At 57.0% G+C, this 62353-nt stretch overlaps 2 protein-coding genes across 2 annotated transcripts; both read left to right on the top strand.

Moving 5' to 3' along the window:
* Positions 1–4284: 4284 nt before the first annotated feature.
* Positions 4285–13283, top strand: LOC128776128 (oxysterol-binding protein 1-like). The gene is made up of 2 exons (XM_053899322.1): positions 4285–4615; positions 13172–13283. Exons 1-2 carry the CDS (start codon positions 4424–4426, stop codon positions 13229–13231), a joined length of 252 nt encoding a protein of 83 aa, XP_053755297.1. The 5' UTR covers positions 4285–4423; the 3' UTR covers positions 13232–13283.
* Positions 13186–52205, top strand: NAP1L4 (nucleosome assembly protein 1 like 4). The gene is made up of 15 exons (XM_019415300.2): positions 13186–13311; positions 23761–23791; positions 24640–24698; positions 28548–28647; positions 30725–30866; positions 31343–31429; positions 32775–32906; positions 33628–33699; positions 38104–38243; positions 39461–39606; positions 41372–41394; positions 41651–41770; positions 44247–44276; positions 44671–44727; positions 51094–52205. Exons 2-15 carry the CDS (start codon positions 23778–23780, stop codon positions 51130–51132), a joined length of 1161 nt encoding a protein of 386 aa, XP_019270845.2. The 5' UTR covers positions 13186–13311; positions 23761–23777; the 3' UTR covers positions 51133–52205.
* The last annotated feature ends 10148 nt before the right edge of the window (positions 52206–62353 follow it).

Below are 62353 nucleotides of genomic sequence, written 5' to 3'. Positions count from 1 at the left end.
GCCCCGGCCGCTGCCCGGATCCCGAAGCTGGCCGCGGAGATAAGGGGGTGGGGCGGGGAGGGCAGCCGTTTGTCGCCAGGTCCCAGCCGGGGGGAGGGGGGCAGAGCATCCCCGGCAGAACCCTGTCGAGGACGGTGTGGGCGGAGCCGGCTCAGCTCGGCTGCACACCTGCCAAGGCTGGGCACCTGCTCGGACCCGAGGGTGGTCGGTGCCGGGTGGTCAGGTCGGGAGACGCCGTCTCACGCGGCACTGACGGCAGCACCGGGCACCGTGGCCCCCGTGGGGGAGTTCGGGGACGTCCGCGTGTAGGCCCCCTCAGCCCTTGCGCCTGGGGCCCCGCTGTGGGAAACCCGGAGAGACGCCCGCGCGCGTGCCGATGTGTGTGTGCCCCTCGCCGCAGCGTCCTTCAGGGGGCTGACCGTCCCCCGGGCACCCGGTGCTCCTCAGGGGCACCGCAGCCACGGGGAGCACGGTGCTTCCGTGAGTATGAGAGCCGCCCTGATATGGAGGCACCGGGCCTTCCCACCTTGTACACATCTTACATGCAAGCAAAATTGAACCAGAAAGAAAAGGCCCCAAGACAAAGTGAAACAAACTCGTTCCCGTTGTCTCCTGCCACCAAACTGCCCCAGAACCTGGTGGCTGAAAACAGCAGTCACCTCGTCACCATCTCTGCTGCTTCTGGGTTGGCCGGCCCACGGCAAGAGCAGGAACTGCCAAACCAACCCTCTTCCCGGAGGCGAACAGCCCAAGGGCCTGGGATGGGGGCAGGGGGGCCGCTCACGATGAAAACGTCGCAAGGGCAGAGATGGGGCCTTCCGGAAACGGGTGTGAGATGGAACCCACATTCCCTCGGGGCTCTTGGGAAGCCTCTTGGATCCCCAAAGCCTGTGGTCCAGGGTGGGGTGGTGCCTTCAGGCACAAGCCCCCACATGCTGGGAGCCCTTTCAAGCTGAAGTGCTGAGACCGGGAGTTCACTGTCCCTGGGTGGCCGGTGGGACTGGGTGTCTTGGCCCAGGGACTGGAAGGGTGAGGGCAGATCCCTGAGGGGAGGTGGGCAGTCGCAGGCCGCCTCCCAGGCCCTCCAGCACCGGGCTGGGCCTCAGCCCCTCAGCCCTGACACCGACTGGAGGCTCCAGAAACTCAAGGGCCAGGAGCAGTTGCCCCGCTGGGAAGCAGAGGGAGACCGCCCTGCAGGGGCCGTTCCTGATAGATGGCCAGCTGGCCCGGGAAGGGCGGGTTTTCCAGGAGAGACGTACAGGGTTGAATAGTATCCCCCCGACCCCCGCTCCCGAATTCACGTCCACCCGGAACTCCGAAACGGAACTTATTTGGAAAAATCAGATTTTGCAGGTGTAATGAGTTAGATTAAGATGAGGTGACGCCGGAGTCGGGTGGGCCCTGAGCGTAACGTGGATGGTGTCTTTATAAGAGGAGAGGCCCAGACACAGAGAGAAGGCCACGTGACGACAGGAGTGACCCGGCCACGAGTCCAGGGCCACCCGGAGCCCCCAGCAGCTGGAAGTGGCAGGGAGGGTCCTCCCCTAGAGCCTCTGGAGGGAGCACGGCCCTGCCCACACCTGGATTTCAGACTTCTGTCCAGAACCGGGAGAGAAAACACGTCTGTGTTCAAGCCACGCAGTTCAGGGCACTTGGTGGTGGCAGGACCCAGGAAACCACCAGACCATCCATTCTTGTACCTTGTTCTCTGTAACAGAGAAACACGTTTACTATGACAATGTTTCATCTAAGTAAATCCATTCATGGGTATAATGGGGGACAAAAGGTAGCCACAGGGCAGGCAGGTGAAGAATGTTGCCTAATTTCACAACAGACACACAGGACGTTTTGCGTGTTCCAAAGAGCCACTCCTCACGAGGTCAAGCGTATGGGACTCTTACTCCCATTTCTGCTGGGGAACCGGAGACCCAGTGCCCGAGATCTGAGACCAGGTCAGAGCCAGGCAGAGTGCTCGGGATGGCAGGGTTGCTTGGTGTCACTCTGAGCCTGGAGCCCTGCCTGCCGCTCTCCCTAGCAGGTGACAACAGAGTACATCCTGCCCCACGCATTACCCCCTGCCTCCAGATCTCTGCCGTGCAAATGTGTGCACCTGCCCAGGGCTCACCTCCCGTGGGGATCTCACATGCCATCTTTAGGGACAAGAGCCACCCTGAGCTATGCGTAGGTCCTGGAATGCACTGTGCAGACAGGGCCTTCCTTGCTGGCCCACTCTTACTGGCTCTCAGGTATGGGCTGGGGCACTGCTTCTTTCTGGAAGCCTGTTTGACACTTCCTCCTAATGGAGGGACCAGGGGGGAGGAGGCATGCGTGTAATCAGGTGCACACGCATCAGGGACGCTGGAAATGGGTAACTTGGTGGACAAGGCCAGCCTCTCAGAAGAGGTGACCGTCCGGCTGGACTTCATGGACAGGCAGGAGCCGACAAGGAATATGTGGATGGAGAGGACTTTGATATCATTCACAACCCCCCAAAAGGGGCCCAAGGGGTGGGCCAGTGGGTGTGGAAAACTGCAGGTGTGGACAGATAGACTCTACCGGCCCTCACCTGGACTGCTTTCTCCAAGCAGTGTCTGGGCCACCAGTGGGCCCAGGAGCCAGCTCTTCTGGCCCCTCAAAGGGTGGCTCAGTATACAGGCTCCACGGTGGCCGCTCCTGGTCAGTCTGAGCACCAGGGCCTGCGCGGGACCAGAGGTCATCTGGAGCCTGGTACAGGCTAAGTCGCTCGGAGGACAGACTTCTTAGGAGAGCCCCAGGTGACAGGCCCAGGGACCAACTCTAAGACCCCCACCCTTGTCCTCAGGCACTTAGTCCCCTCCCCTGGCCAGGGTGAGTGGCGTCATCAGAACAGTGGACACCCGCCTTGAGCCATTTGCCTGCGTTGTTCCAACCCTCTGCTAGCTCTATGAAGCGGGTTCTACAAGTGCCCGTGATTGACAGATGGGGAAACTGAGGCACAGGCTCTCTGTCAGGACCATCCAGCTAGAATTGGGAAGGTCACGGATCTGGCCCCAGGGGTCTCACCCAGGAACACCCACCCACCCTTTTACTCTTGCTCTGTCCATTGCACAGCCCTCTGGCCAGTATGACAGGACGCACCTTTGAGTGTGCTGCTGGCTGAATGGTGGCCCCCAAGAGATTCAGCCCCTAACCCCTGTACCTGTGCACTTGACATTTGGAAATAGGGTCTCTGTAGATGTTAAAATGAGGCCCTAATGTAGTCACTGCAGAGAACACAGAGGGACAAGGAAAGGCCATGTGAAGGTGCAAAGACTGGGCGGGGCGGGGCGGGACATGGCTGCAGCCCCAAGAGCTGGAAGAGGCAAGAAGGACCCTCCCTTGGAGCCTTCGGAGGGAGCCCAGCCCCATGACACCTTGATTTCTGCCTTCTAGCCACAAGAGAATAATTCCTGTTGTGTTTTCTGAGCACCTCAATTCGTATACTTTGCTGCCACAGGAAATCAAAACAGCATTCTCAACATGATACAGACAGAAAGCCTTCCGACACCCCTGGCGCTCCTTCCCACCCGCTCAGTGACCCCAGGAAAAGAGTGCACCACTACCTGCCCCACCTCCATCAGACCCCCAAGGACCAGGCACTGCTTACCCAACAACCATTTCTGAAAAAGCGGACAAAATAACGCGACCCCCAACTGCAGGTGTAGCCCCTTAACGAAGAGCCTCTGGAACCCCGGACCTGCGCATATGGCTATCCAGGCGCACTGTCCTCTTATTTCTTGTTAGGTCAATGCTGTTCTACAAATTGCCATGTGAGGAGCCCGTGGTGGGGACCCAGCCAGGCGGCAGGGCCGGCTCCCCTGGGCCTTCCTGGGACGGGGGTCGGGGGGCAGCGCGCATCGCTCCCTCTCCCGCTGGTGGGCTCTGCCTCGGCCAGTGCCCGACAGACAGCCACGTTGCGCGCGGACGCGGAGGCGTGAGAAACAGGGAACCCCAAGTGCCAATCCCCGAGGCAGGGTGAGCCCTGGGATTTGAGGAGGGGACAGGCATGGACGCCGGGGGTCTGCGGGGTCCGCGCGCGCGTTGTTGGAAGTGGCACCGAACTGGGGGGGAGGGGAGTGGCCGCCGAACTGGTGGCGGGCTCGGGAAGGGGGCTGGCCGGGGACCGGCGGCGGGCAACCGGCCGCAGCAGGTGCCCTCCATGCGTCCTCCGCGCGCCCCCGCCCCTTAAAGAGGCGGAAGGAATGCGGACGCGCGCCGCCGCAGACGTCACACGCCCTCATTTGCGTACGGCCGGCGGGTCTGAGAGCGACGCAGCGCGGCGAACCCCGCCCCACGCCCTCTGATTGGTCGTCGCCGGCGGCGCCGAAGCGTCGTTGACTTGCGCCGAGGCCGCCCAACCACAGCCCGCTTTGCTCGAGGAGGGCGTGGCCAGAAGCCTCGGCCAATGGGAGGCGGGGTTGTTGGCGGCCACGGCGGCGCAGCCCCTGGAGCGAGCGAGGCCACCGCCGCCGCCACTGCCGCAGCCGCAGGAGGCGTGAGAAGCAGACGCGAGGCGCTCGGCCGGGGTAACGGCGCGCCGGGGCGGCCGGAGGGTGGCCGGGGCCAGGACCGCTGGGGGCCGGGACGGCAGGGCGAGGTCCGGGGCCGCCGTGTGGACTGGCGGCGGCGGCAGGGGCGGGGCGGCGGCCGGGGCGGCGGGAAGGCCGGGGCGGGCGGCGGCGGCGGCGGGGAGGGCGGGGAGGCCGGGCGGGCGGCGGCGGGGAGCGGGCGGACGCGGGTGACCCGCCCCGGCGCGGCCCTGAAGGTCAGGAGGCGCTTTGTTCCCGCGCGGCCCGTGCGGTGACCCCGAGGGGAGCGGCGGGCGCGCTTCCGCGGGGCCCCTTTGTTTTCGGGGCGCGGGCCGCCCGGCGGGGGTGGTGTCTGCGGCGGGGGCCGGGAGTGCCTGCGGCTGCGGGAAGTCGCCCTTCGGGACGGGGACGGGGACAGGGACGGGACGCAAAGTTCCGAGCCTCTCGTCCTGCGTCTGTGCGTTTTTACCCGACTGCGCGGGGCTCCCTTTCGGAACGCGCTGTGTCCGTGCCAGCGGAGGACCGTGTGGCGGCGATAAGACGCCGGCGCCCGCAGGTCCCCCCGGTCCGCAGGTCCACCGTCCGCGCCAGAGGGCAGCGCGAGGTCGCGGGCCACCTGCGGGGCGGGGGTCCCCGGCGGCCCCTGCGTAGTCTCGCTGCGGGTGTGCGCGGTGCAGAACGCGCAGCGGTCGGACGTGAAAGTTAGAAAGTCGTCTCTGAGTCGCCGGCTTCCCGCAGTAGTGCCGCTGCCTCTAGGTGACCGGTGACGGCTGTTGCTACACAGCGGGGACGCATCTGACCTCGTTGCACGTGTTGACTCATTGCCTAATAATCCGCTAGGTCGGGAGGTAGGTGCTGCTGTGCTCCCGGGGAGCTGCTGGGGGAACTCCAGGCCCCAGGAGGTCAGATCCAGCGGCCCGTCCGAGGTGACAGCTTGACTCGACGCGCCGCTCCCGCTCCTGGAGGGGGTTGGACAAGTTGGAAGGAGGCATTGGGTGTTGGTGATCGCGTGCGCCCAGCTGCAGTCTCGTTGCCGAGGGCTGAGCTGGTTGACGGTTTCCAGCGAGAATTCTGGGGTCCTGACGATTGCCCAGTGCTTCCCCGGCTAGAGTCTGCGCGGTATTTCAGGTGCCGTTACTGATGGCTGGTGCAGTGACTACTCTGCCGGTGCCGCGTGAAGCGGACGGAGGCCGGGGGGCCGCTCCAGGGGCGTCTGTTCCGGGGGTGCAGTGGGACGTTGTCTGGCGGCTTCACTTGCAAAGGTGGCGTTGCCGCGGGGGGGGGGGGGGGGGGGGGAGGAGAAACCTCAGAACGTGAATTTTCTCAATTTACTAGTGGCTTTTTTACTTGTTTGGGGATAAGGAATTTTTTTTTTCTTTCCTCTTTTGAGGTTAATTATCCTGTTTCTTCCATTCAAAGGATCCATGGAAGGTACCTAAGACCTTCTTGGTCGGTAGAGATACTGTTGCAAAAGTTACTTTGTTGCAAGATTGTGGTGAGGAAAGGATCTCGTTTCATGGATAACGTAGGTATGGGGATTGTAACCTTCCCAGATTCACTTAGGGACATTCAGGCCTAGGATTTAGGGTTTTAACTCCTCTTTTGCTGGTATGATGAAAATAATCGTTCTGAAGGTATCTTTATCCAAAACGGGTTACTTCAACAGCGTGGTGCTGTCTTAAATACCTGTTATGACATGTATCATTTGCACCTTTTTTCCCCTGGTTTACCAGCGATACTGATTCAGGACGTGTGTGGTTATCTGTGTCTCTGTATCATAAAGTAACATCTAAACACCTTTGCGAATGTTGCATTGTTTTTCAAAAGGAATATGGGATGCTGGTTGGAGAGATCCGATTCTTTGTAATAGCCACTTTAATCATTTTTGTTTGGATGATGTCAGCAGACTGAATTGTGGAGAGATTACTTATGCTTTAGGGTTATTGTCTTCTAAGTACCTAAGGGCGTTTCTTATTTTTGTGAGCCGGCCATTTAGATTACCAGACTCTGGTATTTTGAGTTTGGAGGTTTTTATCTATAGGAGGTACCTCATAGTTTTATAGAGATGAAGGGCTAGAGTTGGGGTGTGTTCATCAACACATTACAGCCTGTGAACTTGTGCTTGAGTCTTTAATTACAGTATTTCAGTTAGTGTGTCAGGGTTTTAACAGCCTCTTGATGCTGAGAGCAGATCAGTTTCCCGTGTGCAGCTCTGACGAGCCAGTGGAGGGATCGAGATCGTCAATATTTTTCTAATTTTGAGTGGTCGACAGTCGTCTAGTATCAGGAAGAGGTGACCTCAAATGTAAGTGTGTAAGTGGCTTAATAGAGTTCAGAATTACTTACTTTCAGATTTTTTTTTTCTTTCTGTTCATTGCCCACAGTTCTTAAATGTTTTAAAACTGTTTTCTGGGGCGCCTGGGTGGCCCAGTTGGTTAAGTATTCGACTCCTGATTTCGGCTCAGATCATGATCTCACGATTTGTGAGATCGAACCCACGTTTTTTCCAGGCTCCTTGCTGGGCATGGAACCTGCTTAAGTGCGTCTCCCTCCCCCCCCTCCCCCTCCCCCTCCCCCCCCTCCCCCCCCCCCTCTCTTCCTCCCTCCCTCCCTCTCTCTCCCTCCCTCTCTCTCTCTCCCTCCCTCTCTCTCTCTCCCTCCCTCTCTCTCTCTCCCTCCCTCTCTCTCTCTCCCTCCCTCTCTCTCTCTCCCTCCCTCTCTCTCTCTCCCTCCCTCTCTCTCTCTCCCTCCCTCTCTCTCTCTCTCCCTCCCTCCCCTCCCTCCCTCTCTCCCTCTCTCTCCCTCTCTCTCCCTCTCCCTCTCTCTCTCTCTCTCCCTCTGTCTCTCCCTCTCCCTCTGTCTCTCCCTTCTCCCTCTGTCTCTCCCTCCCTCCCCCTCCCTCCCTCCCTCCCTCCCTCTCTCCCTCTCTCTCTCTCTCTCTCTTTCTCAAAAATAAGAACACACAACAAAAACACCCAGAACTTTAATAAGCTTATGTTGAACTGCCAAAACTTTCGTCAGAGAACCTAAATGTTTTCGCTGTGTTTTGGAACAATAGTGGCGTGTCTGTGGGCAGGAGGGTGATTTAAATTCCCAGAGGCCTAGGAGCTGTCAGCCGTGTGAAATCGTACTGCTCAGAACCGACACCAGCCTGGCCCAGATCTGAGTCCGGGGGGCGGCAGTGAGGAGCTTGTGGGGAGTTTGGTCTGGAATTGCTTACTGTAGGTGGGAGAGGAGCCACAGGCGGGCGCTTACCTCGCTTGGCTGTTCCGCCACCGCCACCCGGGGAGGGAGGTGGTAGAGAGGGCGGGTCGGTGCAGAATCCCCGCGGCAGGTCGTTGGCATCCGGCCTTCGCTCACTTTGGGCCACGTCTCCTGGTTTGGCGGTTCTTGCCTCCCGCAGACTGGAATTGGGGGGCGGGGGTGGGGGTTGACCTCCCTTGCGAGACCCTGATCAGTGGGTAGTGAAGAACGTCGAGTTCAGCTGCTGGGAGACTTTTAAGTAGATGGTGATGACATAGGTTTGTTTTCCATTTGACAGCCATTGGGTTTCTCCCTCGCCCTCTTCAGAGAAGGTGGGGCTGCTTTGCTTCGCCATTGGATTTTAAATTTCATGAGTGGTTAGTAACAGGAGGGGTGTTCTTTAGTAAGAAAACTTGTACAAGAAGTCAGTTTGTGACCTATACCTTTTGATCTTGACCACTCACTGTGGAGCCTTAAATCTCCGCTTACCAGCATATCCTGTCAGCTGTTGCAACTAAATGTGCCTCCGTTCTGGGTTCGTGACTTTTTTTTTTTTAACGTGCTGTGCGTTTTCATATTATCCAGAAAGCCTGTTTCAGACATGATGAGGCGATTTTAATGAGTCATGCGGTAAAGAGATCGGCTGTACCCCTCAAACGTTTACGTACCAAGGTTATAAGAATGCCGCTAAACATTAAAACATTTGCGTGCATGGGGGCGCCCAGGTGGCTCAGTCAGCTAAGCGTCTTATCTCGGCTCGGGTTGTGATCACACAGTTGGTGAGTTCAAGCCCCGCACCAGGCTCTCTGCTGTCAGCACAGATCCTCTGTCCTGCTCTCTCTCAAAAATAAATAAACATTAAAAAATAAAACATTGTGTGTGTAGGAAAATAGCTTTCGGTGCTTTGTGTCCATCCATTCACTCGTGAGCCTCTTCTAGGTGCTAAACACAGTCCTAGGTACTGGGGTACCACACTGACCAAAACAGAGGGGCCTTGCCCTCATGTATTTCCGTAGTGGGAGACAGGTAAACAACTTAGGTGGTGGTAGGTGCTTTTGAGAGGAAAAGTAGAAAAGGAGTAGGGACTTGGGGTTTGTGATTTTTAAGTAGGGTAAAGAGGGAAGACCTTACAAAGTGATGAGACTTCTAAATACTGGATTAAGGAAAACTTTGAAACGTTTGCCTCATTTACTCCTGTGCCGATGAATTACAGAGAAGAGAGAGCAGAAGAGGAAAGTGCAGCTGTGGTAACAAAGAACCACTTGGCCCTGAGTCAAAATAGAGTGTTTGGTCAAGGAAAGGAAGTAAGTTTTTTACTCTTTTCTGGAAAACTGAGGGCTTGTTTTCTAGCAAGTTTTGAAGAGATGGTCCGCTGTTGTCTGGTGGCAGTTAGATCTCATCAGCAGACATCACTTCCTGTGTCCAGACTCTCCTCCGAGTCCCGGATGCCGTGCTGCGTGCACAGGTGGCACGGCGGTGAGCGAGTGAAGCGGAGACTGCTTGGCCGCTGGCTCCGGGGACTGGCGCATCGAGCAAGTAGACGGGTCCCTGCCCTCCTGGAACTTGTTCAGTGGAAAGACAAACACGCGTGGTTTATCCATTCTTAAAAAAAAAAAGGAAAAGAAAAAGGCTCAAACACCTGCAAACGTAATGACCCCCATATCTAACCCACAGCTGCAGTAATTAACTGTTTGCCAGTCTTCGTTCATCTGTGAACCTATACAGATGCTTTTGTAATTAAAAGGTTTTATAGGGGCGCCTGGGTGGCTCAGTCGGTTAAGCGTCCGACTTCGGCTCAGGACATGATCTTGTGGTTCACGCGTTCGAGCCCGGCGTTGGGCTCCGTGCTGACAGCTTGGAGCCTGGAGCCTGCTTCAGATTCTGTGTTTCTGTCTCTCTCTGCCCCTTCCCTGCTCACGCTTTGTCTCTTTCTCTGGCAAAAATAAATTTAAAAAAATAAATAAAAATAAAAGTTTTTATAAATGCCCAAAGGGAAAGGAAGAACATCTATATTAGATTATCAATCATTATGTATGATTGAAATCAGTTTGAACCCAATTTCAAGACTACCTTTATGAGTTTAGGACCTGGGCACACCTTTCTCTCTCTCTCTCTCTCTCTCTCTCTCTCTCTCTCTTTCTCTTTCTCTCTCTTTCTCTTTGGCTAAGACTACAAGCCTAAGTGCAGGGTATGTTAAGTTAACAAGGATGTTTTCTATTAGTTGGGAAACTTACAGAAGTTAATTTGGTTGTTTACTTCAGGCGTGTTTTCAGTTTACCTGCTTGCATATTGAATCCAACACCGTTACCTTCTGATGGTGAGGAATGTAATGACAGACTGGATTAAAAAAATCAGGGCAACGTAAATGAGGTCCGGACTATGCCAGGGCTTAGGGGGTGGAGACCTAGGCATTTCTTGCGGGGGTATCCTGCCTCCTTCTTAGAGAGACGATTCCTTTGTCCTTTCTGATGGAGTCTCAAGCCAGAACATGATCTGGTTGGTACTCTGGAGGACCTGGACTTGTACCTTGGGGCTGATTGGACTCCATCTTGGGTCGACAGGGTAGGATCACCATCCCTTACGCTTATGTGAACTGTGAGATTAAGAAGCATTACAGGCTACAGTGAAATTCTGAAGTCTTACAGAAGCGTTTGGTTACATTTGACTTAATTTTCGTCATTCGGTTATTTCATGGGAAGACACTGAGGATCTTTGACTTGATTTGAGATAGATTACGTATAGAAATTTTGGTTATGTGCAGGGTGACCGTATTCCCCAGTTTACTCCTTTGTCTCTCAAAAGTGACCCACTTTGAAGTTATACGATTACTCTAGCTATAGACTAAGTGTTTTAAAATTAGGAATTTGGGGCGCCTGGGTGGCTCAGCCAGTTAAGTGTCCAACTCTCGATATCAGCCCAAGTCATGATGTCTCAGTTCTTGGGACTGAGCCTCGTGTTGGTCTCTGCACCAACACCGCGGAGCCTGATTGGAATTCTCTCTCTCCCTGTCTCTCTGCTCCACCCTTGCTTGCACTCTCTCTCTCAAAATAGGTGATTAAAAATAAACATTAAAAAAAAAAGCCCACTTTCCTTCATACTATGAGTTCTCATTCTAATGAGAAATAAAGAATAATTGAGAGGGGGCCGAACAATACATCCCTGTTAAAATTTTTTTTAAAAAAATAGGAATTTAGTTATAGTGGATAATTTGCCGCAAAAACTAAGAATTTTTTCCCCGTGAAAACAATTTTTTTGTTTGGGGTAAAAATCCGTTAATAGGGTTGTGAGGTATCTTACATAAGTAAAAGCAAAGCATTTTTTGTATAGTCATAGAAATTTGCACGCCAATCCAGATTTACTTTTTTTTTAATTTTTTTTTTTAAACGTTTATTTATTGTTGAGACAGAGAGAGACAGAGCATGAACGGGGGAGGGGCAGAGAGAGAGGGAGACACAGAATCGGAAGCAGGCTCCAGGCTCCGAGCCATCAACCCAAAGCCCGACGCAGGGCTCGAACTCACGGACCGTGAGATCGTGACCTGAGCCGAAGTCGGACGCCCAACCGACTGAGCCACCCAGGCGCCCCCAATCCAGATTTAGAATCTTAGACTCAGTTAAAGTTTTTAGCCCTAGATCTGAACTGCTGTATTCTTTTGAAATTTTAGAATATTCTTTTGCCTGGGGATCCATTTGTATCTTAATATGATTGCCTTATAGACTTAGGAGAACCTTCAAATGAGGTTGAAGGTTCTCCAGATGAGGCTTAAGACCGTGATTTTGATGTTAAGCTAAGCGTACCAACATTTAAAACAAATGAATATTTCTCAAACCTGCAAATTTGGTAGTCCTTGTGACTTTGTATTTTTGTTTTAAATAAGCATTTTTAAGTTTATTTTTGAGTGAGAGAGACAGAGCACATGCAGGGGAAGGGACGGAGAGAGGGATACACGGAATCCGAAGCAGGCTCCAGGCTGTCAGTATAGAACCCAATGTGGAGCTTGAACCCACGAACTGTGAGATCACGACCTGATCCGAAGTCGGACACTTAACCGACTGAGCCACGCAGGCATCCCGTGACTTTGTATTTTAGCTAGTTGGGATTGCTAAACAAAAGTAAATCATTTATGGCAATGAAGACTGACAAGTGGAACTCTAGTTCGTTTATGTCACCAACTCTGGATTCTTTTTCCTTATGTGAAGGGGAAAATGTTGAGAATGACTTGATTTGTTGGTCTCCAATCAAGCAATAGAGTGATCTGTAAGCACGTTGCAGTTGTAAACGCTGAGGGAGACCTTAATGGGTCACACACTGGGTGTTGCACATGCACATAATTGTGTCCTCTCGACAGCCTCTCAGTCAGCACTGTCTAGGCTGTGGGTGTCGAAACCGAGCTTACACAGCTAGGAGGTAGTAGAGATTAGGGTTCAGAACCAGGTTATTGTGTGTCTTCGTTCTAGATGCTGAGTTCTGGCTTTATTGGTGTTTAGTTCTCAAAATAGTTTCTTTCCCATTGTCTGAACTCATCTTTTTGTTATTCTGTCCTTGATTTAGCCGTGTGTGTGTGTGTGTATGTGTGTGTGTGCGTGCGCATGCGTGCACAAGTGTTGTGTCGGGTTTAACATAACTGCTTTGTCATCGTGTCACCAAAAATAGTATTAAATAGCACATGGCCTCACATAATTGAAAATAAAGTGGATCATTGTATCCCAGGAATCCGTTAATTTGAAGTGGTGTATGAAGCTCTTTGGCCTGTGTTCTCAAGAAGGCATATAATCACTCCACAGTTACGTCTCGTGCCGGACGCTGTTTAGGGCCCTGGGGCCACATAGTGAGCACCATCGAGGAGTGTTTTTACTTTCCCATTTCTGGGCTGCGTGTTTCTCGGGAATGCTGCTGCACCGCCGATTCTGACTGACTTGAGCTAGCTGTTGATTGGCCACTCTTCCAGCAGCAGCAACGGTGATCTTGAGCTGCGCAGGTGGAAATGGCAGCCGGAAGTGAAGCGGTCAGTGGTGGTAGGGAAAGTTCACCAGGGTCTCAATTTCAAACGTGCAAAGATTCTAATCTAAGACGGAACCAAAGGAAATGAATTGGAGAATCTCACATACACGGTCTCAGAAAAATCAGACTTAAAGACAGACTGATTTCCCACAAACTCTTGATTTACAGAAGATCAGAACTCATTCAACAACTAATGAGTGTCTGGCAAGAATCTCTCAAACGTCCCCTTTTGTACTCTGCCCACGAAAGCAGCCTGCCCTAAACCTTTAGTGGACCCCTCTGTAGCTCGCTGCGGTCTGCGTGTCCCAAATTGCAGCTCCTTTGCTATTCCCGAATACACTCAGTGTCTGGTGTCTTGAGCTTGTCCTCCTCTCTTTTAGGTTCACGTTGCATGGTGTCAGAAGTGGGATCTGAAGGTGCCAGCTGCGGGGGCACTGTGACTCCTGGGATCGAGCGAGGTACTCACATTTGAGCCTTTTGTGCTCTTTGCTTCTACGGAGTCACCATAACTTTCCGTTTGGTGAGTCTTCCCCAATATCAGGCTCCCTTGTTTTGGTTGAACTCTCAGACTTTGTTCGGGATTTGTCGTACTCTTGTTCTTAATCTGATCATGGGATCCCAGTCATCTAAATGGTCTAAGAGTGGCCCCCTTTCAGGAACCCTGGCCAGTTTTTCGTTAAAAGATGATGGTCCTTCCTCATACCCGGTGTTGACAATATGGACCAGTCTTGCTAGGAAAGGTAACTTGGAGCCCTGACCACCATTCTGGGAAACCTTTCGTCTCTTCAGACTTGTTTTTCTCCCAACCGAGTTAGAAAATTAAAACAGTTCAAGTGGGATAGTTATTTTCGTTGGTATCTGGAGGTTTCTAAACGTGTTCAGAATTCTAAAATTGCACCTTTACAAAATATTGTTTCCAAAGTGACTGAAGCAAATAAACAACTAAAGGTGGATAAAAATAAAGTGTTAGAGGCTTCTTTCTTGGTGCTGGCCAAAGTTCCCTCCTACACCACCCCCCCCCCCCACTGCCCCACCTCCTTACACATCCCTCTTTGCCTCATCACCCTTCCCCTCTATCTGAACTTTCTTTCCTGTCACTGAAACCTCACCATCCTAACCCATTAAAACCTTTCCTTTCAAAACTGACTTTGTGAGGATGCTGTTAAACCACCCCAAATTTCCTGTACCCCGTGGATAAAAAGCCGAGCTTAGGGCTATAATTAAGGTCTTTCCCAAGGTAACTGAGGATCTTTGTAGATTTGTGGAATTCACCAATCTGGGCTGTGGTCTCTGTCCGTTAGTTGACATGCCCCTTGGAGAAGGTCAAGCCCAGCGCTGGATGAATGCTGCTAGTTGGAAACCCCCTGAACGGTCTCTAGGGCTTAAACTAGACCAGCCGCCAGCCCTTTCGCGTGACCAAGCTTGTAGTGTATAGCCACGAGGCTACACGAAGTCAGCTGTGGGGCTAGCCCGTGGACTAGACGGAGATTCAGGCGTGCGCCCAGAAGCCAGCTGAATCCGTCCGTGGCTGTTACGTGACTGTCCGTGACTCCGAGTTGTTTTCAAGGAAGTTCCAAGCTTCCCATAGATGTTGAGTCCACCCGGATGAGCTCTGACTCCGTGTTTGTAAATGGGACTAAGTGAGGACTTAACACCGTTGATCGAAACGGCCGGTGTGGGACGGGCGTGGGACGGGCGTGGGACGGGCGTGGAGGCTCCGCAGCGGGTGGGACCTGCAGGGTCGCGGACAGTCTGCCCACTGGGAAAAGGGTCGCTCTAAACTGAAATCCAAACAGTTGCAGCCCCCAGGAGCAATGGCCAAGGCCACCCCAGTGATGGGACTCTGAGGACACATGGGGGTCATTCCCCAGCCCTGTGGGAGGGAGACTAAATAGGATGGGAAGACTGCTTCCAGACTGGGGACCGATTTTCTCACTGGAGCAGTTAACACAGGAACCACCCTGTCAGTGCTCAACCCCAAATTAAAGCGTCCCTTCTTTATATGATACGTATGTTCCGACAGCGGGGCTCTCAGGTGAAGTACCATACGTTCCTGTTTCTTAGCCCGTATCCTTTCGTCTGGGACCTTTGCAAGACAACCAACCATTTCTTCTCAGTGATTTAGCTCCCGCACATTGATCTAGGATGAGCTTTCCCGGAGATACACATTGCCTTTTTTGTTCCTTTCCCAAAGCGGAAATATTCCTTGAGGTCAAATCCAGTACTCAGGAAAATTTCAGCGCTCTTTATTGCAGTCTACAGACCGAAGATGACCAAACTTTGGTCTCCATCCCCTGGTACCCCCACTCTTTGGGCAAAGCCCTCAACAGACAGAGGCAGAATTCATAATGCTCCTCCCTTTAATAATCCAGATTGATCTCTCAAAACTTCTTCCAAGAATAAATCAACATCCTATAAATAGTAAGAGGCCTGGAGCACCTGGGGTAGCTCAGTTGGTTAAGCATCTGACTTCGGCTCAGGTCGTGATCTTGCAGTTCGTGGGTTTGAGGCCTGCGTCGGGCTCTGTGCTGACAGTTCAGAGCCTGGATCCTACTTCGAATTCTGTATCTTCCTCTCTGTCTCTGCCCTTCCCCTGCTCGTGCATTCTCTCTCTCAAAGATAAACATTAAAAAAAATAAAAGGCCTTATCAGGGTATAAGGCTTATCATAGATTATAAGAATTCGTTATCCTTTGTACTAGTGCTTGTAATATCCCTATTGTACCCGTAAAAAACCCCTCTGGCCAAGGATGGAGATTGGCCCGGCATGTTAAGACAGTAAACACTAATCCCTTCACCCTGTTGTCTCTGATCCGTACACTGTTGGCTGCCATTGGATTCCAGACTTCTTTTTTCTTGTTTGAGGTTTATTATTTTTGAGAAAGAGAGAGTGGGGGTGGGGTGGAGACAGAGGGAGAGACAAAGGATTTGAAGCTGACGGTAGAGAGCCCAATGTGGGGCTCAAACTCCTGAACCCTGAGGTCGTGACCTGAGCTGAAGTCACACACTTAACCAACTGAGCCACCCAGGCGCGCCGGGATTCCAGACTTCTTAATGGCCCCTTTATGCCACACTCGAGAACACCAAACCTGATCCCCTTGTTTGGGATGACCAAAGTGACTTCTTTAGGATTTTGAAGGAAGCTGGTAAGTCCGCCTACACTTGGACACCTAAATTACCAGCTGCCCTTTTTCCTTTTTGTATATGAGAAGGAAGGGGATACTCTTAGACTACTTACCAAAAATGCAGAGTTGTCCCAGACTCCTAGGCTCCTGTAGCCAACAGTTCGATCCACTGCCTGAGGACGTCCCCGCGGCCTCAGAGCTCTGCTGCCACCATTCATACTAAAGGCTACTGCAGAGGTAGTCGGCGTCTTCCTCCACTCTTTATGCTTCAGGGCTATCGAGGCTCTCTTGGGTTCATACCGTGCTCAGTGCCTTGCAGCGAGCTCTTCCCTCCTGTGAGACCCTCTTACTAACCGCCCCTCATGTCACTCTTGCTTACTGGAACCATCTCAACCCTGCCTTCCCTTCTCCCTCCTCCCCTGATGAAATTCCCCATGACTCTCTGACTTGGACGGATCAGCTGTTGACCCCTTGTGAGGTGTTCCAGGAAGCCCCTTTGACAAACGTTGATCTTTCCCGGCTAACTGATGACTCTTACCTAAGCTGTGAACATGCTGTATTCTGTGCTGGGTGTGTGATGACACTTCTGTGTGGGGCACGTGATCACAATTTTGAGGTTGGTAAGTCTGCACCTCTGTCTTTGGCTTCTGGAGCTAAACAAGCTGAATCACATGCCTTCACTTGAGCATGCGTTATAGCCGAAAGCAAGACAGCAAACATGGATACTGACATCCAACATGCCTTTGGGGTGGCCCATGACCTTGGAATGGTAGGGAAACAACAGGGCTTCCTCACTTCCAGTGGAGGTAAAGAATGGCTCTTATTCCGGTGAAGAAATGGGCAAAAGACACGAACAGACACTTCTCCAGAGAAGACATCCAGATGGCCAACCGACACGTGAAAAAATGCTCCACGTCACTCATCATCAGGGAAAGACAAATCAAAACCACAATGCGATACCACCTCACACCTGTCAGAATGGCTAACACTAACGACTCAGGCAACAACAGGTGTTGGCGAGGATGCGGAGAAAGAGGATCTCGTTTGCATTGTTGGTGGGAGTGCAAGCTGGTGCAGCCACTCTGGAAAACAGTGTGGAGGTTCCTCAAAAAACTAGAAATAGAACTACCCTATGACCCAGCAATTGCACTACTAGGCATTTATCCACAGGATACAGGTGTGCTGTTTCGAAGGGACACATGCACCCCAATGTTTATAGCAGCGCTATCGACAACAGCCAAAGTACGGAAAGAGCCCAAATGTCCATCGACGGATGAAGGAATAAAGAAGATGTGGTGTGTGTATATATATATATATATATATATACACACACACACACACAACGGAGTATTATTACTCGGCAATCAGAAAGAATGAAATCCTGCCATGTGCAACAATGTGGATGGAACTAAAGGGTGTTATGGTAAGCGAAATTAGAGAGTGACAGGTGTCCTGTGACTTCACTCACATGTGGAATTTAAGGTACAAAACAGATGACCATAGGGGAAGGGAAACAAAAATAACATTAAAAGGGGACAAAACAGGCCCGGTCTTAAAGTATAGCAGTTCTTAACCACCGCTCAGTATGCCCACCTTGCATATAGTAGGAGATGGCAGGGGAGTCTGCTAATAATCTCAGTCTTGCTTAAAAGAGCTACTGTCCCAGCCACTGTTTTCCTGGCTCTTTCAGGAGTTGGAGAGGGTTTCAGGGAGGAGAAGGCAGGCCCCAGTGCCCAGTGTGAGATTTTCTGGGGGCACTGAGCACATGGAGAAAGCAAGAGAGCCACAGTGGCTGCTCCTGTCCCCAACTATCCCCACCTTTGCCCCTACTTCTCCCACCCCCTCAAAGCTTCCCAGGAATTAAAAAAAAAAAAAAAAAAAGATTAAAAAAAATAAAAAGGGACAAAACAAAAGAGACTCTTAGTATAGAGAACAAACTGAGGGTTGCTGGAGGGGTTGTGGTTTGGGGGATGGGCTAAATGGGCAAGGGGCATTAAGGACGATACTTGTTGGGATGAGCACTGGGTGTTATACGTAGGGGGTGAACCACTGGATTCTACTCCTGAAATCATTATTGCGCTAGATGCTAACTAACTTGGATGTAAGCTTAAAAACAAGAATGGCTCGTGTCCAGAATCTGTTGGCCGCCATAATGCCACCAGCAGCTCCAGCTGTTGCTACGTGTTGCAAGTCTGATCCCCCGGAAGCCAAAGGAGTCTGCCTCACCGATACCCCTGTGAGAAACGCCACCCTTACGAGCTCCGCTGACCAAACCTCTGTCGTGGCACAGAAGACGACCCCCCAGCGGGGACCTCAGGTGTGAGGCAGGGAAGTGCAACAGCCGGCCTCTGAAAGGGAAAAGCAGGGTTGGAAATCTAAAGGCTGTTGGTACCACAGAGAGAAGGGACTCTGGTTTGGACCCAATAATAAGCTGATCCTGCTAGAAAGTCTGAAGTTTTCCTTTTTGCCCCCTGTGCCTGAGTTAAACCATTGGTTCCCTGAGAAATGGTAACTTCTGTGGATTGGTATTGGTGGGAAACATCAGCAGGGCCATAAAAAGTGCTGTCTTGCTTCCACCTGACCCTGAGTATAGCCCAGGGAAGCCTGTTTGCACCGCCCCGGGAAGTTGTGATTTTCCCGCTGGACCATTCGAGCCCTGGGAGGTGAATTTCATACGTTTGCCCCACCTCACGGACACAGACATTTTCTAACGATAGTTCCCGTCTTTTCACGTTGGATTGAAGCATTTCCACGTGGAAAAACGACTGCCTCTTCTGTGGCTAAAGTCCTTTTGCCAAACATTATTCCCGCTTGGGGAGCACCATGGTGGCCAGGGGACCCACTTCGCTTGAGAAGTACTTGGACAAGTCTGTGCCATCTGGCCAATTCTACAACATTTTCGCTGTGTTTATCCTCAGACTTCAGGACTGGTCCAACGTATAGAAGAATAACGATCCAGGTTGCTAACTTAGTTGAAGCCTCCAAATACCTTGGCCCAAAGTACTGCTCCCGGGTCTTCTAAATCTCAGATCTGCTCCGTCCAGTATTCATAAACTCTCACCTTTTGAAATAATCACAGGACAGACCATGTATTTAGCTTCTGCTTCCTTTGACCCACAGCTAAAGAAAGGACACATATTTTGGTTTTGTAAGGGTCTAATTAAATCCACCGGGAATCGTCGTGTCTGTGGTAGAACGATCTTTCCACAGCAAGCTCCCTAGAGACAAAAGACGTCACACCGTACAGCCAGGCGAATTCATCTGCTAGAAACAGCATCTCCGTAAAGATTCACTCCAGCCTCATTGGAAGGGCGCCTACCAGGTGGTACCGACGGACCCCTGTGCCACCAGGTTCCAGGAGACAGACTCCCGGGGTCACACGTGCCGTCTAAAAAAGCGTGAGCGGACCTGCACCCCATCTGGTGACTTAAAGCTAAAAGTTTTCGAGGACTGAAGCACATGACACTGGGAGAAGACAACCTACCCCAGACGCTCGGGCCCGGCCTGTGGAGCCTCCCCTTTCACGGTATTCGGTATCATTCAGCAACCGAATCCTGCTTCAAGTTGTAGTTGTCCTTTCGCCGGCCTACTCGCCGCCCCCTCCTTTGCCTGTAGCACGTTCCTTGTTTCTCACCTTACAAAAACTCTTTGATCCCACCAACCCTCTGATGGTTGGATTTGCACCGGAGTTAACACTGGGGATAAACCTGAATGGGTGGTCTGGCCATTTTCCTTAGAAGGATGGCAAGAGCTTTCTAGCAGAGATACGGGGTTTTCTTCTGGTACTTTCGGAGCTGTACGTATTCTCCCTTCTGGCAGATTGGCACCAGCCGTTACGACATTCCGTTCGGTGCTCCTCACCCATAAAGGGATACCCTTTACTCAAGTCCGTGCGTTTACCCAAGGTCTTTTCTCTCTTTCGCAAACAGTAATGGGACTGGCAAAACTTGAGGCCGCCTCCCAGTAGACTTGTAACTATACAGTGGTGCGTGACCCAGAAGACTGGGAGTACATTCCCCACTGGAATCTAGAAGACGCCAAGGTCTTCTCTATCGGTGTGTCTCTGGTGGGGTGTCGAAAATGATAAGGGCACTGGGAATGGGAAGCTGACTGGTCTCCTTTTGGTGGGAACTTCATTTAGCATGCCTTCTCCCTGGGAGATCCCCAGACCTCCGTCACCACCTCCCCTTGCAGCCGTCATACTCACCTGGTAACCCACGTATATTGAAGCTTAAGACATTCCTATAACCGTCTCCACGGTGCTAACCAGTTGTCACCTGTTAGTGTGAGTATGTTTTTAATCACGAGGTCTGTCTCATCCTGGGGAAAAAAACTAATCTAGCAAAAGGGTCCCCCTAAGGCCCTGTCTTGAGAAAACACTAGTTATTGTTTTCTATGTGGCAGAAACATACATTCCACACTCCTCCTGGAAAGGATGCTGTGGTGTCATTGCCCCCGTTCCTGATGCCGAAGGCGGGAACACCCCTCCGCCCGCCACTCCCGTATCCAGTCTGGGTTCTTTCTCCTGTCTTTTTTTTTTCTTCTCTCTCTCTCTCCTACTGTCTTGAAAGAGCACATGGTAACAGGGGTGGATACAGTTTTGGGTGGTTGCCCACAAATAGCCCAATAGTGGATAGAGAGGGATTTGGATATGCCTTTGCCTGAGCCTTTCCCTTGGGTTGGAGTAGCAGAGTTTACAAAGGCAACTCAGAATCTGTGGTTCTACCTTTACTGCTCCTTTGAGTGCTTCTGAACATCAACGGACCCAGACAGACAGTCGCAGAAAGTAGTCCTGAGCCGTCTCCCGTAGTAGCAGGGAGGAACCGGTGCCCTGTTTGGGGAAGAATGCTGTTTGTATGTTAACAAATGGGGAGAATAACTGAAGAACTAAAAATAATGAAATGTAGGGGCGCCTGGGTGGCTCAGTCGGTTAAGCGTCCGACTTCAGCCCAGGTCACGATCTCGCGGTCCGTGAGTTCAAGCCCCGCGTCGGGCTCTGTGCTGACGGCTCGGAGCCTGGAGCCTGCTTCGGATTCTGTGTCTCCCTCTCTCTCTGGCCCTCCTCCGTTCATGCTCTCTGTCTCAAAAATAAACATTAAAAAAAAAATTTTTTTTTTTAAATAAAAAAAATAAAAAATAATGAAATGTAATATCAAACTGTGAACTGGAATAAGCCAGGCCCTAGAGACCTGGGACGTTTTCAGCTTCCTAAATCACGGGCAGCGAGGGAAACCGGCTGAGGAGTTTCTCCAGCCAGTAGCCATAATTGGACTTCGGGCCCTGGGTTTAACCCTCTCGCTGAAGTTTGTGCTGCCTCGTATCAGGCAGGGGCCTTCCTCCTAGACGTGTGTACAAACTAGAGTTCTCTTCCTTCCCAGGACTTAGCCTGAAGCTCCACTGGGAGGAACGTGGCTGAGATCCCCCATTTCGTGACTTTTTTGTTCACATGTGGCCTGACGCCCTCTGGCCGCGTCCCTGCTGTGAGGACAAACATCTGGGGACGGTCTTCCTGGGTTCTGACGGGCACCGTCCACTCACAGCTAAGGACAGCTCTGAGCAAGACCCCCGTACAGACCAGTTGACCGGCGCTGCCTTCTGTGGCAGAGGCCGACCACGGGGACGCCCGGCAGGATCGTGTCCTTCGATGGGAGCGAAGGTGTCGGGTGGGGAGTCTCACACGTGCGCCCTCAGGAAGACGGACCCGAGGACTGTCAGGCTGACTTCCTATAAACGCTTCATTTCCAGAACGTGGAAATGGCCTCCCACCAGTGAGTGTCCACCAGGAATCTCTCCCCGTCTGTGAGCCGTCCGGCTTGCTGCATGGCTCCCGACTCGCTTTTCCTCTTTGTCCTCTGCCCGTAAAAGCGGGCGCCCCAGACCTCCGGTGGACTCACCCCTAGCTCTCGAATTACAGCTCCTCTGCTTTTCCCCAGGAGGCTCTCTGTCTGGTTTTGGAACTTGCCTCGGCTTGTCTCCTTTCTTTTAGGTTGACAGACCCGAGTCCGCATCGTCCCAGCCGGGGGACCTCGGTCAGGCGGTTCGCCTTCCCAGCCTCAGTGTCGTCCCCTGCCCACTGGGGGTGTTCGCTCCCTGGCAGAGTTGGCGTCGGGCGTAAACTGTAGGGAAGTGCCTGTCGCCACTACACGAGGCATTGGGACCAGGTGTGCGGTTTGATGGGCAGCTACCGACTCGGGGTCGGGGCTGGAGCCCGTCCGCTGGGCTGGCGGTGCCGCTGCTTCTGGAGAGCAGGCCCCTCCCGGCACTCAGCACGCGTGTGGCCTCCGGGGTGCTGGCGGAGACACCGCCACACGGAGCCACGCTGCGGTGGGTGCCCGCGGGGAGCGAGGTTGGCAGGAGGTGCGGGCGTCCGTTCGTACCGTTCAACCCAGAAATCCTGCTGTTGGCGTGGAAATAAAGAACGGGGGCCCCGGGCAGCCGCACAGATGACCGCGTTCGGACAGACGTTAGCGAAGGCGTGTCGTAGGGAGAACCGTCAGGACTCCACGGCTGGCACCTGCTAGGCGGGCGCCTCAGCTCTTAGGGTCTGGCATCAGCTGTCACCTTGCAGTCTCCCCTGTCCCGAGGTCTGCGCTCGCGGAACGGAAGCTCGGGGCCCTGCGCCGGCCGCCACGTGCACCTAGCGAGCTGCGCGGGGGCGGGGCTGGGAAGCAGGGTCGCAGTGGGCGGCTAGGAAGGGCAGGGATTCACATTATTGTGGGGTGACTGGACTCCACAGAAGGTGGTGGGGACCAGGAAAGGTCTTTAAAAGTCACTAATGTGGGGGCTGTGAGGCGGAGGGCCGTTGTGGCCCGCCCCCGGGGCACCTGTTGAATTCTCTTCCTTCTGCTTTGCATCCGCAAAAACAGAATCACCTGAGAAAACGCAGTTGCGTTCAATACAAAACGCTTGCAGACCATAAATTCCGGCTATTTTTCTTCAGTACGAAGTGTTCAGTTGCTGTTTTGTTTGAAGCATTGTGACTGAGGGGCTCGGGCTTTGCTCTAGTACCTGAGAATAAGACGTTGACGGGCCTGGCCGTTGACAGGTTGCTGCCCTGGTTCGGAGGGAGGGGGAGGAGGAAGAGGTGGGGGGGGGTATGGGGAGGAGGGAGAGGGAGAGGCTCTGAAGTGTGTTTACTGTGTCTGAGATTAAGGGACGTCACCACCTCTCTTTAGCTGTGCATTTAGATAGGGCTTTGAAATTTTATTGAGTTCTTTTTAAGGCATAAACGTCCTGGAACCTAAGTTTAATATTTAGAGGTAGAAATTGACCTGATTTGAAGGTAACCCTTTTCATATGTGTCTTCTGAGAGTGGGATTGGACTGAGACTGTGGTATCACGCTTTTGCACAGACACTGCCATGTTTAGTGTGGGAGTAAGGGAACATACAAAATAAAGTTTAAAAGTCATCCTGTGATTCAGAGTGTGCGAGACAGTATAAACACCAGCAAATGCTTTGACTGGTTCCAAAATAATTGGCTTAGCATCAACACATGTCCTTGTTGTTAAAGCTAATTATAGAGAAAAGGCAAATGAGGATTGATTACTCTTACTCTGAAGTCTGGTCATTGTAGCACCGAAAAGACATTTTTTTGTGAGTAGAATGTGCCTACGCTGAAATTGACAGGTCCTTAGTGTATGATTTGATGAGTTTGACAACTGTATGTGTCCAAGAAACCAAAGAAACCGACACCCCATTCACGATCTACAACATTTCCATCAGCCCAGAAAGTTCCCTCCTGGTAGACCCTCGCCCCCACAGACGGCCGCTCCGATGGGCACACTGGCGGAAGGTTCTCTGTGAATATTTGATGTTAATTGTTACAACTCTTTTTCAATTCGTAGGAGGTCACAGCCTTCAGATGGCAGATAACAGGTAAGCCAAGACGGACTTTGTTGGGATTTCTGTTTTGGTTGATGAACACGAGCCAGGCTGCCCGTCCGTGAGCACCAGCGGCAGCTCTGGCTGATGGCTCCTTTCCCCCCCTGCATTTGAGCCCATGAAAACTTGCTTCACGCGTGGGAAGTGTCTCAAATACTGATCCTGGGACACCTTTTGTGGGAAGTGGTCGTTTTGCTCTCTGGGCCTTCGCGCCTCCCAGGTGAAGTCCTGGCCGCCCTCCTCACATCGCACGCCCCCTGGTGTTCAAGTGAAGAGTTTTGTTACGTGGCTTGTTCTGAAGGTCTGGTGTGGTGTTTGATGTGGTTTGATTTTGGTAAGGGAGCTGTGTCCAGACGTCTCTGACACCTGTCGCACCTATTTTGGGGAAGTTCCATTGTTTCTGGAGACGTTCTGTGGCCGGCTCACAGAGCCACTGAGGGCACCGTGTCCCAGAAACCCGGTAAGGCAGCTCTCCTCTGACCCCCTTAGCGGCCGACCAAGCTGTAGCGGGATGCCGGTTGGCTCGCGGGGTCGGTTTGAGGGTGGGCCGCAGAGTTTGGGGGAAAGGAACTGGAGAAGGGTAAACTAAGACGCTTCGGCCAGGGCTGGAAATCAGAGCCGCAGGGTGTGGCGTGGAGGTCGGGGCTGGGGTGGGGGGGGTGGTTAGATGGTAGGATTTTTTTTTGAGAACAGGAAAGCACCCCGTGGATAGCACCTGTGCGTCCGTAGCTGTGCTCTGTCCTTGCGGAGGTCCCTCTCCCTGCGTTAACTGAGAGAGTGCCCTGTGCTGTCTGTCTCCGGAAGCTCCTTGCCAGCGATACTTACTGCACACGCTGTCTCAGTTTTCCAGATGCTGTTCCCTCAGACGCCTTGGAGGCTGCTAGAAACGCAAGTAATACAGGTCAGTGCGCCACCCTCGGAAAAGGCGACAGTTGGAGAGTTTGTGTGCACGGCAGGGCGTCCTGCACCCTCGACCCATTTACCGCGATAACACAAGCAGTACAAGTCCAGGGTTACTGTGCTTCAAAGACGTGGAGGAGTTAGAGTAATTGAAGTGGAAATCGGTACTTGGTTCGTTTCATTTTATTGGCTTTATTATTTCTTTTAATATGTATTTATTTTTAAGAGCAAGAGAGACAGAGCGTGAGCAGGGAGGGGCAGAGGGAGAGGGAGACACAGAATCGGAAGCAGGCTCCAGGCTCCAAGCTGTCAGCACAGAGCCTGACGCGGGGCTGGAATCCACAAACTGCGAGATCGTGACCTGAGCCGAAGCTGGACGCTTAACCGACGGAGCCACCCAGGCGCCCGTATTTCATTTCATTTCATTTCATTTCATTTCATTTCATTTCATTTCATTTCATTTCATTTTATTTTATTTTATTTTATTTTATTTTTTTATTTTATTTATTTTATTTATTTTATTTTTTTATTTTTTTTATTTTTTTATTTTATTTTTTTTATTTATTTTTTTATTATTTTATTTTATTTTATTGTATTTTATTTTATTTTTTATTAATTTTATTTTATTTTATATTTTATTATTTATTTTATTATTTATTTTATTTTATTATTTTTTTAAGTTTATTCTGAGAGAGAGAAAGAGAGTGAGCAGGGGAGGGGCAGAGAGAGAGGGAGACAGAGAACCTTAAGCAGGCTCTGAGCTGTCAGTGCAGAGTCCGATGTGGGGCTGGAACTCACAGACTGTGAGATCACGACCGGAGCGGAAATCGGGAGTCGGATGCTTAACTGACTGAGCCAGCAGGCGCCCTGAAAATCGGGACTTCATTTAAAACTCACGGTCAGGACTTCAGGCTTTCCAGAAGTGCGGTGACCAGCACAGTGCATCTCTGTGCCTCAGCCGGGGACTGGTCTTCCCATCTGTGTCCTTTCTTCTTTTCCCTGATTATTCTGGAGCAAACCCCAGACTCCATCAGGTCATTCGGTCTGTAAATTCACACATGTGATCTCTCCTCCATTTTAAAATTTCTGTATCTGTACTTTTTCCCCTTGAACTGTTTGAAAGCAAGTTGTGGACCACCTGACTCTCTTCTCCTAAAACAGTTCCATGTAAATTTCCTACAAAGCAGGGTGCACAGTCATCACCGTGGTGCCATTGCCACAATGGAGGAATGCGGGCTTGACGGGGCACCACCAGCCGATAGCACAGTCGCGTTCCCGTTTCCCTGGGCTTCTCAGCAGCTCTGTTCCGGCTGCCGCCCGCACCCAGGTCCGACACTGGCCAGGGGTCACGTCTCCAATTTAGTTCCGTCCCCTTCGTCCTAGAGCCGCCCTCCACGCGATGACACATCGGTGGGCTGCGTGCCCCGGCTGTCGTGTAGAACGTCCACGCTCTGGGTGGGTCACACTCAGACTGCCACACCCGGGACATGGTGTGGGAGGGGCCATGGGGCTGCGCCCGGGGTCAGTGCTGAGATTGAGGACTTGGTTACGTCAGCGCCTGGCAGCTTTCCCCCTCGTGAGGGTCCGGTCGGTGAGTGACCTGTCGCTTATCCTGCGGGTACCATATTTTCCATGAGTCGTGGTTGTGATCCTTTAATCAGGATTGACATTGGTGGCTGCAGAAAGGTGTTTCTCTAAGACGGTCCTGCTGTGTATTACATCTTTCAAAGACGGTCGGGGCGCCTGGTGGCTCAGGCGGTTAAACGACTGCCTTGATCTCAGCTCAGGTCGTGATCTCGCAGTTTGTGAGATCAAGCCCCACACCGGGCTCTGCACCGATAGCAGGAGCCTGCTTGGGATTCTCTCTCTCCCTCTTTCTCTGCTCCTCCCTGGCTCGTTCGCTCTCTCTCTTTGAAAGTAAACATTAGGAAGAAAAAAGACCGGCTTTCCTTCCCTACTTAGTGTTACTAAGTAGGCTCCTCGATTTCTGTTCTGGTGTCTTGTCAGTTGCCGTCATTCTTTCTGGTATGTACATTGTCCCACTTTGCCAGTGGGGTTCCCTTCAAGCTGGCTTCTGTGGCCTTTTGTTATTTCCCCATCAGTTCGTGTGCTAGGTGATGTTCCGTGTTTCCTTGTACTTCCCTTGCTCCAGACCTGGAATCTACCATTTGTCCCAGGGGCCCTGTTTTAGTAGGAGATACATTTTAAAACCAGAACACGGGCACCAGAGAGGCCTGGTCAGTTAATCATCTGACTTTGGCTCGGGTCATGATCTCACGGTTCGTGAGTTCGGGCCCCGCATCGGGCTCTGTGCTGACAGCTTGGAGCCTGGAGCCTGCTTCAGATTCTCTCTCTCTCTGTCTCTCTCTCTCTCTCTCTCTCTCTCTCTCTCTCTCTCTCTCTGCCCCTCCCTTGCTTGTGCTTTTTCTCTCAAAAATAAATAAATATGAACATAAAAAAAAACCCAGAACATAGATGCTAACTGTCATTGTTTCTAGGCCTTTCAGTGGCCAGAGCTAGAGGACACGTGTTTGTGTATATGCACGTAGCATTTATGCATTGTACACGTATACAGTGTTACATCACACGGTTACGTAGATTAAATACACATACACACTGTTTCATGGTGGCAGTTGTTTGTAATTGAAGTGTTGAAATCCAGTTGCCTACTTAGTGTCCTTTGCTTGCCCCCATCACTTGCTTAGAAAAAGAGGGGCACCTGGCTGGCTCAGTGGGTGGAGCTTGCGACGCTTGACCTCGGGGTTGTGAGATCGAGCCCCGTGTTAGGTGTAGAGGTCACTTAAAAACCTTAAAAAAAAAGAGTGAGGGAGCAGAGAGAGCTCCCAGGTATGGACTACCTTTGGAGTCAGGTGAGTGTGCTACGTAGGTTCCCGTAGAGTGTCAGTAAGAGGGCATTGGCTCAGCAGATGCTGAGAGTCTGCACCGGGGGCCAGATGATGTGCCCACTCTGTGGTTACAGTTGAGCCAGAGACACTTCCTTCCTCCTCAGTGTCTTGCTTCTTTGTTGGGAAATAGTACAAATGTTGTGTGAGCCGTAAGGGCAGTGTGGTGGACGAGGCCGGTGAGTTTTAGGATGGGCAGGGATTGCTATGTGCTGGGGGTGGGTCTGGGCAGGGCAGCGTAGGTGAGGGTGGGGACCCACGACGCTTGGACGTCTGGACGCTCCAGGAGCCGGCCGGGGCTGTGAGCCAGACTGCAGGTGCACGCTGGTTTTCTCTGAGGGACAGTTGCCTCATCCTTGTCCTTGGCCTCTGGGTCCCCTCAGGATGGCGGGGCGGCAGGAGATAGGTCCCTACATTGGGAAATGACTCTGTCCTCTTTTGGGAGATCTGGGGCTTAGACAGCTAAAGTGAGTGCCAGAAATCTCCAGGTACCTTTCGGTGGATTTCTAACCGCTCAGGTAGTCAACAGAGGCTATCCAACGCCTTTAAAGTACATAATAAGTATTTTCAAAACATGTACTTCAGCTGCTTGCTACATTTAGAAGTTAAATAAACATGGGGGCGCCTGGGTGGCTCAGTCGGTTGGGCGTCCGACTTCGGCTCGGGTTGCGACCTCGCGGTTTGTGGGTTCGAGCCCCGCGTCGGGCTCTGTGCTGTCAGCTCGGAGCCTGGAGCCCGCTTCGGATTCTGTGTCTCCCACTGTCTCTGCCCCTCCCCTGCTCATGCTCTGTGTCTCCCTGTCTCTCAATAAGTAAAAATCTATTTAAAAAAAAATTAGAAATTAAACAAACAAAGCTAAGTAGGTGTGTGCTGATGAGTTTTAACTCTTGGCTCTTCTGTGGTGGGCATATTTTCAATTTTTTGGCCTTGTTTTCACCTCTTAATAGAAAAGCTCACCGATCAGGTGATGCAGAACCCTCAAGTTTTGGCAGCTTTACAGGAACGGCTTGACAATGTCTCCCACACTCCTTCCAGTTACATTGAGACGTAAGTATGCTGTGCGTGGGCCCCTGGTGCAACTTTAAGAAAGGGAAAAAGACCGATTTCCTGGTTCCTTAGACTAGGAGTAAATGTCTTTCCCATTGAGCAGACTTTGGGGGCCGGGAGCCGGGCTCCGGGTTCCAGAGAGGAGCGCCTGGGCTCAGCGTGTGCTAGAAACGCAGGCCTGTAGGGGGTGGTGCAGCTCGGGGGCAGGGGGGCTACCTGGGCCCACGCGCCAGGCTCAGGGCGGGGCGCGGTCTCTCCCCGCTGCCCGCAGATGGACGTGGTGACGCTGCCTGGGAGTGGGAGGCTTGAGGACACGGACGGTCTCTCGTTTTCTGGCTAGGCTCTGGGCGAGGGGGCTGGCGTTCATGGGGAGGAAGTGCCGGGGGAGGAACAGGGTTTCGTGGAACGCAGTTACTTCCACGTTGGCCGCGCTGCACGGACGGTGCCTGCGGGGGAGACTCTGAGGTTAACGTAACCGGTTGGAGGACAAGTGGATGTAAGGCCATCAGGGTCCAGTTTGCTTAGAGTCTTTCGTTATTTTTACTCCATTAGGAGGATTTGGAAAGCTAAAAATAATTGTAATTGTGTGATTAATGCAGAAAAGAGGGGCGCCTGGGTGGCTCAGTCGGTCGAGCGTCTGACTGGCTCAGGTCACGATCTCGTGGTTTGTGAGTCTGAGCCCCACGTCGGGCTCTGTGCTGACAGCTCAGGGCCTGGAGCCTTCTTCCGCTCCTGCCTCTGTCTCTCTGCCCCTCCCCTGCTTGTTCTCGGTCTCTCTCTCTCTCTCTCTCTCTCTCTCTCTCAAATACAAAATTAAAAATTTTTTTTAATGTTTTTATATAAAAACATTGTGCATTTTTTAAAATACACAAAAGAAATACAGGTGTTTATGTATGTGTTGTTTCATTACGTCTTCACTGTGCCTCCTCTTTGCTGTCCTGCCAGCAGAAGGTCCTAGAAAGGGAACTGGATTTATGAGGCTTGCCAAAGGACCTTTACCTTGAGGTGGCCGGGGTCCTTTGTGATTTAAGGCTGTTCCGGTACTTTCTAAACGGTGCTGTGCGTAGGAGCAGCTGGGACTGTTGTTGACGGAAGGTTAGCTCCTTCTGTGCCTTTCTGGAGGAAGGCTGTGGTGTCCAGGCTAGTGCCGGCCCCGCCTTGAGGGCCCAGCCCAGGTGGACGCTGTCCAGGGGGCCGTGTGGGTCTGGGATGAGGCCCAGAGACCTGCTCTTTGTTCCAGATGGGGACCGAGAGCTTCAGGTTAAACTTCGTTCTGATGGTTAAAAGGGTTTTGTTGGGTTTTTTTTTAATCTGTTTATAAAAGTAATGCATACAAACAAATATTTTTAGAGTATAGAAAAGCGTCAGGAGGCAAAGAAGCTCAAAGTTACCTGAGTCTGGAAGGGAACAGACCCCATTTGTCTGTGTCATGTCGGGCATCTCCCTCGGTGTGTGACTGTGAACGCTTCTCTTGGTGCTAAATATTGTGTGAAAAGGTGATTGTGGACACGCTGTGTTTTAGCCCTGCTCAGCTTGTCCTTATTTTCATTATTTTTAACTTTGACAAATGATGTCTCCGTGGACATATCAGCACATAAATATCTGGTTGTTTCCTTAGGATAAATTTTTGCAAGTAGAGTGACTGGGTCCAAGGAACATTCCGTAACATTCAGGTTCTAGTTTGCCTTTCAGGCTTCTCAAACCCAGGAGTCGTTTTGGTTTTGGTTTTGGTTTTGGTTTTGGTTTTGGTTTTGGTTTTGGTTTTTGGTGGCTAATTAGGTAAGGAAAAGGCAGCAGTTCTTGTAAATTAACGTTCTTTCAGATATTTTGTGGGATTGAACCTTTCTTCCACGTTTGATTATTTGTATTTTTTCTTTGGTTGATTAGTTGTCCGCTTCTGCCCACCCCCCCACCTTTCTTTTCCGTTGGGACGTTTGTCCTTTAACGGTGTTTCGGAGCCCTTTTCTGTAGTAAGGATGTTAATTCTGTGGTGAGCTACGTTTATCTTAAGAAAATTGAAAAGCATTCTGCCTTCTTTTGCAGCCATAAGGATGTTTTACTTTTTATCTCGTGTCAGTTTACCCAAAGCGGTGAAGAGGAGAATCAATGCGTTGAAACAGCTGCAGGTGAAGTGTGCTCACATAGAGGCCAAGTTCTACGAGGAGGTGCACGACCTGGAGAGGAAGTATGCCGCGCTGTACCAGCCTCTCTTCGACAAGGTGGGCGGCCTGCGCGGACATTTCACTCACGGATTTCAAATCTAAGTTGACGTAAAACATCCACGTGTACCTAGTGATGAACCCTTGCATGTTACTCTTTAAGCCCTAAAACTTAGAATCTTGTTTTGTTTTTTTTTTTAATGTTTATTTATTTTGAGAGAGAGAGAGAGACAGCAGGAAAGGGGCAGAGGCAGAGGAGGAAGAGAGAGAATCCCAAGCAGGCTTCCTCGCTGACAGCACAGAGCCTAATGTGGGGCTCGAACCCACAGACCATGAGATCGTGACCTGAGCCCAAACCGAGAGCCGGTCTCCACTCAACCCACTGAGCCACCCCCCCTCCCCACCCCCCGCCTAGGCACCCCTAGAATCTTAAGTTATAAAAGCATTCGGTTTGCACAGATGTTATTTGCAAACTTAACTCTTGAGTTCCTGGATAACTTACTATAGCTCTAAGGAGGTCTCGCTTTTACTTAAAGAGAAGGGAGTTCATCACCGGTGATGTTGAACCGACAGACGCGGAATCAGAGTGGCACAGTGAGAACGAAGAGGAGGACAAGCTGGCTGTGAGTATTTTTTTAACGAGTGCAGCTTGTGTTCTGTTGTTTCAGCGCAGTTAGAAATAAGCAGCCTCTTGGAACAGGTTTCAGTCCTCGGTGTAACATCACCGAGGAAGGAGCTCCTCCCGTAGGTGCGAATTCACTCTTAGGTTGGCTGTTGGGATCCCTCCGTGGCGGTGAGCACTGGGCGGCCAGCAGGGCTGGCAGCAGTTAAAACTGCGAACCAGACACGTCTCCCCTCTCGGTCCGGTCGTGGACGCCACTCGGTACAGCAGTGCACTGAGACGTGGGGTCGGGTGGACAGGACTCGAGACATCAGCAGAGCCTCGGTCAAGAGAAAGGCACAGTCCCACGAGAGGAGGGGACACCCGCGTCAGCGGTCACTGCAAGGTCAGGGTCGTGAGGAGGGTGTGGTGGATGTCTGTGCCACCCTGCTCGGGGCCGAGCAGCGCCCGCGGAGCGGTGGCAGTGTGCCCGGGAGCTTTAGGTCGGTGGACAGCCTTCCAGGATTGGTCCCATTCCGTGCGACCGGAAGTTCCGCCTGATTTTGTTTGGGAGACCAGTGTCTTTTATCCTCCGGTGTTAGTTCTTAGGGAATTGTTTTGAAGTGCGTGCTAGTCTCAATAGCCTTAGAACCCGGCCTGGTTGAAGCAGTGGCTACAGATGAGTATGTGAATCGCTTCCTTATTGCTCAAGGAAAATCTTCTGTAAATTTAAAAAGCCCCTCGCGAGCGTTTCACGTGAGAATCCCGCGTGAGGAGACGTTTGCACTTTCCAGTGGCCCCGTTTGGTGTTGTCCTTGACCTCCCTGGGCCCGCCCTCTCCTGGGCCCGCCCTCTCCTGGGCTTTGGTGTTAGAAAAGCCTCCCCCCACCCCCACCCCCGCCATCCCCCAGGTTGCACGTAGCCTGTCCGGTCACCTCCCTGATGTTTGCATGGAGTTTCTGTCCCCATGTTAATAGTCACCTCCTTATCGTTTGGGGTAGACGCTGCTTGGCTGTTTCTTGTTGCCGAGGGGACGGGGTCTCTCTCCGGTGGTGGGTGGTTGTCCCAAGACGGACGTCTCCTAGAGCTGGTGCTGGACAGCCTTTCCTGAATTTGCTGGCACTGTGCCATGTTGTAAAATCGTATCATGGAAATGCATCCGGATGGGATGCCTTGAATGTTTTGTTCCTTGGAAACGTTTAAAAGTGTGACCTGCTCGGTGGTCTTAGAGACGCGGGTTCCAAGAACAGTCTCTGAGAGAAGTTTGTGCAGGGTTCTGGAACTTCCGTTGTGCACCAAGCCATCGACTTCTTTGTGACCTTGTTGCTTTGCGCTAAGTGCTCTCTGTCGCATCTTTGCTCTTTTAGGGAGACGTGACAAGTAAAGTAGTCATCGCGGAAAAGGAAGTCGCGCCAGCAGAGGAGCCAAACCCCAAAGGAATCCCAGAGTTCTGGTTTACCATCTTCAGAAACGTAGATATGCTGAGTGAATTAGTCCAGGTGAGCAGATGTCCACGTCACAGAGAGCTCTTAGTCCGAAAGCTACTCACTTGTGAACCATCTGAGCGCTTAGTGGTTGGTCGTGGTGGCCGGAAAGGCCCTTGCGGTGACCAGCGGAGAGGGGGGCGGAGGGTGTCGCTGCTGGAACGCGCCCCACCCCCCCACGCCCGCTTCCACTGCGGTGCTGCCGGGAAGGCCTGCGGCTCTGGGGCTGAGCCGAGGCCTGGAGTAGCCTTCTCGCCTCCGCGGTGGCCTGCCGCCTCAGCCCAGAGTGCCGTTCCCCGTCTTACTGTGAGTGAACGAGTGCGGAGCTGTGAGGCCAGGAGGCCAGGAAGTTGGCCGGCAGAGTCAGTGAGCCGACCCAGGGGTTTCTTCTGCTTCTCTCTTCGGAGACGTGCAGACCAGCAGTCTTGGTCGACGCCCGTACGCGGCGGCAGCTGGCGGAGTGTGAGAGCAGTTGGGCCCTTGTCCTTCCTCCCTGGCATCGATGGTTCCCAGCACTCCGTGCCAGAGAGAGGCTGCCCCTGATTGCTGTCGCCGAGACCCATGGTCGGTGAACAGACTGGGTGGCTTCCTGGGAGTTCCTGCTTGACGAGCACAGAGCCCGACAGGGCTGTGGGTCCAGCGCCCGGGGCTGTGTGCAGCAGTGGCTCAAAGACCACGCGTGTGGCTGCTTTGAAAAGGCCTGCTGGAAAGTTCTTTCTGCTCTGTTTATGATTAGGAGTATGACGAGCCGATCTTGAAGCACCTGCAGGATATTAAAGTGAAGTTTTCAGACCCCGGGCAGCCTATGGTGAGTACTGACCGAGCTCCTGCTTGGCGTCAGAAAGGGTCAGGCTGCTGAGGGTGAGGGGCTCGGAGCCGGGGCAGGGGATCCAGACCTGGCCCCCACTTGTGGGGTGGTCCCGAGCCAGACGATCGCCAAGAGCTAGGATGTTCTCCTGTGGCCTCCCTGGGCCTCGCCAAGCAGTGCTGCTGCACAGCCTGACAGGCCGCTCAGGCTGCCAGCTGCCCGTGGCAGGTGGCCAGAGTCCAACGCAGGATTGGACTCGCTGGCCGTGGTGTCTGCCGTGCCGTGCGCTGCTTTCTGAGCTGGCTTGTCCCCTGCCTCCCCTGCCAGATGGCGTGATGGCGTCTTTCTCCTAAGCGTCTCCCGGGGTTGTGAGGCTCGGACGTGTGTGGAAAGGATGGTCGGTGTGTCCTCAGATTCGGGCGGCACTGTCCTAGAAACCCCAGATGCTAATGCCTGCAGGACACTGCAGGGGGACCACGCTGAAGAATGCCCCCCCCCGCCCTGACTGCCACAAGGCACCTCTTTGCAGCACTCTTGCTGCGGGGTGGGAGGAGCGTGAGGCCGGCCCGCCCGCCACCCTGCGTGAGGGGGGGCCTGGCACGGGCACGTTCGGGCCTGTTCGCCTGGCTCTGGCCGATGGGCTCCATTCCGGTGCCGGAGCAGCTCCAGCGCCACACGGCCGACGGGCTCGTGGCTGTCCGTTTCGGGCCCCGGGACGCGGCCCGGGGCCGTGGGTCTGGGGGAAGGTGCGGAGGGGCCTGAGACCCGGGGCCCGGCCGTTCTCCCTCCCGGTCACAGAACGCTGGCCCCGCGCCACGGACGAGGGCCAGTGTCGCCAAGTGGGTTTCTCTCCCTGGTCCTGCGGGTGCCTTGTCGGAGGCGAGGGGCCGGGGCCATACTGCGTCTGTCTCTTCCACTTTTCCTGCCCGTCTCGCTCTGGGAAGTGACATTTGGCTCTCCCGCCTGCAGGTCGAGGGTGCGGACCGTGGTGAAGCCTGCTCCCAGGCTGTGGGGCGCCCCTCTCCTGCTGCACCGGGTCAGCCTGGTTCCCGGGGCGTTTTCTTTGGCCTGTGGGGGCGCTTGGCCACAGCGCCCCCTGGGGGCCGTGTGGGGCGGTCACGGGCCGGTGCTTGGATTCCTGTGATCCTCCCCCCACCTTCCCAAGGGGTTGTGTGCATGCCGTTTTCAGATCCTGTGTCGGTTTTTTTCTAACACTTGTTCCTCACCTCTGAGTCATCTGGACTCCATTTATTTTTTAATGTTTGTTTATTTGCAGAGAGAGGAAGGGAGGGGCAGAGAGAGAGAATCCCGAGCAGGCTCTGCAGTCAGTGCTGAGCCCGATGTGAGGCTTGAACTCATGAACCGTTAGATCATGATCTGAGCTGAAGTCAAGAGTCAGACGCTTAACCGACTGAGTCACCGGGGCACCTAGACTCCATTTATTAAGTTTTCTCTTCTGGATCGGTCCTTTTTCCTTCTTTTCTTTGTTCTTACTAGACACCCGTTTGGTGACTTCCCGGGTCCGCGTTCTTTCTCGGCCTGTCTCCGTCTCTTGCAGAGGTTTCTAGACAGACAGGAGCCCTGGTCTTGGTCGACCGCGAGCCCGTCTTTTTTCCCTCGTGGCTCCCTGCGTCGGTGGAAAACTTAGGAAATACGGGGAAGCGCAGAGATCTCCGTCTTGCAGAAGTAGCTCGGCTGTGGACCCAGTTTGCACGGTCGTCTTTTAAAGATGGTCATGAGCTGACTTAGACGCTCAAGTCAGAGGCACGAGAGCCGTGCAGCCTCAGGATGAAGTGCAGCCAGTGCTCGCTTCTCCTCGTGACCGCCCTGCCGCCCTCCCCGCCGGGGTCCCCACGCTTACGCTGCAGCAGGCGGGGACCGCGTGTGCGGACGGTGTGGCGTGGGCGCCGCCGCAGCGGTGGGACCCGGTCACGACCGCCCCTGGGGCCGCTGGGTGATCGGGCGGTGCCCAGGCGCGTGCAGCCGCCGCCCCGTCCGAAGGGCTGCGCTCGGGTCAGCGCACGGGGGCCCCGGGTCTCGTTTGCATTCCTGGGGGTTTCCTCAGTTCGGATGCGTCTCAGCGCAGTTTTGCCGGGGCAAAGGAGAGGAACGTGGGCAAGGCTGATCAGAGGCGCGCTTCGCGATTCTGCTGGCCGTGTCTTGGTCCACGTTCTTTTTTGCGGTCCCCGTGCTCTCGTGTCCCTGTTGTGACGTAGCTGCAAGCAGCGGCGGATCGGAGCTCCCCACGCCGGCTCCGCAGACGGGAGCCCCCCTGCCGTGGGCCGTGCTGGGTGCGCTGGCACCCTCTCTGGGCGAGCGCGAGCTCCGCTCTTACACGTGGGTGTGAGTGTGACGAGGCATGTGCTGCGTGTTTACGGCTGACGCGGCTGTGGGGGTGTGTGTGTGACTGACAGACGTGGCCTCGTCTTTGGGCCCTTTTCTCCCGTGGAACCCTTTCCGACTCCTCCCCATCGTGGGTTAGTTATTTTGGACTTGAACAGCGGCCTGCGGGGAGGAAAACCTGAGGACGGGGAATCGTACGCTGGGTTTGGAGAGCTGGTAGGGAAGGAAATGGCAGAGGACGAAGGGGATACCGTGGTCGGTGCAAAAGTGGGGAGTGACGGTGTGCCGCTCGCCAGCCCTCCCTGTCCCCGGCCACCCGTGCCTGCTTGTGGCCGCCGCCCCCCGCCCCCAACAGACTTGGAGCGATCGATCGCAGCCTCCGAACTGGGTGCTCTTTTTCCAGGACGGGTGGTGTTTTTAGCCCTGGGGGTTGGGCCAGATGGAGAAGGGGGGATTCCATTTGATGTTCTTGCTACGCTTTACTCCGCCAGACCAGTGACTTGTGCTCTGGATGGTCAGGCTTTCACTTCTCCCTTAGTGGATATGGTTTGGTCCTAGTCTTTTTTGTTTGTGTTTAAGATTTTACTTTTTTTTTTCTTTTAACTTTTTTTTTTTTTAACTTTTAGTGAGTATTGAGAGACCGACAGAGCATGAGCGGGGGAGGGGCAGAGAGGGAGACACAGAATCCGAAGTAGGTTCCAGGCTCTGAGCCGTCAGCACAGAGCCCGACGTGGGGCTCGAACTCACGAACCACGAGATAATGACCTGAGCCGAAGTCGGTCGCTCAACCACTGAGCCCCCCAGGCACCCCTGGATTTTACTTTTTTTTTTTTTTTTTTTTTTTTAATCTCCACACCCATCATGGGCCTCAGACTCAGCCCTGAGATTAAGAGTCTCATGCTCCAGCAGCCAGGAGCTCTCAGTCTTAGTCTTTTTAATCTGTTTTTTTTCCCAGTTAGTAATTATGCCATTATTAAGAAGATTGAAATAGGTAACATTTAGCAGGCGTTGCCTATGAACTTATATGAACTCTATTCTAGTCAACTCGGAGAGAGAGAGAGGATTGTTACTTCCATTTTACAGATAGATGAGGAAACAAAAGCACAGAGACACTGAGTAACTTCCCAAAATCGCACCGCACTTAGAGGCAGAGTGTTGTGAACCCAGGCTGTCTGAACTCGGAGTCAGTCTTGTAAATTGTGTCTGTAACTTACTTAACCAAGATCATCTTTTTTTCCTGAAGATGGGGCTGAGGTGAGTGTCTTTGCACATATTGGCACATCCATCCGGGTGTCTTTTTTACATGGAATATAAATTCCTTAGATTTATTTTACTTTCACTAATTTTTGGATTGTGCCAGATGGTCCCTTGTAAAACTGTTCACAGTACGGAGGGCACCTGCTTTCCCAACACGCTTTGCGAGTATGATGTTATCCGTACGGACTGGAAAACTAGAATCTTTCTTCCTGGCCGCTTGACTTTATCTGTGACCTGACTGCTCCTTTGTACACACCTTGTGTCCATTTTTCCTCTCCGGTTCTAGAGGGCTTTGTGAACAGAGGATGCAGTTGTCCTTTGTGTGGCTTGAGGGGGCCCCGTCAGTGCTCCCGCACCCCACGGGGCCTGGCCCCTTTGCACGGCAGGGAGAGGGCCCCTTTGCACGGGAGGGAGAGGGGGGCTGGGCCGCGGCCGCCTGCTTTCCCCATCCACGTCCCCACCTTGGCAGGGTGGGCCAGGGGCAGCAGACAGAAGCTGGGATCCCTCAGGAGAGCGTGGACCCCGCCGGGGAGGGGGCCTCGGGGGCCACGTGTGCTCTCCTGGGGCTGGAGTGCGGCAGGCGGCCCCCCACCTGTCGTTTGTGTCTGGACTCTGTCCCGGTGTTCTTTGGAACAGGAGTTTTTCTTGCCACGTGGCCGTCGCTGTCGAGCTGTTCGGTGGTGGCTTCCGTCTGGGGCGGCGCGCTCGGGGGAGCTGGTTTCCAGGACGCGCCGCGCGGCTCACGAGGTCTGTCACCGGTTACTTGTGTTTTCAGCCGTGCTCACCTGGAGTTTCTGTCTTCAGTCTTTTGTCTTAGAGTTCCACTTTGAACCCAACGACTACTTTACCAACCCAGTCCTGACAAAAACATATAAGATGAAGTCAGAGCCAGACAAGGCCGATCCTTTCTCCTTTGAAGGCCCCGAAATAGTCGACTGTGACGGGTAAGGAGACGCCGCTCCGGCTTCGTTTTGTGAGACAGAAGCAGGTGACTGCAGAGCTCCACGCGGAAGAGAAATTAGGAATAAAGCAGAAAGTCTGTAATCTCCTTAAAAGCCCAGTAGACAGAGAGATTTAAGTTAAATAGTCTTTCTGTTTGGGGCGATGATGGCCTGTGCTGGGAAATGTGTCATTCACGAGGTCACACGTGCCAGCGTGTAGGGTAAGTGGCCGGGTTTCCTCATTGGAGGAGGCAGTGGCTGCTGTAGTCCCCTGACACGAAGCTGTCCTCGCTGAACTGATAAGTCACCCTCGGCCAATATTTGTTGAGCGAATGGACGAGTCTGTGCAGGGCAGCGTTGGTCCGTTGCTTCCTCGAGAAGTGATGGGGCAGTTTAATTGTTGTTTGACTCGTGACCCAGCGCCTCGGTGATTTCAGGCGAGACCGCCAGGGAGACGGTGTGGGTTGGAGTTCATTCCTCGTGGTCTGTTCTATCTTTGAGTCCAAACCATGAGCCTTACTCACCGGAGCCAGGTGCTGCCGTCTCCCCGTGTGACGGTTCTGCGCCTCGTCAAGACCCTGCCGGGCTCCAATGGCCATGGTGACTCTGTCGGATCATTTCCCAGGCCCAGGCTGTCGTCGTGGAAACAGTGTCCTGAGCAGACGCTAGTCACGTGCTGCCAGGGGCTGCCTGTTGAGCCACAGTGATGGGAAGATTAGAAAGCCGGCCGGGCTCACCCCCCGGCAGGGCCCCCATGGCAGCCGGCAGCCGGCAGCCGGCGTGCCGTGCCCCGGTCGCGAATGCTGCCAGGGGTCGCCTGCCGCCTTCCGGCAGCTTGGTCTGCTTGCTGAGCTGCCTCGGGAATTTGGGTGGGTGAGTTGGTCCAGCTGTGCTCTGGGGCCAAGAGACAGCCGGTGACAACCTGTGAGCATCGTGTGGGCACCCTAGCCCCGCGCTGACCGGGCTCGGCCACGGAAGAAGTACAGAAGGTCTCGGGGGAAATGCGTCACGTGACGCTTAAGGCAGTGCTCCCAACCCGGATGGCGGCAGACCGCCCCTTTGGCCGTTCTGCTGTCGCTGACCTTGGGATGCGCCTGGGCGGGCGGGGACCCACGGGTGGGTTCCTTTGACGGGCTTGTCCGGGTTAGGCGCGTGGCTCTGCTTTGCTGGGCTCCCCCGTGGCGGGTGTACGTGTGCGTGACGGGCGTCTGTCTCTGCAGGTGTGTCATTGACTGGAAGAAAGGAAAGAACGTCACCGTCAAAACGATCAAGAAGAAGCAGAAGCATAAGGGCCGAGGCACGGTGAGGACGATCACCAAGCAAGTCCCCAACGACTCGTTCTTCAACTTCTTCAGCCCGCTGAAAGGTGAGTGGCGGCGCTGGGAGCCACTTACCCTCAGGGTCCTGTCCGGCGGCCCCTGGAAACGACACACAGAAGACCGTTTCTCGTGAGCGTGCGCGTGCACACGCGCCGGGAAGCGCAGGCGCGCGGTGGCACGTGGGCTGCTCTCCCTCGGCCGCGGGCCGTCGCGCTCCAGGCTCGCTGCCTTCACCGCTCGGCCCCTCTCTCCCTGGGTCTGTCTTGGAGCCTCCGGGATACCAGTGCCTGCTGCTGTGGGGGTAGACACAGCCGTAAATGCCGCGCTTCGGCTTCCTTGTTTGAGAAGAAGCCCTTTGGAGCCTGGCGTCCACGGTGGCCGCCACCCGCACGCGCTCCCTGGGAAGTAGACGCGGCTTCGCTCTGGAAGGCGGTGCGTTTGCTGGAAGCCTCCAAACTGGGTTTTAAGTAATTGAAGAAAGTTCAAGTGAGATTGAGTGGACTCCATTTGGGCAGGTGACTTCGGGGACCCTAAAACTGTACTGTCCTGGTCGTATCACTCTACAGACGGGCCAGGGGTCCCTGAACCGTGCACCGAAACTTTGTGGTAGATAAATGACTCATCCGACGAGTGTTATTTAGTTATTTGTTAAATGTTTGTTTATTTTTGAGACAGAGCGTGAGCAGGGGAAGGGTTGGCGGGGGGTACAGAGGATCTCGGGCAGGCTCCGTGCTGTCAGCACAGAGCCCAGTGTGGGGCTAGAACTCACGGACCATGAGATCATTTCCTGAGCTGAAGTCGGACAGCTGAGCCCCCCAGGCACCCCTTAACCTGCCTTAACAGCTGTTGTTAAGGTAGTCAGAGAAACAGGGTAAGTTTGTCGTGTGATGAATGTGACAACCTTATCGGGTGATGAGCTCTGTGAAAAACGAGTATGAGGTGACAGTGGGTTGGTGACAGATACTCAAGAAAAAGTACCAAAATCGATAAAATGCTTTTTGAAATGATGGAAATCTAAGATGGCCTTTTTGTTCTTAAATCTAAGAAACAGGTCCCAAAGTCAAGGGAGCAAAGCCCCGGCCCCCAGGCCAGAGTCCCCAGACCCGAAGCTCAGCCCGTGGGGGGCACGGAGGGGGGCTTACATGCCGAGGCTGGGGGACGCGGGCCGCGGGGCTGGGTTTTGCCCGCCGGGCCCCAGCCCCCACCCCGCGGTAAGCCTTCGCCTCCTGACGAGACCCGGCCTGGAACGAGCACTTCTGAAGTCGGGGGTCTGAGCGTCCCTGGGCTTTGTTGACTTTTCGGTCCCTGTCCTTCCTGTCACGCTCGGTCCTGGGCCCGGCTCTGGTTAGGCACCACGAGCTGGGCGGCTGTGTGTGTGCCGAGCGGCACGTCGGCGAGGCGTGCGGTGCTTTGCTGCCCGCGGGGAATCTGTTCGTTTGGCAGGAAGGACGTCCCGCGGACCCAGCCGAGGGGCGCTGCTTTGGTGACACGGCTCTGCCATCCCCCTTCTCGGCGGGGTCCTGCGCGGGCTTGCGGGGCACGGGTGCGAGCTCCGCTTATGGCATAAAGGCACAGAACGGCCAGTGTGCCGCCACTCGGTGGGCCTTTCCACCTGTCAACCCTAACCTGCTGGGCATGCCTTCCCCCTTGGCCCTCTGCACAGGTCTGCGGGCGGTGCGGGCGGCGGGCAGAGAGGCGCAGGGCCGGGCTGTGCGCTGAGGCACTCGACCCGTCCGCCGGGCCGCCCGAGGGGGCTTTACCCAGGTCCTGGCTGTCCCTGTAACGTTGATGTGTTTTGTCTTTGTTTTCTAGCATCCGGGGATGGAGAATCACTGGTAAGATTTGCGTCGTCCTCAGAGTCTCCTTTGTGTCCAGAGTCTTTGCCTGCCTTCCCTTTAGTCCTGCTTCCTCCTCCCTTAGACCCGGGGGTCGTTTCTGTCATTTCTGTCCACTGCACCATGAGGCAGGTCTGGAGCACGTGTCCCCGTGCCCCTGCCTGCCAGGCCGCCCGGAGCGCGGGCACAGTGTGGGTGGGAGGGCGTGGCGCTCGTCTCATGGAAACGAGTCGTGTTGACGTTTTCCCCCCGTCAGGATGAAGACTCGGAATTCACGTTAGCCTCCGACTTTGAAATCGGACATTTCTTTCGTGAGCGGATAGTCCCGCGGGCCGTGCTCTACTTCACGGGCGAGGCCATAGAGGATGACGACAACGTACGTGGGCAGGGGTGCCCTGAGGGGCAGCTGGGGGTCGCCTGGTGGCGGGGCAGAGGGCAGGGGTGGAGCGGGACTCTGGGGGGCCCCAGAGCGGAGTGCCAGCCTGTCCTCGGAAGGCCCCGGGTGCTTGCCGTGTCCTGCTTACTGACTTTAAGCTTTGGGTAACTTTGAAACGGGAGGAAACTGTCACTCAAGGAGGTCTGGCACAGCAGACGGTCATCCACCGAGCTGACCCCTGCTAGCCCGTGGCGTACCAGCCCCAAAGACTGGAGGCCCGTGCTGCATAGAAGGGTGGCCGGGCTGCTCTCTCTGCTTGAGCACAGTCTAGCGAGCTGTCCTGTGGTCACCGGAGACAGTTCTCCCCATCACATCTGAGGCCCGGGTCACTGGGTCTGCTTGATTTATGGAAATACAGTTTTGTAGCATGCTGCTGCACGTGTTTTAGATGGTGTTTACTCTCTTGCTTTTAGGGCTCTTGGGTGTTCCAGACGGTTCTAGGTTTCTTTTCTGAGGGGTCTGCCGAGGCCTTAGACGGGGCAGCGGGAGCTAGGCAGATTCCGGGTGCTTGGCGCCCAGGGGCAGTGCAGGCCTGCTTCCCACAGTTCTCTTCTGTGCTCACGGTCGTTGTGGGGGGGTCAGCTGTAGAGTCGGAGACCATCTGAGATGAGCTAACTTGCATCCCGGGCTGGGGCAGGAGGCGGCCGTGGGGTGGGGTCGTGTCGTGTCAGCTGTGTAAGCGGCACGGCTGAAATTGATGCCACAGGTGGTGGACCGGCCCGTCCGGTAGAACTTTCTGTGCTCCCCTGCCCACGCTGTCCGATGCAGTAGGACCGCCTGATGGGACGCGTAAAGATCGTAACTGAGGTCGTTGGCAACCGAGGAACCGGATGTCTGGCTTTATTTAGTGTGGCCCAAGACTCTCGTGACTGCGCGCCCCAGAAAGCTCGTCTCCAGACCGGGGGTTCCCGGACTTCGTTGATCACACACCCATGAGTTTTAAAACTTGAGGGGGCAGCGCCCGCACGTGTTTATTTAAGGGGCAGGCACAGCGGACGGCACGGCTTGCCTTCCACGTGGACGCGCTCGCGCACGACGCCCCGCGTGCAGGCGCGGCGCAGAGCTGCGGAGGGGAGCCGCACCCTGACTGCTCAGACCGGGGTCCTGACCCCTCGGCGGCCACGCGGCAGCCTCTGCTGCGGTGTCCGCCCGGGACGGTGCGGTCAATGGTGGGCAGTCTGGTGACGCGTCGAGCTGTGAGAGCAGCTCCTGTTGGCACGCTCCTTCGCGCCTGTCGGGTACAGGTTAACCTGCAGACGTCCGTGGCGTTGGCAGCCTCGCCCGGGCCCCGCGCGTTGTGCCGGGGGGACCTGCTCGGTTCCCACGCTCTCCCGGCCGAGCTCGCTTGCCCCGCGGGCTCCGCACCCCCACCCCCACCCGGGGGCCGCCGCTCTGCGTGAGTGTCAGGCGTGCTTGCAGCAGGACCCCCAGGCCCCTCCGGGTCCAGAGCGAGGCGATCTGCTGAGAACCTCAGGAAAGCCGCGCTTGGGCCCGTCGGAGGCCGGTTCCAGTCGGAGGCTGCGCTGAAACGCAGTTAGCTGCCAGACTCCAAGCCAGGGTCTTCCTCTGCCACAGGCTGGTCGGGGCACAAGGGGGAAAGGGCCCTGGGGTGTGTTCAGACACCTGCCGGCGCGGGAGGGCGCGCGCCCTGGGCCCCCCGGCCCCCCGCTCTCCGGAGTTCTGTGTGAGCTGTCACCGAGGGGACCTGTGTGGACTCCAACGAGGAAAAAGCCTGCTTAAATGGGTCCCTTGTGCCGTGCAGGCAGTAGCGATAAGGTTTGTTTTGGGTTTGGTTTTGATCGGAGTCTGATGTTTGGAGCTTGAATGAGAGCCTGACCCGTGACGTCTTTGGACCTGGGAGAAATTCATTCAAGACCAGCCAGCTACAGTGTTGGGGGTCTCTTCTGTACGCCTCAGTTCTGACTTCTTTTAAAGGTTAAGCACCAAGGTTTTATCATACTTCTAACACATAAACGTTTACCCCTGTATGAGACATAAAATGCCGTGGAAATTCATGCATCTTTGTAGTAAACGCCCTCTGCCGGCTTGCTTAGGTCAGCCAGTTTCCCAGGTGAACCAGTATGTTCTCATGCTGACCAGCCTCTCCCCCCCCCCCCCCCCCCCCATCCTTAGGCCTTGTTTTCAGTGCTTTTCAGCTACCCGGAGTCCTGTGACCGCAGTGGGGCTTGTGAACACGAGGCCCCGCAGCGCTGGCCACAGCCTAGTCCCCGTTCCAAGGCCAAGATGCCCAGCGGCAGACCCTCCCCTTGAGAACTGGGCCTGGAACGGGTGCTGCCGACCAACCTCTTTCCTTGGGCCTGACCAGTAGGGGCACTTGACGGGGGGGTCTGTGTCTGGGTCGGGGCGCCCTTGCGCTCCAGAGACTTAAAAACTTGTCTCTGTTTTCTTTTTTCAGTTTGAAGAGGGTGAGGAAGGAGAAGAGGAGGTAAGACTTGGCCCGCGCGGAGCGTCCCTTCCCTGCGGCCGCGCCGGGCCGCCCGTGCTCGAGTGCGCGAGGTCACGGAAGCACAAGACCAGTTACACCCAACTTGTGCAGAGCTGCCTCCGGGGGCTGCACCCTGTTAAAACCAGGGGGGCGGCCAGCGCCGCCCCCGGGTCCGGTGGCTGACCCTGCGTTTTCAGCGGTGTGTTGATGCCCATTATCTGCGAGGGGATGAAGTACCCAGAAGCCATTGTGTCCGGAGGGGGTGACATAATCAGTCCCGGACAGTGATCGTTGATTCCCTCTCAATCCAGGGAGCGTTTAGCTGGTTTGGGGCAAGCGAAGCCCCCAGGGTTTAAATCCCGTCCGCTCAGCTCCTTCCCACTCTCTCGTGCAGGAACTGGAAGGTGACGAGGAGGGAGAAGATGAGGACGATGCCGAAGCTAACCCCAAGGTCAGTTGTCGGGGCCGCGCGCACCTGCGAGCCCCGCGCCGTGTGCTCAGACGGCCCCCCCACCAGGAGGCGGGGCGGGTGCGGGGCCCGTGTGTCCTCCCGTCAGTCCTGAGAGCAGAGCAGAAAGTTCTCGAACAGGGGCTATTCAGACACCTCAGGTGTCATTTAGTGTGAGGTGTAGATATCCAGCCAGTGCTTTTCCAGCTCCTTCCTGAGCTGTCATTTGTTTTCTTAACTAGTCAGGAGGGCAGCCTTATTTTCCAGATCTTTAATTCTTCTAAGGTAATGACTAAATGGCGACGCGGTAAACTTCTGTGTGTTTATTTTTGGAAAAGAGGGACTTTGAAAGGAGGGACTTTGGGGGATTGTTATTATTTCTTTTAACGAATAGAGTAATGAAGTTGTAGACATAATCTTGTGACTGTATTTGGGCTGAGATTACTCGGAAGCTGCGTGTAAATATCTCCAACGATTGCACATAAACTAGGAAGCTTTAGTTAAACAAACAAAAAGCCAGCTGAGGAGAACGGGCAACTCCATTAAGTTTATCTGTAGAGGTGAGTCTTGGCTTCTGGCCTCAGGTCAGCTTAAATGAAGGCACCTGGCCGCTTGCCACAGCCTCTGAATCCAGAACCGCTTTAACGCGGTCCCGAAGCTGCACGTCGTGTCTGCGAGCGCGAGATCGGTAACGTGCCGCAGCTTAGAGTTAAATCCGCGGTGGGCCAGCAGAGCCCTGACGTCCCCTGCGTGTGCTAACTGGATCTCGGTGTAGCTAGACGCTGTTTGTCCGTCCGTCCCCCGTTTTGCCCCGAGTGGGACGTGCGTAAACTATCGGCGTAATAACCCGGCTCTGTAAGTGGTTTTGTTTTGTTTTGTTTTGTTTTTTAACAGCAAGTCTTTCCGTAAATGCACGCTTACCGTACTGGCTCCTTCTAGGGAAGGATGGGAGGGAGGCGTCAGACTTTCAGAAACGTACCACGTGAATTCTCCTCTGGGCGTAAGCTCACGGAGAGGGGCATCTTTGCAAAGCCGGCCCGCGCACCTCGGCAGGACTGCCGTGCCTGCGCTCGCCTCCGTGACACCGGGGCCCCGCCTCGGGTGGCCCCCACCGGGCCGCCTGCTCCTCCCTGCTCTCCTGCTGGCGCACACGCCCACAGTTTGGATTCTAGAGCCGAGACCGCGTCCAGACTCGGGGCCCGGCTGCCTCCGGTCTCCCCTGTTGCCGGCAGTGAGGGCTCCGTTGTCGCATCGCTTCCTTCTGTTGTCTGTCCTCTCCTCTCTCCTCGCCGAGCCTTCTGTCTCCTGCCACGTCTGTTTTGCTGGAAGAGCATCCTCTCACCAGTAACGTGACACGGGGGAGGACGGTCAGGGCTCGCGCTCCGTGGGTCTCCATCTGTGGTGTCGGTCAGGGGAAGGAGAGCGGTGACTGAACGAGTAGCCTCGCCAACGTGAGGCCCTGGGACCGCCGGGTCTGGGCAGCCAGAAGGGCCCGAGTCTGGTCCTGCGGAGGGATTTGTCCCGTCAGGGTCTGCACAAGTGGAGGCAGACGGGGACAGGGGCTGTTTGGGTACTAAGGGGACAGGTGTGATGGGTGGGGGTGGTTCATCTCAAGCTCGAGATTTTGCAGCCGTTGGTGTCATGAGAGAGTCTCTGTTTCTGTCGGTATAATTTTGTGCAGTTTATTTTCCTTTATGCTGACAGTTCCTTTCAATTTTTTCCCCACGTAGGTGCAATTTTTGTCTGCTAATCATTCATACGTTTCTAGGTAAGGTGGAGCTGTATTCGTTTCTAACCCAGTCTCCTGGCCTGTGCCTTACGGTCGTGCCTCACTGTCGCTCCGCGGACAGAGAGGAGGCTGCCGGCCAGGCACATCCAGTGTGCACCAGGCTGAGCGTGCGGCTTCCTGAAGAACAGTATTTTTGCGCAGGGGTCTGTTGTGTATGCGGCTTTTTGGTTTTTGTTTTTAAGTTGTTTTTAATTCAATTTCTCTCTTAAGTTTACACCCTAGTTACTTAGCGTCTGGTGCAACAATGATTTCCGGAGTAGATTCCTTGGCGCCCCTCCCCCATTTAGCCCATCCCCCCTCCCACACCCCCTCCAGTAACCCTCTGTTTGTTCTCCATGTTTTAGAGTCTCTTATGCTCTGTCCCCCTCCCTGATTTTATCTTGTTTTTGCTTCCCTTCCCCTATGTACATCTGTTTTGTCTCTTAAAGTCCTCATGTGAGTGAAGTCATATGATGTTTGTCTTTCCCTGACTAATTTCGCTTAGCGTAATACTGTCTACTTCCATCCACGTAGTTGCCGATGGCAAGATTTCATTCTTTTTGATGGCCGAGTAAGACTCTATTATATACATACATACATACACGTCCCACATCTTCTTGATCCATTCATCCATCGATGGACATTTGGGCTCTTTCCGTACTTAGCCTATTGTTGATAGTGCTGCTATAAAACATTGGGGACACACGTCCCTTCGAAACAGCACACCTGTATCCGTTGGATAAGTACCTAGTAATGCAATTGCCGGGTCAGAGGGGAGTTCTATTTTTAATTTTTTGAGGAACCTCCATCCTGTTTTCCAGAGTGGCTGCACCAGTTTGCATTCCCACCAGCAGTGCAAGAGGGTTCCCCCTTTCTCTGCATCCTTGCCAGCACCTGTTGTTGCCTTGTTTTTGTTTTTTTGTTTAAGTAGCCTCCACATCCAGTATGGAGCCCAGCGTGGGGCTTGAACTCACAACCCTGAGGTCAGGAGTCAGACACTTAACCGGCTGAGCCGCCCAGGTGCCCCTGTTTTGTGTACCTCTAAAACTGACTGTCAGAAACTACATTTGCTCCTGCTCTGCAAGCCCAGTGTTCGTCTCTGACCGAGTGGCAAAGGCATGACTGGTGTGGCATTTTGACAGGACGGCCCTCCAGGAAGAGGACCGTGAGTGAGGGCCCTGGGAGGTGGAGACCGTGTTGCCTGGGCTGTGCTGGGACCGACCAGCCACACCCCTTGCAGTAGGAACGAGCCCATCGCTTTTTCTCGATGTGTTTCTAGTGATGGTTTCTACTTTCTAATCAGGTGTGGTGCAGGCCGGTGGGTCATAAAGGGCTACCTAAGCCTCGTGCCAGAATCTTTGTGCCCAAAGCTGTGGTCTGGTGTAGCGTTAGTAGCAGGTGCCGGTGTGGCTGGCTGCTGGAGAGTTCTGAGCGGGTGAGAGCCAGCAGCAGTCTCCTGGGGGCCGCCCACCCCCCACTCCCGTCCCCCACGGCGAGGGTCATCCTCGCCATCGCAGCTCTGTTCCAGTCATCAGCTCCCTCCCCCCGGGGACACCGTCCTCACTTGGCGGGGTTGGGGAGGGAGGTGGTCCGGGGTGGTGGTTGGCAGGTGCCACGGGAGGCGATGCTTACACCCAGGAGAGGAAGGCTGAGCAGCAGCGGCCGCTTATACAGCGGAGCCTGTGAGCAGGAACTTGAACTTCCCGCCGCAGGTGACCAGCTGATCCTGACCGTCATTTAGACCAAACACCTTTGAGCGTCTGTCTGCATCGCCTTCCTGTCTCCCTCGCGTGGGCTTGTTCTCAGAGACGAGGCCAAAGAAACATTTTAGCTAGGGGAGACGCGCGGCCTCGGACCCGCGTGTTTGAAGGGTCGAGTGCACGGATGACAGTGGTTCCCGCCGCCCCACCCGTCTGATGGACCAGCAGCCAGGCTTGCTCCACCCAAGCCCCGCTCCTCCCACCCCGCCAGTCACTTGGGAGCGTCCGCAGCCCAGCAGCCTGTGTCTCTAGGACAGAGGGACCCTCCTGGCGTGTGGCCACCCCGGGTAACACCGGCGTGTTTCGGCAGTTTTCGCAGTCCTGTGGCGATGTCATCAGGTTCTTGCCGGGGGTCCCAGCTTCTCCGGGGGGGGGGGTGGGGGGAGGCGGCCGTTCCCCCCGTAGTCGGGCAGCTCTTGGGCCCTGGGGCCGTGGGCCCCCGTGACGCAGTGCCGGCCATGTGCTTGGTGGCCCTTTTCCACTCCTTCCCCGGCACGTGTCGTCTGGGAAAACTTGTCTTTTAAATGGTTCCCAGACAGGCAGGGTTTGGGCTATTAGAGTGTGCCTTTGAAACCCCTGCCTCCCTTCCTTTGATAATCAGTGGCGTTGAGTGACTGAGCCGTCATCAGACTCTGTGATGTGAAACAGAGGGTGCTGGGGCTCAGTGCAGTTTTGTTTTGGCCTGTGTCACAGATTGAAAACCATTGGTGTCTCGTTGATGAGAAGCTCTGGGATTCTGGGTCACCTTTACCAGCCAGGACTTGTGTCCCTGTGGATGCTGCTCCCGCAGGTGGGGCCGCCAGCTTCTCTCCTGGTCTTAGTTGTTGTGAGGCCCTGTTGCCTCCAGTAGCCTTTATCACCTAAGCTACTGAATGTGTTTTGAGTGAGTAGGTGATACATTCTCAGGCTTGAAAACCTATACATATACGTGTGAAATCATCCAGACTTCACATCGTAAATTGTTTCCCACCCAGTGTTGCAAAACACTGTATATGTGGAACCCTTCGTGTGCGGAAAGGTAGAGAAGTCCCTCCTGTCCTGTGCCGCCCTCCCCTGTTCCCGCCTTCTCCCCCTACGCGACCACCTCCTTTGCCCCATCTCCTCTAACCCACTTCCTTGTCGCAAATACGATTGTGGAAACACACGCCCTCCCCTCGCGCACGGACAGCTGCCTGTGGCTCCCCCCCTCCTGCCATCGCCGCACCGACGGAGAACCAGCGGCCCGGCCCGGGGCCGCCTCGGCTGCCTGGGTGGGTCACCTCCGGGTGTGTGGGGTGGGACTTTGATCTTTTCTAGCCTGGATTTCTGGTCACGTGTGTTTTGTTTTGGTGCCCGGCCTTTTCAGCGGTATTTTAGATGAGCGGGTGCCGGGCGGGTGCCAGGGCCAGGACCCCCTCCCAGAGCGGCCCCGCTGCTGGGGGTGCTGGACAGAGAGCTGGGGCCCGGCCTCGTCCCCGTGCCCTCTCCATCCGCTTTCACAGGGTCCCAGATGTCGTTTCATGTTTCTGCGGACTCTGCGTTTGATTCTTTTCCTGTCTTCAGTGTGATTTTCTGGAGAATGAGCTGGAGCTTCCACCGTAGCAGCTGCCAGTTCTGTTTAAGCAGAAGTTTCTTCTGGACCACGTAGTGCAGGGGTTTTAGCCTCCCTAGGCTTGCCAGATCGTGTTCCGAGTGATGTGTAGCCTCGGCAGCAAGAATTCTAGGCGACTGACGTACGATTATATGCTGAGGACGGTCAGTGACCTCGTCGTGTGAGTCGGGCTGTTGGTGGCCTTTGCACAAAACGCATGGATTTGCTAAATGTGCTCGTAAAGGTGGAAGACAGATTGTATCGAGGTGAATGTGCTCTTCTGTGCTGCGGAGACCCCCTCTCTCCCTGACACCTTTTCTGGAAGGGTAGGGTTCCCACTTGGGGAGGGACATGGGGGCGGGGGCGGTGCGTGCAGGCGTCGCAGGGGCCTCCCGGCGTCAGGTGTGGCTGCTCGGCTGCCTCTGGCCCCCACTGGGTGGGTGGCCCCCGTTCGTCTCCGGTGTTGAGCCTGTCTCAGGGGTGGCGGGAGCAGAAAGGGGGAGTCTGCTGCTCTTTCACGCAGGTGGCGTTTAGGGGGCCGCCACGAAGCTTTGAGGCCGCCTTGCAGCTCTGGAACACGGGCCCTCCTGCACGTGTGCTCAGTCTCCGCGGCCCTGACGGGCCCTCCTTCTGAACGCAAGCCCTCTGATTAGACTCGGGGCATGACTTGAAACAAAAAGGCTGCCCTACTGAGATTGTTTCTGGGAAGCTGACTTATTTTTTGTTACCATTTAAAAATTTTAAAGTCTGTTTTAGTGTCTGTTTGAGAGAGAGAGACAGTGCAAATGGGGAAGGGGCAGAGAGAGGGGGAGACACAGAATCCGAAGCCGGCTCCAGGCTCCGAGCCGTCAGCACAGAGCCCGACGTGGGGCTTGAACCCACGAACCGTGAGATGGTGACCTGAGCCGACTGAGCCCCACTCAGGCGCTCCACTATTTCAAATTATTTTTTAAGTTTCTTTATTTTGAGAGTCAGTGAGCAAGCAAGCAGGGGAGGGCGGAGAGAAGATCCCAAGCAGGCACAGAGCCCTACACGGGGCTCGATCCCACGACCCCAGGATCATGACCTCAGCCTGAATCAAGAGTCAGACGCTTACTTAACCGACTGAGCCCCCCAGGTGCCCCTTTGTCATTACTCTTTTAGAAGTGTGTTTGCAGGGACCATTTTTTCAGTAAGAATGAGCACACTCGTTGAGTCTTGCCTTCCGTCGTTGGTTGGAGACGGCTGGTTGATGAGATCGGTTCCCTACAAGTGTTGTTCTCTCGTTGCAGAAGGAGCCCAGCCAGCCCTCCGAGTGCAAACAGCAGTAAGACGACGGCACCGAGGACCCGTCGCGGCCGCAGCGCGACCGCACCGGCAGCCCTCGCCTCTAACTCGTTTTCAAGTGCATGATTTTGACGTTAACTTTTCCTTTATCCTTATTATTTGGCTTAACCTGTACAGTGGCGACTTAAATGCATTTCAGAAATAGAAGGTTTGCTTCCAGCACCCTCTACGGCCTTGGGTGCAGCTCGGTGGACTTTCCCAGGCCCTGCCTTTGGGAGGAGGGGGCGGTGGAAGGTCGGTCGACGCCAAGGGCAGGCGTCTGGGACGTGGTTCCAGGGCATCTAGAACCAGTAACTCCACTCCGCAGTCGGACCGGATTCTTCTTTCACTTGGAGAAACTCACACGCTTCGTGTTTCCGCCACTTGGTCTCCTGTGCTCACGTCGTGCCCCGAGGGCTGGTAGAGTCGAGTCCCGTTCTTAGAGCGTTCCCTCTCCAGTTTTGTCTCCCTCGGGGTGGCGTAGGGGGTGCGCGCACCCCAGCCCCGAGGCGCCAGTGCTTGTGGCCCATCCTCGTATTTATTTATTCTTTCCTGCTCGTGAGGGCTCGGGGCGCCTGCCGTCGCTCGTCCTCACAGTCTCTGAACCCGTGTGTGTGCCTGGTGGCCCGGTGACTCCCCAGGTGGGTGTGCTGGCGGCTCCCACGCGAGCCAGGCCTGCGTAGAGGGACCCTCGCTCTGTCCCGCCAGCGGCCGAGCCAGGCTCGTTTTCCTGCCGGACGGACCTCCGGCTCTGGCGGGGGCGCGGGGGGCGCCCGTGGCGGGGGGCCGCTTCTCCTAGTGTGTGCATGTCGGGTCTTGCTTCCTCAGTAGCCCCTGTTTCTCGGCCCTGTGCTCATCTTGTCTTCAAAGCCCTGGGTTCGGAGTGACCCGTTCTTGGCTGGCGTGTGAGGTTTCCGAGTGTGTGACCGCGGTCTCTGGCAGCCGGGGATGCCGTGTCCACACTGTGACCAGGCCTGTAGAGTGCTCAGCCTTACTTACAATACATTTGTAACTGAATACGGTGTTTTCAATTTGTACAGAATAGTTAGAATATTCTATTAAAGTTGTGAAACACGAATCCAGTGCTGTGCAGTGTGTCTCTGGGGGAGAACCTGGTGGGAGCAGCGGGCGGGGGTGCTGGCACCTGCTCCCGCCCGGCAGCTCCGGGCCGTGGCCGCGCGCCCGCACGGACTGTGTCTGTAGAGCCGTGGGGGGTGAGCAGACCCAGGACCTCAGGCCTTTCCCATGTTGTCTTTGGGGCTCTTGCAGCCGGTTCTCAGGAGGAGGCTGCGTTTACCTGGCCCGTTAGGCCTCCGGACCCGCTTCACCGCCAGCGGGGGCTCGGGGTCCCCGGGTGGGCCCTCTGCTGCCACGGGAGAGGGTCTGCCCTCCCCGAGGAGAAGGCCGTTTCCCAGAGTTGGTGGGGCTGTGCCTTCCAGACGCAGAGGTTCCCAGGAGGGAGAGGTCCCGCACGAAGGCCACCTTTGCTGTGTCTTCTCACTGGGGCTTTTCTGCTGGGGTCCCCGTCCCTTCATGAGAGGGAGCGCTCTCCCCCCCGCCCCCAGGACACCTGCTGCACGGGCTCTTGCTCGGGACCTGACCTGGGGGTGTCTGTCTGCTCTTTGAGCAGGAGCCGGGGCCGGGAGAGGGCAAGCACAGCAGCCTGCTCCTCCCTGCGGCCCAGGAGCCGGCATCCGGTCCACCCATTGTCTGCCGGGGACTAGCCTCTCCCTGGGAGTAGCTGGAAGGGGGAAAGCGGCCACAACTGGGAGTAGCTGGAAGAGCCGTGTTCTTGGTTCTTGAAGCAACCAGGCGAGCTGGGGCTCAGACTCCCCGGGCAGAGTGGCCCACGGGTGAGCCCCACCTGGGTCTCCAGGCCTGCCTTCTTCCCGCTGACACACAAACACCCCATCCCGGAGGACAGTCTGCAGAGAAGACACCCGCATGCAGTTCCCTGTCTCCTGGCTGGGAGCACCCCTGGAGGACGGGCCCCCAGCTGGGAGAACCCCCGGAGGACGGGGCCCCCGGCTGGGAGTGCCCCTGGGGGACGGGCCCCTGGCTGGGAGAACCCCTGGAGGACGGGCCCAGGCTGGGAGAGCCCCTGGAGGATGGGCCCTGGCTGGGAGAGCCTCTGGAGGTCGGGCACCCGGCTGGGAGCGCCCCTGGGGGACGGGCCCCAGGCTGGGAGAACCCCTGGAGGATGGGGCCCCGGCTGGGAGCGCCCCTGGGGGATGGGCCCCGGCTGGGAGAGCCCCTGGAGGTCAGGCCCTGGCTGGGAGAGCCCCTGGAGGATGGGCCCTGCCTGGGAGAGCCCCTGGAAGACGGGCACCCGGCTGGGAGCGCCCCTGGGGGACGGGCCCCTGGCTGGGAGAACCCCTGGAGGACGGGGCCCCGGCTGGGAGAGCCCCTGGAGGACGGGCACCTGGCTGGGAGTGCCCCTGGGGGACGGGCCCCTGGCTGGGAGAACCCCTGGAGGACGGGGCCCCGGCTGGGAGCGCCCCTGGAGGTCAGGCCCCGGCTGGGAGCACCCCTGGAGGACAGGCCCCAGCTGGGAGAGCCCCTGGAGGTCAGGCCCCAGCTGGGAGCACCCCTGGAGGACGGGCGCCCCGGCTGGGAGAATCCCTGGAGGACAGGCCCAGGCTGGGAGAGCCCCTGGAGGATGGGCCCTGGCTGGGAGAGCCTCTGGAAGAAGGGCACCCGGCTGGGAGCGCCCCTGGGGGACGGGCCCCAGGCTGGGAGAACCCCTGGAGGACGGGGCCCCGCTGGGAGCGCCCCTGGGGGACGGGCCCCGGCTGGGAGAGCCCCTGGGGGACGGGCCCCGGCTGGGAGAGCCCCTGGAGGACGGGCACCCGGCTGGGAGCGCCCCTGGGGGACAGGCCCCCGGCTGGGAGAACCCCTGGAGGACAGGCCCTGGCTGGGAGAGCCCCTGGAAGACGGGCACCTGGCTGGGAGCGCCCCTGGGGGACGGGCCGCTGGCTGGGAGAACCCCTGGAGGACAGGCCCTGGCTGGGAGAGCCCCTGGAAGACGGGCACCCGGCTGGGAGCGCCCCTGGGGGACGGGCCCCTGGCTGGGAGAACCCCTGGAGGACGGCGCCCCGGCTGGGAGAGCCCCTGGAGGACGGGCACCCGGCTGGGAGAACCCCTGGGGGACGGGCCCCGGCTGGGAGAGCCCCTGGGGGACGGGCACCCGCCTGGGAGCGCCCCTGGGGGACGGGCCCCTGGCTGGGAGAACCCCTGGAGGACGGGGCCCCGGCTGGGAGAGCCCCTGGGGGACAGGCCCCTGGCTGGGAGAACCCCTGGAGGACGGGCCCAGGCTGGGAGAGCCCCTGGAGGATGGGCCCTGGCTGGGAGAGCCTCTGGAGGTCGGGCACCCGGCTGGGAGCGCCCCTGGGGGACGGGCCCCAGGCTGGGAGAACCCCTGGAGGATGGGGCCCCGGCTGGGAGCGCCCCTGGGGGATGGGCCCCGGCTGGGAGAGCCCCTGGAGGTCAGGCCCTGGCTGGGAGAGCCCCTGGAGGATGGGCCCTGCCTGGGAGAGCCCCTGGAAGACGGGCACCCGGCTGGGAGCGCCCCTGGGGGACGGGCCCCTGGCTGGGAGAACCCCTGGAGGACGGGGCCCCGGCTGGGAGAGCCCCTGGAGGACGGGCACCTGGCTGGGAGCGCCCCTGGGGGACGGGCCCCTGGCTGGGAGAACCCCTGGAGGACGGGGCCCCGGCTGGGAGAGCCCCTGGAGGACGGGGCCCCGGCTGGGAGCGCCCCTGGAGGTCAGGCCCCGGCTGGGAGCACCCCTGGAGGACAGGCCCCAGCTGGGAGAGCCCCTGGAGGTCAGGCCCCAGCTGGGAGCACCCCTGGAGGACGGGCGCCCCGGCTGGGAGAATCCCTGGAGGACAGGCCCAGGCTGGGAGAGCCCCTGGAGGATGGGCCCTGGCTGGGAGAGCCTCTGGAAGAAGGGCACCCGGCTGGGAGCGCCCCTGGGGGACGGGCCCCAGGCTGGGAGAACCCCTGGAGGACGGGGCCCCGCTGGGAGCGCCCCTGGGGGACGGGCCCCGGCTGGGAGAGCCCCTGGAGGACGGGCCCCGGCTGGGAGAGCCCCTGGAGGACGGGCACCCGGCTGGGAGCGCCCCTGGGGGACTGGCCCCCGGCTGGGAGAACCCCTGGAGGACAGGCCCTGGCTGGGAGAGCCCCTGGAAGACGGGCACCTGGCTGGGAGCGCCCCTGGGGGACGGGCCCCTGGCTGGGAGAACCCCTGGAGGACAGGCCCTGGCTGGGAGAGCCCCTGGAAGACGGGCACCCGGCTGGGAGCGCCCCTGGGGGACGGGCCCCTGGCTGGGAGAACCCCTGGAGGACGGCGCCCCGGCTGGGAGAGCCCCTGGAGGACGGGCACCCGGCTGGGAGAACCCCTGGGGGACGGGCCCCGGCTGGGAGAGCCCCTGGGGGACGGGCACCCGCCTGGGAGCGCCCCTGGGGGACGGGCCCCTGGCTGGGAGAACCCCTGGAGGACGGGGCCCCGGCTGGGAGAGCCCCTGGAGGACGGGGCCCCGGCTGGGAGCGCCCCTGGAGGTCAGGCCCCGGCTGGGAGCACCCCTGAAGGACAGGCCCCGGCTGGGAGAGCCCCTGGAGGTCAGGCCCCAGCTGGGAGCACCCCTGGAGGACGGGCGCCCCGGCTGGGAGAATCCCTGGAGGTCGGGCCCCTGGCTGAGAGCGCCCCTGGGGGACAGGCCACCCCTGGAGGTCAGGCCCCCGGCTGAGAGCGCCCCTGGAGGATGGGCCCCGGCTGGGAGAGTCCCTGGAAGATGGGCACCCGGCTGGGAGCGCCCCCCAGAGACAGGCCCCCCGGCTGGGAGCACCCCTGGAGGTCGGGGCCCCCAGCTGGGAGTGCCCCTGGGGGACGGGCCCCTGGCTGGGAGAGCCCCTGGAGGACGGGCACCCGGCTGGGAGAACCCCTGGAGGACGGGCACCCAGCTGGGAGAGCCCCTGGAGGACGGGCACCCAGCTGGGAGAACCCCTGGGGGACGGGCACCGGCTGGGAGAACCCCTGGGGGACAGGCCCCGGCTGGGAGAGCCCCTGGAGGTCGGGGCCCTGGCTGGGAGCGCCCCTGGGGGACGGGCCCCTGGCTGGGAGAATCCCTGGAGGACGGGCCCCGGCTGGGAGAGCCCCTGGAGGACCGGCACCCGGCTGGGAGAACCCCTGGAGGTCGGGGCCCTGGCTGGGAGCGCCCCTGGGGGACGGGCCCTTGGCTGGGAGAACCCCTGGAGGATGGGCACCCGGCTGGGAGAGCCCCTGGAGGACGGACCCCGGCTGGGAGCGCCCCTGGGGGATGGGCCCCTGGCTGGGAGAATCCCTGGAGGACGGGGCCCGGCTGGGAGAGCCCCTGGAGGTCGGGGCCCTGGCTGGGAGCGCCCCTGGGGGACGGGCCCCTGGCTGGGAGAACCCCTGGAGGACGGGCCCCGGCTGGGAGAGCCCCTGGAGGACCGGCACCCGGCTGGGAGAACCCCTGGGGGATGGGCCCCGGCTGGGAGAGCCCCTGGAGGTTGGGGTCCTGGCTGGGAGCGCCCCTGGGGGACGGGCCCTTGGCTGGGAGAACCCCTGGAGGACGGACCCCGGCTGGGAGAGCCCCTGGAGGTCGGGGCCCTGGCTGGGAGATCCCCTGGGGGACGGGCCCCGGCTGGGAGAGCCCCTGGAGGTCGGGGCCCTGGCTGGGAGCGCCCCTGGGGGATGGGCCCTTGGCTGGGAGAACCCCTGGAGGACGGGCACCCGGCTGGGAGAACCCCTGGGGGACGGGCCCCGGCTGGGAGAGCCCCTGGAGGACGGGCCCCCGGCTGGGAGCGCCCCTGGAGGTCGGGCCCCCGGCTGAGAGCGCCCCTGCGGACGGGCCCCCGGCTGGGAGCGCCCCTGGAGGACGGGGCCCCAGACCTCTGTGGCAGCTGCTGTCCCCGCAGATCCTGACTGATCCAGGCTCCCCAAGGACTCCCGACTGGCACATTCCTCTGGAGCATCCAGAAGGAACCTGTTTACAAACCTGTGGCTTCGAGTAACCGCAGGATCGGGAACGACCGTGTGCCTGGGTGATGTGCAGGAGGTTCATAGGGACGGACACGGCTCTGTGAGCATCGGTCCCACTGGCCCATGGCTCACTGCGAGCGTGACCTTTCAGGGGAAGCCTCCCTCCTGCCGGCCCCTGGCGGACCCACGCCCACTAGGAGCCACAGCACCGCTCAGCCTGGCGGCTGCCGGGCCTCACTAAAGAAACGCAGGTCACATGGGAAGAGTCTTCGAAGGGCACAGCTCCGCGGGCAGGGGTGGCCCCGTCCGAGGGCCCCCCTGCCCGGCAGTTCCGAGGCCTTCAAAAAAGTAGGTGTGCATCACGGGCGGGAGTCCGCACCCAGCGTGTGTGCAGAGCGCGTGGTCGGGGACGACGAGAGGTCGGGAGCCCGTCCCTTCGGAGACCGGCCGAGTCCACGCGTGGCCACCAAGAACGGGCGTCCGTGTGGGTGCACGCCTGTGCGCGCGTGTTCACAGGGGTTACCTTTGGGGTCTGAGCTGAACGGGGGGCTGGAGAGGGCGGCTGGGCCCCGGGGGCGGTGGGACGGGATTCCGGGCCTGCTGGCTGGCCGTGGTGAGTCGCGGTGCAGGCCGTGGCGGGCGTGGGTGTCCGAGTTTGTGCCCGGTGCACAGACGGGCAGCGGGAGGGACGTTTGGATGCCGGCCGTCCCCGGAGACGCTGGGTTTCATGTCCCTGCGGGAGGAAGACTGCGCAAGCTCCATGGAGCTGGGTCCCCGCGGCCTCAGGCTGGCGCTGGTTGTTCCAAACATATGCGGTCGGCAAGATGCAGCTCGAAGCCCTGAGAAGCCGTGCCTTCCCCAACCGTCCTCGGCGGCCCTGCCTCCTGGCCTGTCCGCGCAGCTGCTCCCTGACCTCACCCCTGCGCAGTCACGGGAAGGGGAAGGCGGGGCCTCTGCCGGCCGGCCCTCAGCACCTCAGGGAACCTGCGGACGCTCCCTTGCCGCTTGCTCCCGAAAGTTCCAGAGCAGCCAGGAGACAGCAGCTCTGGGGACTGGCTGGCTCTGCAGGGGCCGGGCTGCCGCCGCCTCGGGGCCCCAGTGCTGCCCGCCTGGCTGCTCTTGACCTCTGTCTCCACTGACCCCCTGAACCGCTTGGAGCCGGGCCCACCCGGCCCCTCTTTGGGACCCTCGTGGGCGGGGCCGTCACGATGCTTCTATGAGAGGGTCAGGTGAGCATCCGGGCCCACCTCCCGGCCTCACGGCCTCTGCTGCCCCTGCCCTCCCTCCCTCCCTAGACTGTTCCCTTTGAGGCCACGGGGCCGGAGTCTCGCGTGTCACACGAGACCGTGCCCCCTCAGACGTGCTCAGAATCGAGTGGCTGCCGTCTCTGAGCTCCGTCCTGCCCCGGCCTCTGCGTCCCGGCCCCTGGGCGGCTCGGCTCTGCCCTGGGCCGTTCCAGAGTTTCCGCAGATGCCTGGAGTTCAAGGTGGGGTCCCAGCGGGGGGACCTTGGAAGCAGGGACTGAGCGAAGCCAGCCAGACACAAGGGAGGGCGTGCAGGCGACGTGGTGGCCTCTGGAGGCTGTGCGCGGACTGTGGTCACTGGGGAGCGGGCGCGGGGGGCGGCCAGGGTACCTCCGGGCGGTGGAAACTCGTGGAAACCCCTCAGTGAGTGCGCTCGGCTGCGTGTGCAAACCGTACCTCGGGGAACCCGCGTTGCCAGAAGTGCTCCCAAGTCGGGGTCCGTCCACCTGAAATCCTGGTTCTCCCCCATGATGGGTTGGGAATTGTGGCCACCCGGGGCGGGGGCGGGGGCGGGGGCGGGTCGCCCACGCCCCTGTCCACGCCTACGGGTGAGGGCTCCACAGCGTGCCCGCAGCGCCCGCAGCCCTGTGGCGGCCAGTCTGCCGGATGGGCTCCTGGCCCTGTCCCGTGGGGCCGGGGGCCGAGCAGAGGCCTGACGCACCCCCTCCGGAGCCAGGCCGAGTCGGCCGGATGGCTCCCGCTCCCGGAGGGCTCCTTGGCCCCGGCCCAGCCTTCAGGCACCCCTGGACTTTGGCCCCTGGACACATCCTTCCCGCTCCAGCCTCAGCGCCTGGCCACCTGGACACGGGGGCCGACCGGCCGTTCGGTCTCCCGTCCGCCGGGAGGTAGTGGCAGGCAGAACCCCCCCGACAGCAGGGGCCCCAGGACCGTCCTCCGCTGGCCCCGCCCGAACCCTCCGTTCTTCAGAATTTGCAGGCACCTCGTCTGCCTGGGACCCTCCTGGGAGCCCCTGAGGCTCGGAGGGCAGGAGCCGGCACCCCCGAGGGCGCGGTGGCCGGCAGAAGCTTGCATTCCCACCAAATACTGACCCCGGCCACCGGGAGGGTGAGGCCCGGGCACACCCTGAGGCCAAGTCCTCTCGGGGCACCTGGGCGGGGCCCCTGCCCGCCCCCAAGATGCCAGGCTGACTCAGCTCAGGGAGGGCGGCGGCCGGATGTTACTTTCTCTGACAAGCAGACAGGCGTGCCTGGCCCAGCCGGGGCTCCGGGCCTCTTGGGGTCTGCGACCCGGGACCTTCTGCGGCAGACCCCACACACACGTCCTGCACCGGCTGCTTCCTCCCCCGCCGGGCCGGGCTGGGGGCTTCCGGAAGGCTGGCTTGACGGGAATGTCCTTCAGGTCTCTGAACCTCCTTGGGTCTCAGCCCGCCCCCGTTTCTGGGGGGGAGGGTGGCTGGAAGGTACCAGTAGGGCTGGCCTCCCTGAGCTGGCCTCCCACCACAGCTCTGTGGTGGGGGTGGGGTGGGGGTGGGGGAGGGGGGCCGTGAGAGGCGTCCCAGGCCAGGGGAGCACAGAACACCAAACGTCCCTCCCCGTGCCCTTGCCTTGGGACGGCCTTGTGATGTGGAGAACCCCAGCTCAGAAGTCACCAGCTAATGCCATCACTCTGGTCCTCATCTGCCACCAGACTGTGTGGCAGGCCAAGGAAGGGCTGACATCAGACCACCTGGGGGCTGCATTCCGGTCCAGGGTGGTTGTGACGAATGACCACCTACTGGGAGGCTTCCAACGGAAGTCTCTGCCTATTTGGGTTCCGGAGGCCAGGTGTGGGCGGGGCCGGGCTCAGGGGGAGGGTCCCTCCTGCCTCCAGCTCTGGGGCCCCCAGCATCCCCTCAGCCTCTGCCTCCGTGGTCATGTGCCCCCCACCCCTCCCCGTGTGTCTGGGAAGGACACCGTGATGGCATTCGGGCCCACCGGGGTGACCCGGGATGCCACGAGCTCCAGGTCCTTAATCACATGTTTTGTCGTGTTAGGTGATACTCTCACCACATAAAGTCACATTCGCTGACTCCATGGAGACGACACCCCGGGTGTTGGTCCCCGGACTGGGGAAAAGGGACACAAATGCAGACTGCCCGTTGGAGGGCCAGCTGTAGGGGCACGGGCGCCCGGCACGCGCAGGTGGGACTGCAAACCGGCCGGCAGACGGTCTTGCCAGAGCTCTCACGCCCTTAACACGACAGTTCCACGTCCAGCCCATCCAGCCGTGAGTCTCCGTGAAGTTCAGGGACGTTCACACGACATCGCGATAATCGCAGAAGCCTGGGCGCAGCCTGAGTGTTATGGGAGGTGATGAAATCCCGGAGTCCTTCCCGGGAAGGGAGGCAGATGCGTGGGGAACACGCAGGACACACGGAACAATGCACACATTGTGTTTCTCTTCTGGGAAACCTAGAAGCTTCTGTCTGGACCTGTGTGTGTGTGTGTGTGTGTGTGTGTGTGTGGATACAGTTCTTACATTGTGGCAAAGTACATGTGACATTACGTTACCATCAGCCATTTTCAGGTGCACAGCTGGTGGGATGGAACACATTCACAGTTCACACCGTTGTGCGCCCATCCCCACCCTCCGTCTCCAGAACTTTCCATCTTCCCAAGTGGAAACCGTCCCTGTGAAACGCTGACCCCCAGCCCGGGCGCCCACCGTCCGCTCTCCGTCTCTGGGAATCTGAAGACTCCAGGGGCCTCGTGTGAGGGGATCACACGTGAGCATCACGTCCCCCCGGGTCCATCCACGTGGTGGCAGGTGTCAGAACGTCCGTCCTCGTCAGGCTCAGGGACCGTCCAGGGAGCGGACGGACCACATCCATCCATCCGTCCGTCGGTGGACACGGGGTCGCTTCCCGATCAGGGGACCAGTCCTTCTGCCTGGGGGCAGGTGGGGGCGTCCCCCAGGCAGGCTCCGCGTGAATCCTGGATGCAACCCTCAGGTCAGCGTCAGTCCACCTCTGGGCGGCTTTCACGTTTGGGGATGGACCCAGTCGTGGGACTCCTGGGTCACATGGTAATTCGATTTTTAATTTTGGGGGGAAATGCTTCTTTTTTTTTAAATTTTTTTAACGTTTATTTATTTTTGAGACAGAGAGAGAGACAGAGCATGAAGGGGGGAGGGGCAGAGAGAGAGGGAGACACAGAATCCGAAGGAGGCTCCAGGCTCCGAGCTGTCAGCGCAGAGCCCGACGCGGGGCTCGAACTCACGGACCGTGAGATCGTGACCTGAGCCGAAGTCGGACGCTTAACCGACTGAACCACCCAGACGCCCTAATTTTGGTAATTTTTTAAAGTAGGAAGGGGCTTGATTAAAATGTGCACGACGGGGCCCTGCCCCGCACCCACTGCATGAGAGCCGCTCCGTGGACACCGCCCGGGGGCTGCGAGGACTGACCGCCGTCCACAGGGTGGCAGCCGAGCCTCGCCCACCTCGTCTCCCTCCGTTCCCTTCATCCATATTCATGCTTTCATTCAGGCCTCCGGAGAGGTCCCGTGTCCCCGGGGGCTGAGCCCTGGGCCGTCTTCGGCCACATGACATGACGGGAATGCCCACTGGCTCCCCCTCCCCGCTCCCACCCCAGACCCCGTGCCTGCCCTTCTGGTTCTGCGGCCTCCACACAGGCAGATGCTCTAATCACATCTCTTGGTCGGCGAGGCAGGTGCCTTTTCGGGCCACCGGTTTCCAAAAACATTCCCCAAGGGCCTGGGCTGGGCCCTGGCGGCCCCGACACTGAGACACTGTCCCTGCATTCCAGGAGCTGATAGTGACCTCTGAACAAGGTAGTGCGGGCTGGATAGGGAGCTTGCCAGGGGCCAAGGGGGAGAAAGGCGTTCTGGGCCCTTTCTCTTTGGATCCTTCATGTCTTAGGAGGCAGGCCCCCCAACTGTGAGACTCCAGCCAAGGGGCTC

This window comes from Panthera pardus, unplaced genomic scaffold (assembly GCF_024362965.1).
Source record: "Panthera pardus isolate Hobbes unplaced genomic scaffold, ASM2436296v1 HiC_scaffold_12, whole genome shotgun sequence".
In the NCBI taxonomy this organism is placed as follows: Eukaryota; Metazoa; Chordata; class Mammalia; order Carnivora; family Felidae; genus Panthera; species Panthera pardus.
This window is presented reverse-complemented; position numbering and strand designations above follow the sequence as displayed.

Excerpts from the sequence above, each read along its gene's own strand:
- LOC128776128 (XM_053899322.1), top strand. The coding sequence starts at position 4,424 with ATGGGAGGCGGGGTTGTTGGCGGCCACGGCGGCGCAGCCCCTGGAGCG. Across the intron at positions 4,616-13,171 it reads GGCCGGGACGGCAGGGCGAG|GTTCACGTTGCATGGTGTCA; the intron begins GTCCGGGGCCGC and ends CCTCTCTTTTAG.
- NAP1L4 (XM_019415300.2), top strand. Across the intron at positions 39,607-41,371 it reads CTTCTTCAGCCCGCTGAAAG|CATCCGGGGATGGAGAATCA; the intron begins GTGAGTGGCGGC and ends TTTGTTTTCTAG. Across the intron at positions 44,277-44,670 it reads GTGAGGAAGGAGAAGAGGAG|GAACTGGAAGGTGACGAGGA; the intron begins GTAAGACTTGGC and ends TCTCTCGTGCAG.